This window comes from Poeciliopsis prolifica, unplaced genomic scaffold (assembly GCF_027474105.1).
Source record: "Poeciliopsis prolifica strain line A6 unplaced genomic scaffold, Auburn_PproV2 SCAFFOLD004, whole genome shotgun sequence".
Classification (NCBI taxonomy): domain Eukaryota; kingdom Metazoa; phylum Chordata; class Actinopteri; order Cyprinodontiformes; family Poeciliidae; genus Poeciliopsis; species Poeciliopsis prolifica.
This window is the reverse complement of record NW_026562379.1, coordinates 6,165,626-6,237,714: the sequence shown is the minus strand read 5'-3', so window position 1 is coordinate 6,237,714 and position 72,089 is coordinate 6,165,626. Positions and strand designations below refer to the sequence as shown.

General features: G+C 36.3%; 1 protein-coding gene across 5 annotated transcripts; it reads left to right on the top strand.

The window, feature by feature from the left end:
• The first annotated feature begins 16,842 nt into the window (after positions 1–16,842).
• Positions 16,843–63,205, top strand: zbbx (zinc finger, B-box domain containing). Of its 5 annotated transcripts, XM_055027759.1 has the most exons (20): positions 16,843–16,986; positions 17,948–17,974; positions 18,463–18,576; positions 20,672–20,757; positions 23,014–23,116; positions 23,354–23,405; positions 23,670–23,785; positions 34,315–34,524; positions 36,190–36,400; positions 38,577–38,730; positions 41,087–41,184; positions 43,540–43,661; positions 43,845–43,903; positions 44,441–44,523; positions 47,491–47,714; positions 49,938–50,106; positions 53,767–53,913; positions 60,140–60,295; positions 60,403–60,475; positions 62,998–63,205. In XM_055027759.1, exons 6-20 carry the CDS (start codon positions 23,369–23,371, stop codon positions 63,074–63,076), a joined length of 1,938 nt encoding a protein of 645 aa, XP_054883734.1. In that variant the 5' UTR covers positions 16,843–16,986; positions 17,948–17,974; positions 18,463–18,576; positions 20,672–20,757; positions 23,014–23,116; positions 23,354–23,368; the 3' UTR covers positions 63,077–63,205. The 5 variants fall into 5 exon arrangements, with proteins under 5 accessions (XP_054883734.1, XP_054883733.1, XP_054883731.1 ...); XM_055027758.1 differs by lacking the exon at positions 20,672–20,757; XM_055027756.1 differs by lacking the exon at positions 20,672–20,757 and having other exon boundaries at positions 17,845–17,974; positions 47,539–47,714.
• The last annotated feature ends 8,884 nt before the right edge of the window (positions 63,206–72,089 follow it).

Below are 72,089 nucleotides of genomic sequence, written 5' to 3'. Positions count from 1 at the left end.
AGGTCAATAAATCCACTTTTACATTTTGTTCTGATTTCCTCTCTCTGTAGGTGCTTCTGATCAGAGGGTTCGCATAAGAATACCCTCACAGCTCTGAGGGAAAAGATCAGGAAACATGGAGAGAAAATACTTTTTAAAAAGTAGAAGGAAACAAATAAAAAAGCAAGAAGAGAGGGGAAACAAAGGGCAAACAGGATGAGAACAGAGAGTGAGAGTGTGTGGAGGGAGGGGGGAGGATGAAAAGAAGATAGAAGTTGAAGTCAGTAGATGAAGAGATGAAAATGGCAGGAGGTCAATGGTATATAGAAATGGAAGAAATTCAGAGGTAAAGACGAGGTGACAGAACAGAGGTGAGACAAAGATGAACAAAAAAGAAATTGCAGATAAACATCGAGACAGCGGAGAAAAGGTTTGAGGCAGTGGAATTCAGACTAGATATTTAGATTATTAATAAAACTCATACCACTTATGGCGTTCTTAGGAGGAGTTGCTTGTTTGTCGTAACTATGAAATCATCAAACAAATGTGACATGTCAGGTATGCAAGTCACCAATAGTCAAGTGGTCATTTGAAAGAAATTCACTCCAAAATGTGAGAGTCATAAATAGATTTTTAAGGCGTAATGCCCACTGTATTGAAGACAGAGGCAACACTTTGCAGGATGTTCTAATATATTCTTTTAAATTTCAAACATTGTTCATTGACAATTAAAATACAAGTGCATCTAAAAAAATTTAATGAGGGACAGAATTAACATTTTTTGTCCCTCATTTCAGAAAGTGAACCCCACATATACAGATTAATTACACATAGTAGGAGATATGTCAAGCTCTTAACTCTTGTAATTTTGATGATTATGGCTTAGAGAGTATGAAAACCTACTCAGTGTCTCAGAAAATTTAAATATTGTAAAAAATGTCAAGTATTAGAAAGTCACAGTGTCACACTCTGTTCAGCAAATTAACTAATTGCAAAGTTTTCCTGAACTTTTAAATGGTCTCTCTCTGGGTCGAGAGGCGACACAATCAAGGGGAAGACTGCAGGCTTGACAGATGTCCAGAAGACACACATCCACGCCTGTCACAAGGAGGGTGACTACAAATGGTCACCGCTAAAGAACCTGGTTGTTCACAGAGTATCATACCCAGTGTTGAGTTGAAGGAAAAAGTAAATCAGGAAAAAGTGCAACCTTGAGGGGGCTGTAAGGTAAATGCTTTCAAAAATCACGCCTTGTGGGGTAAACAGTCCACCCCACAAGTAGTGAACTAAGGTGCAAAGACAGCAGCTTCATCAATTATAACATGATTATTTGAAAAAACTAAACAATTTGTCAATATTCTGAGACATATAATTAACCACCGCTGAGTTTACCGATAATTGTACTTGTTTTTACTTTGAAAAATATTCCACATTGCCCTATTAATATCAGCAGAAGAGATTCATTCGCCTGCATGTTCTTCTTCACTGTAGTTCCCCCACAAGATAAGACAATGAAAAGTGTGGAGTAGTGCACATCCGCAACTCTGATGCTTTCTGTTCTTCAAAAAACCCCTTCAAGCATTTCTCCTACAATAAAGTCAAGGATGTTCAGGTAAAAAAAGTATAGACTGCAAAAGTATTTTAAAATGCATACATTATTTCTGCTTTGAGTTCATCCACTGCATATTTGCTAAGAGGTCACGAGTTCAGTAAAGTAAAACGACTGGGTTCCTTAAAATATATTATAAAGTTCTATATTTTCACAAGTCTTTTTGTCTGTGTGCAGCTGGAGTTGACATTGTCTTAACTTAATGCCAATTTACTTTTGAGCCTTTTTAGCGTGGAAACCTATAGAATGATGTTGTTGAAAGGAGGTAAAATTCTCAACCAAAGTAGACACTGAAACTGCTGCCGGCTGATGGCTTAACTCACCTCATGTGCTCCAGGCTGTGCCAACACAACCGCTCACTTTGAGCTTCCTCGGAACAGTGTGTGACAATTTGGCTGCGAGGTTGTTTCCCCGTGCCTGATATCCCCTAATAATCTCTCTCAGTTTTCCACTCAACCGTTAACTGAAGCGTCAACGTCTCGTAATGAAAGCATTGCATGTATTTTTTTTGTGAGTGTGTGCATGCATTCCTGTGTGTGTGTATGTATGTATGTGTACTTGTTTAGCTACTGTTGTTAGGACCATCTCTGGCATATTTACTTTACTCTGAAGACCACAATCTTTATGGGGATGTAAGCCCAGTCCTAATATGGCTGATCCCCTTGTTTAGGGTTAAAGGTTAGGTTCAGAGGTACGATGTGAATTAAGTTTTGGTTAAGATTAGGGTTAGGAACAGACTAGTAATGGTCAGGGTTAGACAAAATGTCAGGGTTAGGCATAAATGCAGTTACTAAAATGAAATAAAAACAAAGCAAAGTCCTCCTATGGGTTGAAATCTAAATCTGTCTGTGTGCATGTGTGTCCTGATGGAGAAGAGAGGACAGAGAGTGCTCTGTTGCAGAACAGAGAGACGATCAGAAATATGCAGTGTTAAAAGATTCTAGATGGAATTTGAATTTTTTATGTGACTGAAATATTGAAACCCTTCCAACTGCCTAATGCATGTATGTTTTCCAATCTTTCTGCTCCACCCCCTTTTTAATTTTTTTCCTCAGTAATCTGGAAAGTCCTAGATTTGTTCTTTATTTAATTTTCACTTTCTTTCTTTAGCTTTCATCTCCTATCCTGTGCTCCATGTCCTTACTCTCCCTTGCATCTCATCCAGGAAAAGCTGTCTTTCATCGCTTAAATAATCTCCCTCTCTTCTATGTCCCCTTTCTCTCTTATCTTCCATCCATCAATTTGATCTGATCTCTTGGAGCAAATTGTTTCATTCTTTCCGTTTCTGTCAGTCTTTCACCTCTACCGTTTTCGCTCTTCCTGCCTGCACATCTGTTGCCTCCGCTAGTTCCCCCACTTTCTCTCCTCGTTGCTCTCTCTTTTGCAGTCTGTCTGTTCTTCCATGAAATTAAAGCGCTCTAAGCTGCTGTTTAATCAGGACTCTGTTTGGGGAACTGCTGCGATGACAGAAACTTCCCATCCCAAGTACTGTGTCAGTGTATGCATACATGCACTTTACAATGCATGTCTGGATGAGTCTGTACATATTGTTCTCGATGATGAGTGTGGATAAAAGATGTATGATGTATGTGTCTGGATTTTTCCAGGAGTTTGCTTGCATGTGTGGTTTTTGTTTAGATGCCCATTAATCCATAAATAATCAGTAACCAAGCGGTGTCATCTGATGCAGAGGATAAAATCAGGATTGTTTACTCTCTCTGTTGAGTAAATGAACACAGATTAACAAAGCTAATTAAACAGCCGATGATTTTACATCAGGCTGCTGTAGTTAAGACTCCAGGGTTTGAAATGGAGGAGTTGAAAGAAGGAAGCTGGTGGAAAATGGCTTTACTTATGCAGGTGCATCTCAATAAACTTATCAACTTGAGAAGTTCATTTACTTTGCTAATTCGGAAAATAAAACTTGAACATTTTATAGATTGATTCAAAACAAAGTGACATATATTTGTTTAGGGTAATTATGATGACTATGGCTCACAGCTAATGAAAACTCAAAAAGCAGTTCCTAAGAAAATGTTATTATTACAAGCAAATTGTAAATGCAATATTCTTACTACTGAAGTGTTGCCCTGCTGAAGAGTGTTTTCTTTCTGCTGTACAGCAAAAGAACGCAACACTTATTCAGAGATCCTTTTGGATCAATTGTTACTGCATCAGTGCAGTAAAATGCTGTATCTATGTCCTTCAGCTTATCTGCATTTCTGGCTTTGCGTTTTTCATCCTTCAATACCACTTTTTAAAAATTATTTCCTGCTTTGTCTAAGCAGGCAGTCTCATGTGGTTAAGAAATTTCTTTCACAAGAAAAACTTAGACAAGTTCGCAGCCACATAAACCAGAGATCTGCAGTACTATAGAACTGCAGTATTTGATTAAATGTGTAAATCTGAGTATACAGGTGAGTTTCTGTAATTGGTGGACCCAGAAGATGGACAAAGGATTCAAGACTCTTTAACAAGAGTCTGGATGAGAAAAAATAAATGTATTAAAGCCTTGCAGAAATACAAAGGAGTCTGTCAAGCCTTCTCTGTCTACCAGTGGATCTCACTTCCTTTTCTTGGTTCTGTACAGAGAAGAGAGATTTGATTGGTTTGTTGTTGTGAATACCTGATTGTTATGCACCAGGGATTCTTTGGAGCCCAACACAGATGGTCTTGCCATTTGTCTACTGTTAAGGAAAGGCGGTTGTTCTCTGATGCTAAAGAGGGCAGATACTTTCTCGGTTGGGGAAGTGACACTTAGATAGTTTCCAGAATCAAGGACCTCTCCCCGTCTGTTACATGACACTGCAGAGGTCTTGAGAGCAGCTTGTCTCATAATAAGACTATGCAGATAACCTAAAGCAGAAGAGGGGTGAGGAGCACATTATAAAATTTTCCATTACATTCACCTAAGAGGAATGACATATAAAAAGATGTTGATGAGCTGCCCATCATTCATCCTATGCTCATCCAAATTAAAACATCTTTAAATCTGTATGTTTCATCAAGGAGTTTGAATGGGTGGTCTGCCTTTTATTTGCATCTTACAGTGATCCTGTCATGTTTGTCTTGGTTTAGGTGGTAAGTTGTCATTAGGTTTGCTTCATTTGAGTAGGTAAGTTCGGTTAATGTTTTTGATGGCTTTCTTTTGTTTACTGTCTTAGGCAGCAAGTTCATTCTGAAGTTACATCCAGCTCCCTTATATTATCAAAATCTAAAGTTAAATAACAACTTGGACATACCTTAGTGTAAAATTGTCCAACTACATGCTGTGAGTGCTTGAGTTTGATGTGGATGGATTATTTTCATGTTGTAATCTGACCACCCCAATAAACACGCTATAACACCAATAAATTAACCTTACAGTGATCAAGAAATGTTGATTTCTTGATCAGGGTTAGGGCTTCGATTAGCTGTGAATTTCACAGCTATGTTAAATTCACAGCTAATCCTAGCCCTAGACATGAATGGCTTCCTCGTTCTCTGTGTTTATTGGTTAAGTCTCCCTGAGATTACTAACTTGAATCTCCTCACAAATTCCTTGATGACCCTCCTGAAACCTGCTGCCCAGAATCCTTACCATTGTGTTTTTCTCACTCACCTTCTCCATGTCACCATATCTCCATGCTGTCTCGATAGAGAAAGAAACGGAAGACAATAAACACTAATCACCTGCCAACCACAACCTCTGTGTTTATACTCACCTTCTGCTGATACTCTATATTCTTCTTCACCAGTGAGCTCTATGTTCAACTCCTTGTTAGATCGTTATTTCACTCCATCCACTTATCAAACTATAACTACTTACCTTCCCTCCGAGTCCCTCTGGGGAATACAGTTCTACAACCAAGAAGAACTTATTACTGCACATGTTTTCCAAATAAACTTAAAACATCTTCCATTGTGTGCATGCTTGGGTTTGTGTCAATATATATTCCTCCACTGCCATGATGCAGGGCAACTGTGGTTGTGTGGCAGAGTTGTTGTCTTGCAATCGGAAGGTTGTAGGTTTGATTCCAGCTCCCTCCTGCCACATGTTGATGTGCCTCTGGGCAAGGCACTTAACCCCAAGTTGCCTACCGGTCTGCGTACGGGTGAATGTGACTCTAGTTTAAAGTGCTTTGAGTGGTCAAAATGACTGAAGACATCCCCATGAACAGCTTTTTTCCTCCATTTAGAAAAAAGCTGTTTTACCTAAATCTATCAAACCCCTTGGACAAGTTCCTTTTAGGACCTTGATTTTCTACATATTTACCCAGTGAAACTCCTCTTTCTCCTGTTGAAGCTGAAAGTAGGTTAGTGTGGTGCATTATGAGATTAATAGTTCCCGTAACAGACTCCTGCAGTCAGTCCTTCATGGCTGGAGGCTGCTCATTCTTCCAAATTTATCCTGTCTTGTTTCTGAACACTAATTCCCTTAATCTTTCCTTTGCTTGCTCACAGTGGAAATTATAAAACCAATATTCCATTGGGACTCATGCCTGACCTCATTTGTCAACTTGTCCATCACCACTGCAGACATGAGGGGGCTCACATCTGATCTTTAATGTGAGTCCACCTCCACTTTGAACCCATTTTCACACACATTATCACTGCTTTCTTTATATCCATAAAGAAGCACTTACACTGTTTTACACCTTCTATGTAGTACTCTACTAATATTTTCAAAACAGAATTTCATCTTTACCTCTCTGTTGTAAGAAAACATATGGCTGGTTCACTTTTCTAAAGTAAGCAACATTATCCATTTGTTGGTTATATGTTTTCATCAGTTGTGTTGTTCTGCAATCTCTTCAAATCCCTTTTGTTCTTGGTACCTGTACATTTCTTCTTCACTTCTTAGACATTTTCAAACCCTTTCAGTGGCTTTTGAAAAGGCCGTTTCCTTCTCTCCTTGACATCTTCACAACCCGACACGTACATCTTGACCAACTCCTTGCTCCTCTACAGCTTCTGTTATTGGCCTAATTCTTCCTTACAAATCCTCTGCACATCCTGATTTCATAACTTGCTTTTATCTGCTCCCTTTTCTATAACAATCTTCTCATTCAATTACTCTTGAAAGTGTACCTTCTTCTTTTGCTTTTAGTTCATTTCTAATTACGTTCTTAAGATCTAACCTGCTGCCAACACCCTAAGTTTATCTCACCGTTGCAACTTTTTACCTTCTCTCCTGTCTGACCTTACATCAGGCTACCTATAAAACTTAACCTGTGCATTTTATAGCTCTTTTTTCCACACAAAAGGCCTAGCAGTACTATATATATATCTACCTCTTCTACTACTTCTCTGTTCTTGCCTTTTCTTTAGCTCTCCTTCACCAAGCCATATTGTCTTTTATAATCTGCCCAAAGGACAAATTATATAACTTCATGGAAGTTCCCCTCATGATTTCTACTGAACTTTTTCAGTTATCTAGTAGCTTTTCCTTATATTCAAGAGCCATCACAACCTAAGTTATAGATATCCATCTCCTTCCTTCAGTTTTCACCACAAGTGCATTCAGCATTACACCCATCATGCAATGCTATCAACTATATTCTACCTAACAAATCCTATCTTGTTTAGAAAGGCTCTTCTCCACAGCATATAGTCTACCTGTGTGCCCTTTTCACCAATTTTTTTGCATCACTCAGTATTCTTTTTCTTTCATGTACCTTTTTCTGCCACTTTACATCCCTGTGGCAAAATCCAACAACATCTGTCCTTTCACATTTCTGTCCTAAGCACCGTGCCTATCTAACACTTGCTCATGACTTCTATGCCTTTCAACACGTCCAATAAAGTTTACCTCAATCACTCTGCCCCCTGGGAACAGGGGGCAGACATTTTCTCCAGCTCGCTGCAGTACTTCTCTTCCTCTTCTGAGTTCCAACCTTTTGGTCATACATACTGACAACATTTAGATAATTTTCCTTTTCAGCTTCAAACTCATGATTTTCAGACACTTTCTAATGACTATGTATATTGCATTCACTCTGGGCCAGCCAGACTCAGCGGTTAATAGTTTACTGGTCTTCTTGATTATTTCATAAATGCATTTAAATGTCTGCATCAGGTTGTCAAAAGATTTCAATACTGGGAAAGTTAGAATTGATGGTGTAAAATCACTCATGTCCTTATAATCAGTAATGTGAATGTCTTCAGCCACAAGAACAATTATAGATTTTTTTCCCCACAGAGTAGACACCCTTTGCAGCTCCTAAAATGTTTTTAAAATAAATGGAGACTCTCAAGGACTCTACTTGCCACGCATCTTGTACCTGATCAATAAAAACAAAATCATACCCTGGTGAGGGAGATGTACTGCCCTGTCTTAGGTGTACCTCGCTTCAATATCTGCTAGAGAAACAGACAGCCCCCCACAAAACGAAACATTCTGCCTTTCACTTTCTCTCTCTGTCCGCTGAGCCATTTTGCCTCTTTCCTCTTTGTCTTTGGACAACAGTAACACAGCTGTAACCATGTACCACATGGTACGTGACTGAAACGGAGGTGATCCGTTTCAGTCTGAACCCACAATGGAACAGTAGGAAAATTTCAACCCCATTAGGTTTGATTTGGGTCCTATAAGCAACATGCTGGTCACCAGTGCTGAAGGTGGTTCATAATGTTTCCTATCTATTTTCTATAGCCACTTATTCTTTGCAGGGTTGAGGGAGGCTGGTGCCTTTCTCCAGTAAAAAGTGTGTTGGAAGGGAGCTATGCCTTGCCATCACAGGTCAAAACACATACAAATAGGATGACAAATGATGAATAAGATCATTTAAGAGAAACTATTTAACTAAATGTGCATGTCTTTGGACTATGGAATGAAGTTGAAAGGTTGAAAACAAAAAAACTTGGGGAAAAAAGGCATTATATACAGACTTGCTAGCTTCAGAGTCACTAGCTAATGGATTTTGGAAGTCTGACGCTAGCTGGGTAATCCTTTTTCTCCCGTTTTCAGTCTTTATATTAAACGTCACACTATAAGCTAAAGCCTTTTGAGCCTTCAGGGTTCAAATTTGGGTTACGGACTCCTTCATGGTTACTTGTGTTATACTTTTCTGTGTGTTCAACAGCATTTACAATACAAAATGTGTGTCATTATGAGGTGTTTGACAAAACCGTCCTAAATGCCACGTCACATAAGATTACCCAAAACATTAACAAACCTGATACAAACAAAATGGAGTTGGTCAAGGGCTGTTAGTTATGCATGAAAAGTTTGTAGTCCTGCTAAAATTTTGTTAAAGTACAATACCTAACACATACATGCAAATATTGAGTAAATGGTAAATGACCTGCATTAGAATAGCATTAGTTCAAGAATTTCAAAATGCTTTACACTCCATTTAGTCATTGACCCAATCAAACACACGACTTGAGGAGTCTCCACTTTGACTGATGTCACAAGTTGATGTTTTTGATCGATTATAAAGTAAATGGACTGCTGTTGGTGTTTTCTTAAACATAATTTGTTTTAAATGCATGCCTGTTCCCCATACCGTCTTAAACCTCCATGTAGAAAATCACAAGTGCAAGGAGTTGGATTTATGGCTCTCATCTCTTTTCTGGCCCTGTACTCACAACCTCCAGATGGCAGTGGAGGAACAGTTCAACTTTGTGTATGAGTTTTCACAACGGTGCATGTATAGGTTTAGGTGTTTGTGTCTCTGTGTAGAACCGGTTGTGTGAACAGAGAGATGAAGATGGTTAGTAATATATAAGGTAATGTGGACTAATGCTACCTGTGCTATCTCTGAAAATTATTTCAGCAGTAGAAAAATGCTAAATCTTGTCCTTGCCATTATTTTTCTCGGTAATCTACCACAAAACAATAAGACGATGTGATCGAACAATATCAGCTTGTTCCCTGGTTATTAAATGTCATGTCTGACCCAGATTTTAGCAGCGTTTACTGTTACACTCATGTTTTTCTGGAGTTTTATTTTGTAAAACTGAGCTTAAAAAAGGGAATTACATGATTTCATTTTGATTCAGTCTAACTAGTCTTTGTTGCTGTCAGATGCTTCTTTGATGCCTGAATCAGCAAACAATCCTTTTCCACTTTTGGATTGTGGTTTACTCCACATTTTCCTTCTTATTGAGTAATAAAAATTCTTATTTTTCTTGTTTTTCTCACAATCTTCCTTTCTTCTTGTGTTCCTGACATCTAAACACTTTTGATCTTTTTACTATAACTTTCTCTTCTTTTAGAATAGATCACACTTTTTCTTTTACAATGCCCCTTATTTCTTTTCCGTCTTTTCTCTCTTTCATCACCTTCCTCTGTTTCCTTTGTTGCATCATGTGATCGTCAGAATCCGTGCTTGCGACCAGTGAAATTTAATCCTCCTGTTAGCTGTCATCAGATCCTCATCTGAGCTTTGCCTGATGTGTAATCTCTTGGTACGCACATTTTTCTTTTTGCTCGCAGCTGCGTGAGAACCCGTCTGGGGCGTGACACAGAGTCATTGGCTCAAGCTACTCCACATGATGGAGAGGCCCTCCCATGCACTCCACCATGCTCCTCACCTATCTGCACTGTCATCGTCTCTCCCACCTTTCCACACTCAACCTCTCAATTTCTCACTTGGCCTTTGCGTCCAGCCCTCTGGCCTCTCTCCGCTCCACCACAGCTCTCATTACCTCTCTGTCTCTTTTCTCAATGACACGCAATGACCGGCCATCAGCTCCTGACACCTTGATATCCTCCTCGCTTCTTCACTACCTTTCTTTCTTTCCACTCACACTGCAAATCTTTCCCTCTTGTTCTCTGTTCTTCTCCCTGACATCTTTCTTTCTAATTTCCTGTCTTTCCTTCCTGCTGTCATTTCATCACTGTCGGTTGGTTAGACTTTTGAAAAAAAAAAAAAACGTTTTCACCTTAATATTTTTTGCTTCCTTACTGGTCCCTTTATACTATTTAAGGTTCATATGTACAATGCCTAGGTCTGCATGGTGCACAGCAGCACTAATGTCTTGCAGCTCAAGTTCCTGCTTTCGAACTCCAGACTATCTTGTGCATTTATATGTTGCGTTGCAATTAACTGGCAACCTGTCCAGGGTGTACACCACCTATGACCAATGACAACAAACCACTGAGACAATGAATGAATGTACAATGTCATACAAATGTTGATGTATTTTATTGAAATTACCTTCAAAAAGTGAAAAAAGTCAGACTGAAATTTCTATTCAGTTTTCCTAAATCAATGCATTGTAGGATCATCTTTCTCTGCAATTACTCATGTTTTTTTGGGTATACCTCCATACTTTGCACATCAATAATAATAATTTTTCATTATTATTATTATTAGCATTTTTATTTTATTTTATTTTATTTTATTTTTTTGCTAAATAGCTTATGCTCAGTCATATTGCATGGAGGCCCTCTGTGAAGTTTATAGCTCTTTCTAAATTGGAATCAAGTCCGGACTGTGTGATTCAAACATGCTTTGATTTGCAACATAGTTAGGGTTCTGCTTTTGTATTCTTGTCTCAGTGTCTCTCAGTCTTTTGCAGACTCTAACAGGTTAGATCTCCATCCATCTTTCCATCAAGATGGATGACAAGTGTTCCTGTCTCTACTAAAGAAAATCACTGTCATTCCTTGATGCTATCTGTGCATTGGTTTAACTTGTGAAGGGTGTACTTAAGTTGAAGTAAAGTTGGTTTTCCACTACTCATTGTGTTTTAGATGCAGCTCAAACCAAGTTCTGTTTTGAACTCCTCTGAACAAAACACCTCCTTTGACATGTTTGTTGTGACCAAACATGAGGGCAAACTGAAAATGTGACTTATAGTTTTTTTTCTGCTTCTCTTCCATAAAGATAGATATATAGAGTACTGAATTGACAGATGTCTTGTAAATGAATTATTTTTGCCTCACCTGCAAATATCTGCAACTCTTCAAATGTTACTGTCAACCTCTTGTCTTCTTTTCTGACTAATTATGCCTGACGTGTCAGAATAGGTGGGTAGCCATGCTTTGGAAGGTTTGTGGTATTTGTTTTTGGATGTTCAATCATACAGTGCTCCTTGTAATTTTCTGGAGCTTGGGCATTTATTTATAACCAAACCTTGTCTTAAACGTCTTGACGACTTAATCCCTAATCTCTCTGCTGTGTTCCTTGGTCTACATGATTCTGTTTGTTCACTGATGTTCTATAACAAATCTCTGAGGACTCACCTCATATATTTACACTGACATTTAATAACACAGAGTTGGACCCTATTTACTAATTAGGCTCCTTGTGAAGGAAACTTTCTATCAGAGTAAAGGGACTTTATTCTAATACATGTTTTTAATATTTTAATTGTAATGTATTTAGAAATCTATAAGATTTTCCAACTACTTTTCTTCCTTGATATATGCTACTCTCAAGATTGCAATACAGCTATGTACAGCTATTGTACATTTATGAATCAGAGGTTCAAAGCTGTACAAATGCTGTCTCAAGGCACTCTACATTTCTTGTCACATATTTTACCATATTCCATTTTATGAGTCAGTTTACACCACTTATTGTCCATCTATCTATTCATTATCCAAATGCGTTTATTCTTTCATGGTCCCAAGAGGGTCTGGTGCCTTTCTCCTGCAGTCTCACTTATTTTCTTAAATATCTTTTTGCCTCCTATCATTGTGTCATATTTGTGTGTATCCCAGTGCATAATGTACTAACTGCCCCATTCACAAAACCTCTGTGGCATACTGCACTGAACTAAAAGGAGTGTGGGGACATCATTAGGAGAGTTACTGTAGTAGTCTCTTCTCATTGTGTCAAGGACCTGGACAAGTATCCCTGTGCATGTTTTTCATTCCACTGTGGCATTGATGGTACCAAAACTCTCGACGTTTGCTTTTCTGACTTCTCATCATCTACACCGGCTTCTTCAAAACTATGTCTCCTCACAGTCATGGTCTAAGAGTGTTTGTTTTTTCCAGACAAAACAAATGGAACAATGATTTTTATCATTTTATAGGCACTAATCCCACTGCCCGGTTTGTGATAACAATGAAATATAATTTCAGTCATTAAAATAGAATTTTGCTCTCAAGTCACTCAGGTTCCTCTGTGTGTGAAACAAAATATTTTGTATTTCCTTTGAATTCCTGTAAAGCACTTTGTATTGCATTGTTGCTGAAAATGTGCTACATAAATAAAATGACCTTTATCTTAGGTTTACCTTTACCAATTTAGCACAGAAATCAACATACTGGTCATGATAAAAGTTTGAATGTAAAAACAAAGTCTGGAGTCTTTACATTGTTTACCAAAATTGTGTATTAACCTAGTGTACAATCTTAAAAAAAGTATTTGCACGGACATTTGCTGTTGAGCTGTTGTATAATCCACATGTACAAATGTTCATAATTAACCAAGAGCAATGTTTTATTAAAAACATTAATTAGAGACTGGAACTAACTAGAAAAAAACTGTTAAAATTGTCCTTAAAATCCACTTAAAAATTCTGTTTTTTTTGTTTATTTTTGGTTGCTTTTTTTATCATTACATTACTCTTTATTCAGGGTTTAATTTGTTTTAACAAAATGAACACTGCAATGCAATTTTTTTCTGATTTCTAGAGTTGATCCTATTTGTTGTTCATGAAACCCAATGCTTGTTGTAAAAAGCATAAGTTTTGCTTTTTCAACATTCATAAGATCAAATTCTTAATTGACAAAATCCAGCTTTTGAAAAGATCAAAGTAACTTTAAGCAAATCCTTTGTACTTTTTCTTATGATCTTCATGGTTGCTGCAAAATAAGTAATCAAGGTCTTTAAGATAAAACCACAAAAAAAAAAGAAAAGAAAAAAAAAAAAAAAGAAATCCTGACTGTTGTGTGAAACTCAGTTCATTATTTTGGCTGAACTCCATCAGCCTAAGTTGATGCAGTTCTTACAGCTTTAGGTTTTTTACCCTCAAGCACAAAAGTGAATCCTTTGAGACACAAACATCTAAATGAGATTTAATTTCAGAAACTATTTATGAAAATCTTGCATAAAAGACCATTCATACAGTGTAAAGGAAGATATCTTACAATCTCATTATTGCTCCTAATTTTCAGAAGATTTTTTTTAGCTTAATTAGTTGGACATCCTGCTGGGTGGCACACTAAACCATGATGGTGTCACCTTCCTTGTTTGAAAAGAGAGTTTTGCAGTATAAACACTATAAACAAGACACATCTACTTAAAATTGTTGTTTAATAGGTTTCTAGAGTTTCCTAGGGGCTACTAGTCACGGGTCGGTTATTGTATTAAGGTATATGATTTTATAAGGCTTTAATTTTAAAACCACTAAAAACACTTTCATAACGTCTCTGTGCTATCAAGTACTATTTTTGTGATTCCAGAGAAAGCACTGAAGGACAGGATTTTCTTTGACTTTTTTTGAATAGCACATTGCTGCCCATCGACAATGTCTCATATTAATTGGCTGACATAATAATCCTCTTCTATTTTTTTCTAACATAAAAAATTTAGCTCTTGGAAATATGTTTTCTTAAGATACTGTGATAAAGATGGTCATAAGTGGCACCCATCATTTCCATTAAGGTATAGTTATTTTAAAATAACAGCAAGTTAAGGTTCAAGCAGGCATGTTTAGTGCCTGAGCTGATTGACCAAGGCAACATCAGAATTTCAGACCCCCTGTGCTAATTTATGAAGTGCAAAACTTATACTAATTAAACAATTGAAAACTGCTACTAAACTTAGTTTATTCTATTCACTTTTTAAACAATGCATCAAAACTAAAATAAGACTATATATGGTACAGATACTGGCATTGCACTCACAGTACTTGATTTGCTAGATTAGTTCAACAACAGTGGAAATAGTGGTTGTTTTCCAACTTCAAATATAGACACTTATGTTTAATTTTTCATCACAATGTGTGAATTTTTAACCATTCCAGCTTTCCATAAACATCCCATGATGTTGGACCTCAGAATGATTAAATTAATCAAACATTGTAAATAAAAGTAAAGCCTCATTATATACAGGCTAAATTTGAACTCTATTTGTAGAATAACTTCAAGCACTTCTAAAAAGTTGTAAAATTCAATATTTTCAGAGATAGGTGACTACAAAGTGTTTCAAAAAACAATAATAGAAACTCCTAAAAGCAGAAAAAAGTTGTTTTTCTTCATATTCTCCCCTTAACCTAAGGTAATTTGAACAAATATCTGTTTATTTCAGCCTACATTATTTCTGTTGATCTATGCAGTTTAGTTTCATTGGATTTGACAGTTTTATACAAATATGCCATTAGCATTCAGGGAAAGCTGCCTTTAGTCTTTGTTTCACAACAAATAAATTACTCCTGGGCTATCAAAGTCAAAGTAGAAGAAGCCTAAAGAAAGCATTTACATGAAATAAAGAAAAAACTGAGAATTCTGATGGAGATTGCCTTCAGACAAACTTGCGTGCCAATTTTTTAAACGCTAAAAAATTTTCATCCTGCATATTTTTCTGCTCAGGTCCATCTTGAATGAGTCCATTTGGCATCTAAAAAAGTGTAATTAATAAAAAAAAAAAATAATAATCACAAAATAGGAAAGAAATGACAGCTGCCTGACACTGAATGTCAGTATAGAGAGCTGGTGTTCTTTCTCCGATTAACAGTTTGTAAGTGCAGAAAACGAATGCATGAAAAAGTCAAAATTTTCCATTTTAGTTTCCAGTTCTTTTCATTAAAATGCTACCATTATCTACTGGTAGGGTTGTTAAATTAATTTGACTACTGCTGGGTGATTACTTCCTTTCACTTTTTGGTGCAAAGACTGTCTTCTTTAAAATGTTTACAATCATTTTAAAACTGTTTCTATACAGTGTACCGAGCATTTAGATTGCCTAAAAAATATTTAACCCAACAGATGACATTCTGTGTAGCACCATGATCATTGCCTCCTAATGAATTCAATAGCCCTGACATTTCACAGTACACTGGTTGTCCTTTTCCTGCAACTGCTCAGCTGTTCCATGCCTCCCTTTCATGCATTATGTTGCTCCTTTTTTCTTTTTCTCGTCTCACTCTTTCATGTGCTTTTGGCCCCTTACAATGCTCGTCCCCCCCACCCACACCTAACAGCCCCTTGAACCGTTCTTCTACCACCCTTCCCTCTTCTCCGCTCAGTCTTTCACTCATCGGTATGCCACTACACGCCAGGCTGTGTGTTCAAGCAGATTTGACAGAAAACAGGAGAAGGAGGGAGTAACTGTTTAGGAGCACAGACAGAATCCAGCTGGAGGGCCACAACCCTGAATGACCATGCACACTCACAATCTCACAGGCACACTCAATAAGTCATATACCCACACTTCCCTGATGGCAGGAGCAATAGGTCAAATGCCAACAATGTTGGAAGAGGAAGAGAAAGACAAAAGGGAATGGAAAGAAAGCTGGATTCAGGAACGAGGCTGTCATGTGTTTGGCGGACCATTATTGTGGTCTGTTGGGGAAGAATTGTGATAAAATTGCAAGGCTGAAAGAAGATGTTAAGCTTGGGGCACAATTTGACAATGATTTTGAAATTGTCTGAGTATATTCTTTGTCCTAGAATGCAAATAAAGCCAAAACCACACATGTACATGTTAAACAAACTGTTTCTTTACTGATTAATAAGAACTTGTTTCTTCTGTTTTTTTTTTTAACAAATTGTAGGACAAACAGGGTCAACATTTAACATTTTTATGGTAAACGAAAATGTTGCATCAGACACAAGTACATGATTTGTACCTATTTCAAATTTGTGACATATTTATAGTAATATTGTTTCCCTACAGACCAACCCTTGAATCCACATCTATGGATTTTGCTTTGGTCTTTTCAAATTAATTGCATTTACATTTTTATTTGGACTTTTGGGAAAATTCTCTTTTCTTTAAAGGTTGTCAACACGAACTGCCAGGAGATGTTAATTTTCAATGAGTTAAGTTACTCCCCCCCAAAAAAAAAGGGGAGGTTGAAAGCTTTAGTCAGTGCTTAAAATTAATCTTGATAGCCTACTCACAGAAAGCATCATTTACAAGGAATTCCCACTAGTCTACTCGTGATTATTTAGGGAACAGGGGGATAAATGCTTTTGAACTGTGTGCTTATTTATGTAACAAAGAAAGTCACGCAGGAGTAATCTGTCTGAAGTTGAGGATTAGTCATCAAACACCCGCAGGGAGGCGGAAGCTGATATCAACGCGCGCGCGGAGCGATAACATATTCAATTCAAATTAACTTCCGGCTTCGGTTGCCATAGCGACTCCGTCCCAACAGACACGTCGTTCTTGTAGGCAGCGGTTGTTAGCGAAAAATCCTACTCAAATACGGTAAACCTATAATGAATATTGGGGACTAACTAACGCCGAGACATGTTGTGAAAAAAGACATTTACACCCGGATTCAGGGTAAGCTCCTCTACGTTGTGTTTGCTTACTTTAAGCGATGTGACGCAGTGCCAAAGTTTCTTATTAGCTTCGGTTTGAACAGAGCAGCTGTTTTAGCATGTGGTTTTAGCAGTTGTTAGAAAAAAGGTAAAAACACAGGTGGATTGAGGAAGCTGATTATATGGCGGGTGGGTCACCACAGAAATTGAACACAATTCTGTAGAAACTACTCCCTTTTTTATCACAACTCGTAGTGCCCAATTGAGACCTTTTAAATTTTTTAAAAAATTGTTAGTGGTCATTTTTTCAGTGTATCTAACATTAACGTCTCTTTGGTGAATTTAGTTCATTTAATTTTACGGCTCTGTTTTAAAAATGTTTTCGGTGTGTTTGGTCAGTATTTACAAATAATACTGAATACATTGTAGCCTGTTATGATGACAAGTGAACAGGTAGAGTGTTGTAAAGACTTGGAACTTCTTAAAGAGACAGAGACAGAGGTCAATTTCAGGGATCCGGGAGCAGGCTGGCAACCCAAGCAGTTAGGCTTGATTGGACTGTTTATTCAGCTAATATCAGCTTGTTACGAGCAAAATAGCAATAACGTGTATTTTGTGTATTACAAGCTTCAGGACTGGTACCAAATGTAGCTGGTGTTTACATATTACTAGCATGTGTGCCTGTGTTGCTGATATATTACAGTATTTGCAAATGTACTTTTTAAATACATAGAAAATGTCCCTATCTATCGTAGTGAAATATTTTTTTTCCATTAAATATTTTTGCTGTTTTTATTGTGGTCTGGTTTATTTATAGTAGAGTGTTATTTTGTGAGAAATACATGATTGTAAATTTAATGGCATCTCTGTATTGCTGCAGAAGAGTTTCTTTTCAAAAGCGTGTTAGGAGATCTTGGTGAAATACTGCAACCCCTGGACATAAGAAGCATGAATTTAAATAATTATGTGGTTCCTAACAACAGGACCAGATCTTTCAAGCTCAATTCCAGGTAAGATAAGATCAATAATGTGATTTAGGGCATTAACTAGAAGCCCATTAGCATACTTTGACTACAGTGCTATTGATCTGCTAGCCATCCATAGCATTCAAATTTTATCATGAACAAAATGGACTTCTGGACAATCTATAGCCTTTCTTGATTCTGCAGTTGTCTGTGTAGCATCTCTTTTAGGTGACTGAAGATATGTTGTCCAATTTTTGTGAGCACAGTACAAAATTCGGTTATATACCTCGCTACAGTTTCTCACATGCCTACAGATAATTGACTGGGTTGATGCCTTGGTTGCCAGTACACTGATCCAGCAACTAATTGATTGAAGTATTGATTTAGTCATGGAAACAGGGATCTGCTAATGCTGAAGATGAATTGAACATATATCGATGAAAGATTGCCATCCAATCTGACAAAACTGGTCATTTGTGTGATTGATTGTTGATACCTGTTTGCTGTATGTGCACGTGATTTTGTTGCTATAGGAACCTGCACAAACTGCAATTGGACACTGCAACACTGGCCAGTGAGAGCAAGAATATGGAGGAGAAACTTAAACAGTTGAAAGAAAGCATGAGTAAAGAGAAGGAGGAGAGAAGGTGAGTCTTGGTTATATTCTAAAGAGTAGTGCTGGAAACGAATAAACAAACGGAATAAGCCAAAATGTAAGTAAAGCAATAACATTAAATGAAATTGTGCTGTTGAGTAGACATGCCCAGAAAAATTCAAGAAATGTAAAAATATGATCATAGGATTTGATAGTCATTAAATGGAAGATACACCACGAAGAACAAAAAAATAACCTTAGGAAGCTTATGAAAGTGAAATCTTGTCTTAAATAAAAGGAGATGGTCTTAATGCACTTGAAGTATTGTGTTAAACATTACGTTTATCTTATGAAGATAAAAACTATGTTCTCTGAACAGTTTTAATATTTGTTTTCCAAAATTATTATTGCAGAAAGACTTGGTATCACTGCAGATTATAATTTTTAGCATATCTTGCACATATTGTTTTAAAAGAATCGCTGGTTCTGAGTGGATGACACAGTTGAAATTTCCTAATATCAGTGGAATGGTATAACAAATGGCCTGAGTGATGTTCTGTTGAAAGAGCTGTACAGTCTTGGCTTGGGAAGAATTAAGCCTCCATATCTTGATAAAGATATCAGATGAAAAGTAGTTGGATTACAACTATTAGTGTCTAAAAGGGCACGCATAAGGCTGAGATGCAATTGGGGATGCAGTACTGAGACTAGAAAAAGTTGGAAAAGTGTGCAGCAACCATAAGACAGCTGCAAACAACATGGAAAAGACGAGTAACAGAGACAGAAAGACTATGACTCCAGTCTAAAGTGCAGAGACATGAGAGATTCTTCCACCTGTAAAGGTCAAGCAGAAAATCCACTTTGGAAGGAAGAGATGAGAAAACTGAAACACCTTTTAAAATGAGGTTGGCTAATACCCATATAGTCATCTATAGTAAAGGTCAAAGGAGCAGAAATGTTTGTGCAGCTTTCTGTCTAATTTTACCTGTCATTTTATTTGTATTTGGTAATTGTGAGTACATTGACAAAGAATTTCATTAGTTTGATCTGGAAAGGTAGAATTCATTTTTATATATATAAAAAATCTTACCACTATTCTAATCAAAAATCTGCATTTCTGGTTGTTTGCTTACAGGTGCATCTTAATATTTTATTTTTCATTAATTTGAATAACTAAATTCAAGAAATTAAACTTATTATGCTGTTTAATAACACAGAGACTGATCTCTTCTTGCCTTTGTTCTGTTAATTATGATGATTTCTCAATTACAAAAAAAAACATTTCTTCTTTTATGAATTTATGTATTCAGCAATTACTGTATTTATGTATTCAGCGATTAATGTTTTTTCTGGACTATAATTTGCTCCCGAGTATAAGTCGCACCTGGCATAACATGCATAATAAAGAAAAAAAATATATATAAGGCTCTCCGGAGTATAAGTCGCATTTTTGACGGAAATTTATTTGATAAAATCCAACACCAAGAACAGACATGTCATCTTGAAAGGCAATAAAAATAGAACAGAGGTAATGACAGGCTGAATAATTGTACAATATGCTAACGTTACATGACACATGAACAACGAACTGAGAATGTGCCGGGTAAGTTAACACAACATATTAAGAGTTATTCATAGCATAAATAACATGCTAACAAGTTTACCAAACCATTTGTGTCACTCCAAATCACTAAATTGAATGAAATCCTCATCCTCTGTGTTGCTTTTAAACAACTCTAGGGCCCGCAAGAGGGCCCTAGAGCGCCCTCTTGCCGTTTAGTGTGAAAATAACATGTGATATGATATAATGATGTGTTAATTTCCACACATAAGTCGCTCCGGAGTATAAGTCGCACCCCCGGCCAAACAATGAAAAGAACTGCGACTTATAGTCCGGAAAATGCGGTACATAAATCATAGCTGACAAGTTCCCTCATGGAACCTAGGCTAAATGTTTTAGCCATTACTGTTTAGAACTATGCGTATGTGAGTGTAGTTCATTGTTTTGTCTGTTTGGATTAGATGATTTGATTTTCATTAATGCAGTCCATACATAAACCCAAATAGGCATTCAGACTGAGGGGGCCCCTGAGGGGACACCCTGTCATCCTGCACTGACAGGGGTGTGCTTCAACTGTCTCTTCTAGCGACAGTCCAGTTGCCGTGATGATGCTGGTAGGATGATTACCTGACGCCTTCCCTCAGTGTCAGTACAGCAAAGCAACAACATCAGGTTTCTGGATTCTCTCACCATTCCATACACACATATTCAGATTCAAAGTCTGACTTCCTGAGCCTTGACAGGCTGCCAGCTCAATCTAAAATAAACTTTTTTTCCAAAGAGAGCCTAGCATCACAATAGAATAAATGTCATAAATAATTCAGCAACATGAGAATAAACAATATTTCCACCACACTTCTCTCATCCACAGTTTGGAAACTTAAATTTCTGTGCAGGGTTTGTACATATGCATTTCACTGGGCATTGGTCCATTACTGATATCAATATATACCAAGTTTTCAAAAGAGGTTATTGCTTCTCTGGAAGTATAAACCAAAAACCTAAAGTAGCTACCTCTCACCCACCAGGTGCTACACACAGTGCTTTCAGCTTTCTGAAAGGCAAAGCAAGGGACATGTATTTGTATAGCACATTTTGTGTATAAGAGCTTTACAGAAAAATGTATAGAGTTTAAATAGAGTTTAAAGTTGATTAAAAAATATCATTGTCTAATTAGGAAAAAATAGTAGATCAAATCCTTCCATCTGTCATATGCACGGCTAAAAAGAATTATTTTTAGCTTGGATTTAAACACTGTTAGAGTTCAGTCCCGGCTCATTTCTCTAGAAAGACTGTTTCAGATTTTAGGGGCATAAAACTGCAATGCAGTGTTATTGTGCTTAGTTCTGACTCTGGCTACCATCAGGAGACCACTACCTGATGTTGTAGTGTCTGAGCTGGTTCAAAAGAAAGCTTCCAAACTTTTCTGCTCTCAAGAACTATAAATTGAGACGTTTGAAAGTATTTCCAACAATACAATATGGCTGTTTTAAAAGGAAATTAGTTCCTAAAGTAATTATTTAAATATACAATTGAAAAGCTACAAACATCAGCTAAGCAGATAGCCCAGGTAAATATTCATCTATTATCAGTTTGTTTGGCATGTATTACTCTGTTAAGAACAGAATGGCAAAAAAGGCTTAGTATTCTGCATAAGCACAGTGTTTACTGTACTAAATTTATCAGTTATGAAAAATTTGTACCAGTGTTTATATATCAATCAAGATATACAGTAAATGTTACAGATAACATAATTTTAACAAATCAATGTGATATACCAGTCATTGTTGGGATATTTGTAACTTTTCTGTTTTTAACTGAATGCAATTTGATAATTTAATACACTTGTTTTAAAATGTTGTGTTATTATTGTGATACCATAGTTTGTACTCCAAAATGTCACATCAAACTGCCAAATTCATTTTCTTCAAATAGTGTGTATTTTTATATTGTTTACGACATGTTTTGTTTCTCTTGGAAAACAATTGTTCTTTAGAGCTCACATCTAAAAAAAAGTCTCCAAAATACTAACATTGGGCATGCTGTGGTGGTCTAAGGGATAACGCGACCCACGGTTGGAGGCCTTGAGTCCTTGACGTGTCCGTCGCGGATTCAATTTCCGGACCTGACGATATTTGCCGCATGTCTTACCCGCTCTGCTTGCCTCCTTTCCTGTCAGCCTACTTTCATATAAGGGATACGAGAGCCCACAAAAAAACCCTGGAGGGGAAAATTTTTAAAAAATGCTAACATTACCTTACATATTTAGACTTGACATACCTACTCTTGTGACCAAACTACGGTTTAAAATAAAACAAATTTGCAATGACAACAAAACGTTATTCATCAAAATTGAATCTGTTTTTTCAGTCTTTAAGACTCCCAATTATGTATTATATGTACATTCCACCTATCCTGAGAAATGAAATTAGTAATAATCTGTTGCAGTTAAAACCTTGAAAAATCTAATAATTCAGTGAGTTTCATAAATATTGCTAGTGCTTATAACACTCAGATGATTGTTTTTCTTCTATATGAAATGGTACAATAAATTAGTTCAAAAACACTAACAGCTGTTGCAGTGACTGCTGATATAAGCTTGAGAAAAGCACTGAGAGTTGTCTGAATTGTTTGAAAATGCTGTTTTGTCAGATGTCATAGTCAGTGCTGTGTCAAAGGACTCATGCTGGCATCTTCAACTCCATAGAGTTCTTCACTGTCTAGTTAGTGGACATAAGAAAGCATCTCACTAAATCAGACTGGCTTGCCTCAGTGATACTAATTTCTTGTGTTATGATCTCATTGGCATGAATGACAGAATGAGTACTTCTGGAAAACTGTGGACTTTTGACAACAATTACAATCAATTATTCATTTAATCATCTGTCCTTCATCTGTGACATTTGTCTTTCTTGGTCTCTTTCTTAGGCATTTTAGAGACTTAAAGTGGAAATTTGGACAATGTATTTCTGCCATCAGTAACCCTCAACCAAACAGCTTCAAGAAGACCAATGACAACAAAGTCCAAAAAGTAAGTAAAAAAAAACAAACTCTGCCTCCTATGCCTTTGTTATTTTATGGAACTTTATACAGTCACTCTGAGCTTCATTTATTTTTATTATTAATCCTAAACATTTAATGCCACATAAAAGATACAGGAGTTGGTATACTGTTATTATTAAAACAAACATAATTTTTTTTTTTTACCAGGCTGTAAACTGGTAAAAACATTTTCCACTTTTACGTGACTTGTATATCATCTTCACAGCTTCTAGAAGGAAAAATGAAGATCAGAGTTTTGAAGGATGAACCACTGCCAGGTGAGTTAATTAGTACAAGAAAAATAATTTACTAATTAAATTAATCAATTAGTCAATAGTTGATTAATTAGTAATCATTCCTATTCCTATAGTACATTGATTTAGAAAGATCCAACATACAATATGAATATACAATATTTATCTAATTAATATGTTCATTTTGTCTTTTCCTCCAGGTTTCATAATGATAAATCCATATGTTGATAATAGTAATAAATAAAATCCCTGTGCCGGGTGTTAACATCTACGTGTTTACTCTTTCAGCCCCACCGCCGACGTCATCTTCATCTTCAGTCCCTAATGCTGGTCTTGGAATGACAAAAAGAACCAGAGTCAAGGGAACAATCTCCAGAAAATGTGAAGTCAAATCAACTAAATTAGTGAGAAAACACACATTTGATATTTACTCTGAAAGTCTTTTCAGATAGTAATTTCTTAAGGATTGTGAGAAGGCAAAGTAGCATTTTGTTACTTTTTTAATGGTATCTGTCTGTTGAGTTCTTTCAAAATGTATTAAAAAAAACCCAAAATATTGCCCTGTACATCGATTTAAAAATTTAATCGGATTAATCACACTTTGGCACTGTGATTAATCATGATTTATCACTATTCCATGACTTTGTAAGCTTGAAATACAAATATGCTTATGGTTATGCAAGCCCCTCCTGCCTCATTCCAGTGGATTAAAATGCAAGCAATTATTAGATCAGAAAGTAGGTAATGTAGTCTCCCAGTACTCAACATCTATAGTATGTTGAGTTCCCTCTAAGGGAAACTATTAAGTTTCCCTTAGTATTTTTCCTACTACTAAGGGAAACTTATTCCACTACAGATGCATACGGGAAGAAGGAAACTTTTTCAGGGGACAACTGATAGACATATATATTTCTTCCGACTTCTTTGTTCTCCCACTTCTTGTGGTGCCCCAGGCAACTGCCTATATAGATGAGGCAATGAGGTGACAGCCAGTTGACCTCATCCAACCAAGTGAAGGGTATAATTTGAGCATGTGAAATTTCAAACTCATACACAAGTGCGTTGCGTGTACCTGCGAGAAACTTGAAAATGTTCAACTTTTGTTGCTGTCTTCTGTCGCATAAAACTTTCACGCTTCCTGCGTATCAAGTCCATTTCATGTTAAATTTTCAGATTAAGCACGTACATTAACGTGATTAATCTAAAGTTAACACATTCATTTTCTTTGGACCCAAAACACAAACACATTCAGTTAGAAAACTGAGCTGGTAATAATCTCAGCTGTGGGATGTACTTTACAACAGAAGTGAATTTGCATTTTTTTTCACCTGCTCTTTCTCTATTTCTTTTTCAACCTGGCTGTCACTCTCTATTTGTTCAGCTGTTGATTTCATTTAAACTTATCTTTTCATTGTTCTATTTTATTCCTCTTGATATATTTCTGTTCTTCATCTCTCCTCTACATCAGCTCCTGGCTTCTGCTGTCATTCCGATACCCATTATCTCCTACTCTTTTCCTCTTGGTCATTTGGTTTATCCATCTTTTAGTTCCCTCCACACACTTTATCTCCTCACTCCTTTCCCTCACTTCCATCTGCTTTATTACAAAGTTGTCTTCACTGTGTCTTGTTTACCTGTTTTTCTTTATCTTCTATTCTTCTTTACGATGCCTCATCTATCCTATCCAACAGTCGATCTGAGTGTTTGTTTTTTCACTGATAACTGTTTAGTTGGATCCATTCATCGAGATGGAAGACCCCTAAGGGCACCATTGTTTATTTTTTTCTCACTCCTCTTCCTACAGCTCAAGAGGTGGGACAGCTACTCCCAAATGTTTGTGTGAATAAAAAGTGTGAGTGTAAAATGAGCTGCTATCTATCCTTTCTTTTTTCTAATTTTGCTTTGAAATTAGCTGGTCTTAGGGTCAAGCTTATGCTTTCAAGACACAGAGACAGAAAATGTAGGGTGGTGGGTGTGAGAGCCAGGCAGACTGACAGAGGAAATTAAGGAGGAGGAGGGGTTGAATTGGCTGAGTTGACATCCTGCCCTTTATGTTGTGAAATAGGTTATTCAAATCCAGCACACAAAATGCATTCAAATCTGTTGTGGTAATTTGTTTGAAAGTGCATGCATTGATGATGGCATTGAACTGTCCATTAAAGTGCCCAGTGCCCCCAGTCTTCTATAGTGATGGGTTTAACATCAGCACTTAGAGTAGTCTGGGCAGACACATACCCTAAATGCAAGCACAAATATACACAATGCCCTAATGGACACATTTTAGATTGGTGTTGTACCATATAACGATTGTGATAAAGGAAAGCTTTACACTGTCTGGACACCTTTGTCTGAAAATGCACTCATGCACACAGTTGCTCTCTTACACCTGCAAATGTAAACGTCCAAAGATAAATGTGTTTAACTTTGTCTGAGGTTTTGACTGAAACTTGGACATTATTTAGTATCTGACAGGCACATAACTCTGCACTATCTATTCAGTGTCATCTACACAAAAAAAATGAAGAAAAAAGTGGCAAAAGCTGCTCCTTATTTTCTGTGTAGTTGCATAGCGTGTAGTGATATGCTGCTTGGAACCCCTTAGGAAAGTCTCATCCCAGGGTGTGGCTGTAAATTATCCTAAGGCCTGAGGAAAATGAAGCTGGGTTTTACGGCATACTATCAAGCATTCAGATGCACATATGTATTTTCTGACACAAACTTGCACATTAGAAGAAATAAGTACCCCTTTATTACACGTAGTATTATTATTAGTTTTTCTTGGAAATGATGAAGTTTTTAAAAAAAGAAACATAAAATAAAGGAGTGTGAAAGGGAGCAAGATTTATTGATGATTTCCAAACTGGTTCTGAAAATTCACCAGGTAATTTTGTTGATTGATGGATTTAAGGCTATGTTGTTCCTAATTTTCTTTTAGAATTGGCCAGAAAAAATGAAGTACAACAAAAACTAACCATAATTATGCAATTTATCAATAATTGAATTTCGAAAGAAGGCTTCAGTATTTCCACTATATTGGTGTACATATATTTTTCAGAGTAACTGTCACGTAAAAAAGTAAACTTGTGGACAAAGCAGAATCTTTATTCATCGGTTTAGATGAAGGCTGTTATATTGATTTTACATTGCCTTTTCTGTCAGGCAATTACTGACTCAATACATGTTTCACAGAGGAAGATTCCTTATGGATTAACCCATCCTTTCTATAAAAATAATTGCCCAATGTAAACATTCTGGTCACGAACATTTCCCCAAAGTTATTAAAACTGCAGCTGTTTTAATGAGGTAGAAGTCCACTTAAGTCTTCACTTAGACTAGCCCCTAGTGTTTGTCTGCAAGACCAACAAATCTGGAATCTTTATTTTTAGCAATATTGTGTCCTCAGTTTCTCACAAGATTCCAAATTTTACATTTAAGTAGTTTGTTTAGTCTAATTGGGTAGTGAGCTGTACAATTGAATTGCGGAGTTGATAGTTGCATACTGTCTACTTGATAGTTTATCTGTAACAACCCCCCCCCCCACACACACACGTATGTATGTATGCATGCATAATTTCATATATATGTATATATATACACACCACAGACTTTTGGATAAAAGCAAAATAGTATGTTGATGAATGATGATGAATTATCCTTCCACCAAAGCACAACCATTTTATACTTAATATTTTTAAATTACGTTTGAAACAAAATTATTTCTTTTAAACGCTCCTGGATATAAGTTTGGAAAATATAGATATTTGGTTTGAGACTTTAAAAGATTTTCTTCAGCCAATGAAAAACATTACAAATAATGGGAACAAATTTTTTAAATTGTTTTGTTTAAAAACAAGGTTGTTTGGCCATATCATCGTTCCTTCACTGTGTTAGTATTCACCCTGGCATTGCCTGTGTGGTCTGTCCAGCTAGTCCATGCATATCTTCCAGACCTGCTGACACAAGGGTTTTTATCTCTTCTACAAATACTTTGATACTTTGAGATACTTTGAGGTAGCAGAGATAATGACCTCCCTTAAGATGCTTTCAAACACCCACACATCCATATGCAGTACTACTGCACTGTTGGTGCAGTGACATAAGGTACATACGGTACAAAATGGCACTTCCATCTTTATCTCAGACTGACCCAAAAAGTAATTTCAATATTCATTCTGTAAAAGTCTGCTTTGTGTGTTGAAGATGAGTGTTTAAGACTGAGTGATGAAGATGAGTGTTGAAGACTGTGAGATACTTGTTACTAAAATTAAACTGGTTTTTACAGGTTGTTTCTGCAAGAATTTAAAGGAACATTTTTGGATCTTGTAATTACACAAATGTTTAATTTTTCTCTAGTGTAGCTTCCTTGTCTCTCAGTTATACCCCATGCACACAAACTAAAGGGATTCTTGGTCCTGAAATATACACTAACTACTCATAAGGTGCTTTGACAGACTTTAACAGAAGGGGGCACTGAAACTCCACAACAGGATCTTCATTCATAGAAGCAATATCACATGTTCAACATGCCTGTTTCCTCTCTATGTTCAATCTCAGTGTTTCTCATCTTTACTTTTACACTTCTGTTCTCCTTTGGTTTTGCTCATTTTCTGACTGTTTCTGGCATAAGTTTAAAGTCAGTTATCAAAACCTCTGTCTACAATAAAGAAGTCTGTATCTGTGAGTTAGCATGCGTTAATCTTCATGTTCACCTGTACCTACTTTTTTAAGACTTGGCTTTTTAGTCAGCAGGTAACAGTTTAATTATGAAATACTGCAGTAAAGTAATGAAACTAGTTCCAAGCTGGATAAAAAACAGTATGAGTAAGAGTTGTACATAAGATGAAGCTGCTACAAATTCAGTGTAAAATGTTTGGACCCTCTGGTGATATTAACCATACACTGTAAGAAAAAAAACAAACAAAAAAAAAACAATCTTATTGTATTTAAATTCTGGAAACAACACAGATTTGTGGTTGTCAAAATTTTATACGTTAACATTCTGGAAACCGCAGCTGCCAATATTTTGTCTTAAATTAGAGATGTGTTTTTTGTTTTTTATTTTTTTGGGGGGGGGTGGGGGGGGGTTTGTGTTATAGTGTGCAATAGTACTGAGTAGAGTAATTTCTTGAACAATAAACAAAACCATGTCACAAAATTAAACTAAAATTATTTATTTTATTTTAATGAACTACCGTAAGCATTATTTTAATTAAATTACTCTTGGTTATGCTATTTATAGTAATGTTGGACAAATTATAATCTGGATATTTATACGGCTCTGGTGGTTTTGCAACAGCGTTTGCAGTGTTTTCCACAAATAACCATAAACAATGATTTAATGCACATACTCCCTATATACAGCACTTAATGTGAAACTGGATTAATTCTAAATTAGTTCATAACCAACCTTGAAACAAAAGTGTGGTTAGAATATTGTGGATTTTATTTGGACAACAAATAAAATATTGTGGATTTTATTTGGACAACAACGACTTTATAGAACTTGGCTACTGACTAAATTTGACTTCTAAATCCATGACTTTTTGGTGTTAATGTATAAGTAAATACTCCATGTTTTAAAATTATATATATATATATATATAACCCATGGTTACCCATATTGATCTTTCTGTTTTAACATTAGCTAGCATGTTGTTACCATACTACAACTGTTTATCACAGCATGATAAATACCAAATTAACATTATTGAATGGATAAATAACGAGAGAAAATAGCCCAAATTTTAGTGACCATATTAAAAATAATGCAATATTATAATTGAAAGGCGTGATAAAAATTTAAGCATAAAAGCTCAAAGAAATTTCTGATCCAAAACAAAACACACACAATGGACATAATAATACTTTGACAATGAATGCTGATGCCTCAGTGTGTGTGCTGAGCAGAATGGGAGAACCATAAAAATCTGCATGAACTTTTTCTGAGTAAGATATCCTTTTTGTGTTTAAACGTTGCTTTGTAATGTACACTATTCAGTTTTTATAAATGCTGTAGCACATTGTTTACTATATTTTCAATACTTCAGCAAAGGCAAGGTTAACACACTAATGTGTCTTTAGGATGCAACATGGATTAAATCAACAATGCACATACATGTTTGTTTAATCAAACCACAAGAGACCTTAAGAGACAATTGTCATTTTCATGTACATTTTCACTGTTCGTTTGGGCTCTATCCTCACTTTAGCCAGCAGTAATGCAAAACTGTGTATTTTGGCAGAAGACTGGGGATTATGCTCATGCAGCTGACGCAGGCATATCTCTCTCCCCAATACTAATCCTGTTTGATTTTCTTTGGAAAAAAATTATGCCTCGACCCTCTGATGAGGGATGAGGCAAAATGAAGTGCAAAAAGAAAGAACAAATCATCAATATGATAAATTGAGTTTTTTTTTTTTTTTTTTTTACCTCATCAGATATGTCTTGCCTTTCACACACAGAGACCTGGATCAATAATGATGAATTAATTAATCATTACTCGTAGTTCATTAAGGCAGAACCACATGAAGAGGGTGTGGTAAGCTGCGGTGTAGCAAAAATATAAATATAATATATAATTGTCAGGTAATTCCAAAGAGCACTATATAAATGAGGCCTGTTTAAGTAATCTAATTTATGTCATAATGTTGTATTTCTCATTTTGTCTCTGAGATCATTCCCACCCACTTTCTATTCTTTGGTTCTGGTTCAAAAGAAAACATTCTTCAACACAATTTGTTTTCAGTAGGTCATATTTCTGTAAACATCCCACTTCTAGGTCCCACAGTTACACAATCTATTAGAGCATAAACAGAAAAATGGAACTGCACACATTTACTTTGAAGTACTTATTGTGAGACAAAGATTTATGAAATGAGATGCACAATGACTTATTGGTTGCAAAAAAGGATTTTTAATTTTTTAAAATGTAAATAGAAGATGCTGGTTCTATAGCTGGTTACCATTCTGGAACCTATTTAGGCAAAAAAAAAAAAAAGGCCTGTTACTGTTCTGCTGGAATTTGTTTGTTTCTTCAACTGTAAGAAAAATATTTTTGATATATGTATATATGCTTTTTGATGGAGGTTGTAATTTCTGTTTAACAATATGTTTATTTTTATCAGTTCTATCAATACAACCCACTTGTAAATTATGTTTAAAAAAAATTAAATTTATTCGTTTGATAAATTTTAAACTCATTAAACGTCAATTCAATTGAGGAAGAAGTGATACTCAGTCAACTTTAAATTAAGACTTTTCATACATGTAGTTAAGTTCCCTAAGACTGTTAGTCAAATAAATGTATCTTTTAAAATCAGAATTTGAACTCATGTCGTGTGTTATCAGTCATTTTGAGAGCTCCACTTGTACTGAACCTGATCCAAAATTTGGTCTAACACAGAAGAGCTTAGTTTCTGTTTAAGAAATGTGTTTGAACAGAAAGTATCAGTATTTCTTTGATTATCTGTTCACTTGCATGTTATACAAATGCTTTGCAAATACAGTGATATGTTAGGTGGAGTATGTAGGTGGTGTAAAATGGGAGTCATGAGTTTGAATTTCAAAGCCATATTTGTAAAAACCTTTACATGTAGCTATTGTGGTTTTCATTGAATGTTTGCAAGTTGGACCAATTGCACTACAATTACACTATCACAGAGTATCAGTTTCAGATGCTGATCTGACAATTCCTTTGTTTCAGATGCACTTAGACATTCAGACTCTATCTAAGTGCACCTGTGAACAGAGCTGGGAAGAGGTCAGAAAAAGGAAAAAGAGTAGCTTTATCAACCTTCTGTTTGTTCTCACTGTTTTTGATTTGCTATTGAGGGATCTTGAAAAGAGTGTGTTTTGGCCCAACACATGTAAGAACTTTATACAGCATTTGAACACTAAGCACAAAGATTTGATACTTGAAGATTTTATTTCCTTCCTCTTAGATTCCAAATTCAACACAAAGACAGAATACACCTAACAGACTGATTTTGCTTTTTTGCATGTAATGGCAGATTATAGACAAAAAAAACTAATTTGCTTTACCAAACATTATTATAGAACTAAAGACATAATTTAATCCCTGTAAAGTTTTGTTTACTGTTTGATATACCAGGACATAATGTATTTATTAAATGAAATCAAAGCTTTAGTAAGTAAATTTTATGTAAGAAAATGTTTCATTGGTAACTTGTGAAGAAGTCAAGCCCCTCTGCCTTCTCTCTGTGGTCCTACCATTTGCCAAAATACAGGGCTTGGTCAGAAACAGTCAGTCAGAAGGAGGAAGATCTTAGTTCTGTGTACATGCTGCTCACATGCTTCTCACATTTATTTTACACACCTCCTTGCTCTCTTCTTTGCTACAGCTCCTTCCCTTCAACAGAGCCTGCTAAGAATGTTCAGGCTCGTTAGGATGGCCTCCAATGACGGCAGATAAATGTTTATCCTATAACAAACTAAGTTGTTTCTCCGCCATTTGCCCTGCTGCAGCCGACACACGAGTGTGATTGACAGTGCTGAGACCTTCCTCCTCGCTCTCGTTGGTTATTTTTGACAAACAATTTATTTTGCAAGTGGCAGAGGAACCAGGCTGACCATTGCCTTCTTGTGCAATTTCAAGCGAAAAAATGTTTTGCTTCCAACACAGTCTGGCCTTTTCTCCTCTTGATTGGGATTGTCTCCGGTTGATTTTTCACTGGGCCAATCAGCAAAGAGTTTAAGAATTGTGGTCAGTCTGAAGTTTTAGCAGTGGAAGTGAAGGAAGTCAGTGTTGGTCTCAGTTCCAAGTATTGAATTAACATTAACAGACTTCTTGTTCGGATTGGTGCTTCTCTCTTAACAGTGGAGAATGGTTGATTACAGCGCAGGCTGTAAACAAAACTGTACAAAGCAAATAGCGTAGGACAAGAGGCTGGTTTTTATCAGGCTGCAGTAGAACCAAAGGGAGATGGCATAGGAATTAACTTTTTTCACAGCTTCTCTGTCTCATGCTGTCACATCATAATGACAGTTTTAAGAAATATGGAAAAAACATATTTTTGTAAAAGTTTCCTACTACAGCTTTAATGCAAAGGTCACCCGATTCTCTTTCTTTCTTCCTCGGTTTATTTGATTGGACTCAATAGATAGCTTTAGGCATGATGCATTTCTGTGAAACTGCTACATGTCCAATTTCAGGTGTTTCAGAACTAGTCATTATAACACACTGCAGCGCTTCAAACTGTTTCCATGCTGCCTGGATGACTGTCAGGCTGAAGAAGATGCTGTTTTATGAGATGGTTGAACTTATCAGTGACTAGCTAAACTTTATAAGAGCTACTGAATTACATCATCCTGACTGACACAAAGAAATGAGAACAGCTTATAACGGAAAAATCTGCGACTGTTTAGCCAGTTTTATTGGTTCTCGAGGAATTAGCTGCTGCTGGGTGGACTGTGGCTTTAACCAAACTGCACTTCAAAAATACAAAACTTTACCAAGTATTTCTATCTAGTTTCTACTGCAAATATCTTAATACGGTCAATGAGGCAAAACTAAACATGCACAAAAATATGATCGCTAAAAACAATATTTTTAAAATAAGAATAATTAGTTTTGTCTTATTTAAAATGAGATGTTTGCTCAAGACAAAAATACTTTTTTTTTGCAGTTTTTAGTTTAATTTTAACGTAATCAATATTTTATCAGTTTAATGAAAGGGACATATATACATATATATATATATATATATAGATATATATATATACACACACACACACACACAAAATACACACACAAAATGAACTTTTCTGTGTTGGGTTTCAAGGATAGACCAGGGATGTAAGTGTGAGCACTTAAAATGATTAGGAGTTACCCTCTAAATGGGGTCAAGAGAGCTGTCTGGCATCATTCCTTTTGCTTTATGCCATCAGTGTACTTTAAATAGGGTTTGCTTGGTATTTACTACTTCAATTTGAGTAAAAGTTGTGAGTGCTAAATTTCTTGTCTACAATTTAACGAAAAGAACGGTTCCAGGCATTTGGCACATCATGCCGCAGTAGTTATGCTTCATGGTAAAAAAAGTATATATTCACCTTTTGAGCTCACTTAATATGTTTTGAGAGGTAACCTTTAACCTGTCAGTGAGGGGACAGGCTAAGGGTCCCCTCACTGACAAGTCAAACATCGCCTGTCAAAATGTATTAAGTTTGATTGAAAGGTATATAACTTTTTCATTGCACTACTTTAGCTTGTACCAATTTTGTGAACTAATTGGTCATCTGTCATGATTGTTTAAACACAATTTCTTGTTTTAAAGTTGGGTCAGGTTCATATAAATGTATACCAGCCTCTTTGCTAAGAACATCTTTGCAGTTTCTTTTATTAACCCAAATAGCAAAGCAGTCAATCGCCTGGCATTTAGTGTATTTGGGTATTTCAATGTGTTTAAGATGACTTGCTGAAGTTCAAACTAATCACCAAAATCAGGAAGAAAGGGGAATTAAGTTGCCTTTATAGTGACATTGGTCTTTTGTCCTATGAATAACATCAATTAGAGTTTTTGTGAAATAATCAGGATAGGGATTTCTACATGTATACTCGTGTACAAAATAGTTCCTTAGTGAGCTGTGTCTGTTGATAGATCCAAAATGATCCATATACCTGGAATTGGATATAAAGTTACATTTTATCTCAACCAACATACTTCTTCTGAACTGAGCTAACAGGTTCAGTGTCGTAAGGGTCTCTCATGTATTCCTTTCTTCTATAATAGTTTTCTTACTCATTTGTTACTGCTTGATGGGCTGAAGCGGGCTTCATTTTGGTAATATAAACTCTCAGTAGGTGCGAGCTTATCGCAATGATGTTTCAATAGAATTTAGATAAGCGCAGTAATTCCAGCCTCTTAAACAAAGCAATACTGATCTGGTGTCATAACCTATGATCTTCTGTTGCAGACAGATGCACAGGCTCAAGTGATCAGCCAAGACGTCAGCTGCTTCCAGAGAAAAATTAACCCTGGCTCTTTTCCCGGTATCTATAATCCTGATTCCAGTAGAAGCCCTGATTCCAATCACAACCTCACATTCAATGCAATAACCACAAGTGAAGATGAGTGGCCAAAGGTGAAGCAAAAACAGATGGAAGTTTTTCATAATTGCAGTCAGGTATGTGCTGTGCAAGTGATCAAAAGCCGACTTTAAAGTATAAGATATAACTAAATAGAGGACAACTTTATGCTCATTTCTATTCCAACATTATGAATTATAACTATGTGTACACTACACATTCTTTGATGATATTTAGATTTCTCTAAAAATAAATATTTGAGAAAGTTTTACTTGATGTTGTTTCATTATCATATGTAAATTCTTTCATTTTAAATTACACTGTTTAAAAGCATTCACTATTTTAGCAATCTTGCTTTATTTCACTTGTTGATATTTTGTTCAAACCAAACATGAAGCCTCTGTCCAAGAATGGATACAGCATAAAAAATAAATTTGCCAGCAGATAAAATTACACTCCATTTGCAGTTCACATAATGTGACAATTCACTAAAAAGATATCAGACAAGCCTCTACATGGTGCGAGTTCTACCTCTGCACCATATGAGTCAATTGAAAGAACTTCAAACAAACCCTAATTGACGCCAAATCCACAGGCTGTATCTAAAGGCAAACTTGTGAACTGCATGTACCTTTGGACTGAAAGGAGCCCTCCAGCAGTGTCGGTCTGGCAGGAACAGTTAGATTGACATTTCATACTCTTTACACCATAGAGCGCAGTTGACCTCATTCTGACAGTAGCCTTTTCAAACAACTGAGGTCACAAGGTAGAGAAAAAAAATTAGCTCCATGTCCAGCTGGTGTACATCTTGCAAATTTGTATTTAGTTACAAGTTTAAAAACAAACTAAATAAAATACTTTGCATGTGTTTGACAATGTTTGGATTATACAGCTATTAATACGATTGATTTATCATTAATAAAATTAACAGAGTCTAAGTTTCCTTTGGAAAGAGTTGGGGCTCCACCAGAGCATCCAGAATAGTCAGTCAAACATTTTTGGTCTCTCATGAAATAATGAACTCAACGCTACAGGAAACAAGACACACTTCACACATAATTGTGGAATAATCACAAATACTTTTTTAATAAAGTCTGAGAATTTATTAACTAAATAGCTCAACCTTACAGTCAAAATATTCATCCAGGAAGCTTCTATGCCAAACTACATAATATTAAAAAAGAAAAATCAGAGAATGAATTATGCAACAAAACATTAGAAAAAACAAGAATGCATAATTCTCAGAGATGTGACTATACCTACACCAGAAAATGCAAAACTGGAGAGGGAGTTTTTCTTGTTAGCTGAAGCTACTAAGGCGCCAGCTACCAGGGAACCAGCTAGCTTACATATGAAGCTAAGTTAACTAGCCAGTCAGCCAGTGGCTAGTTAGGTAGATAGTGTGATCATGTGGGAAACTGATGCCAAATAAGAACAAAGGAACAATGACCAAAACTAGCTATAGAATCCAGACAAAGCAGAAAATGGGCTTTAGTGGTTCCTCAAGATTTACACTCACCACACATCACTTTTCCAAGAATTGGAACTGAAAGATGAAAGGAAAAAGAATAAAAGGAACTGAAACATTTAGTATACATTGTACTGACACAATAATCTGTATTCATTACATCAGAAGAGCCGATTTGGAGGTGCAGTGTTTGATAATTTGTAGTGGTCACCTTTAGTAATGAGAATATGTATGGAAACTTACATCACATTTTGACCATCACATAAAAGCTCATGAGATATTCTTTATGTTCTAGGTGCTGGTTATAAACCATGGACAGGAGAAAGCAGTGGGAGTAATTGAAGATGATAAAAGTGAATTGGCCAACTCCATTTTTACAGGGCAGTATAGTGAGGAGGAGTCTGCAAGATCTTTTCAGGATGCTCTGATACAGTGGAGGAAAGAAAGGAGTGAAGGAAAAGAAAACCTTGTTACAACTGATGCACTGGAGACACCCACCACACCAGGTGAAATATATAGACATGGTTGGTAGGCATACACACTCATTATTTTTTTAAATTGACAAATGAATTGTTGAGGGTAGCAATTGTAGTAGTTCTGAATACAAAGAGTTTTCTTTATTGTTTGATATAACTGTACCAGGACATTCAGCATTCAGGCTATATTATTTCCAGAAGCAAGGCTGCCTCAAAAGTGCAAATACTTCTTTGAAAAAAAGATTTTGATTTTGGTGCACTGTAAGAGTCTTCAAAACCTGTATGCAAAGAAACCTCCTTTTTTATGTGAAAAATGACACTAAAAGAAACTGCTCTCACTTATGTCATGCCTTTCTGTGTGGTAAGTCATAGGACCAACAACACAGAAAATTATTTATTGCATATCAAAAGGTTCTAGTCAACAAGTGAAGTGAAAAAAAAATCTTCACTTTGACTGAAGTGTCAAGAAGACAAATACATATCCAGCTAAAAACAAAACATTTGAATTTTAAAATGTGACTTCACCACACGCTGAAATTAAATGTTTTCTTTTTTCTAAATTTATTGTAAGATTTTGCCTGTATGTTACAGATACTAAATTATTTTAAAGGCTTTTTACATATCTTAATGGGTGTGTCAATAAATTACATTTGTGTGAAAGAAGCAGTATATCAAATGGTTCTGAAGGTTACTCATCACCTACATCCAAACTCAGCTAAAGTATTTGAACGGTGTTACCAAAATTAATGCTCTATCTCCTCTTAAGGCTCATGGCCATGGTATCCATTATTTTAAAACAAATGCATTTCATATTTTGATTTAGCTGGCCACAGGGCAGTTTTCCACTTTGCCTCAGTCCATCTTTAATGAGCTCAGTCCCACAGGCTACACAGTTTCCTGATATTTTCTGATAAAATTTGAATGAGTAGGTATGCTTGGTGTGTATCTTTCGAAGAATGCTGAACTTTTTGCTTTTATAATTGTAGAGTTTGTGTTGAATGCTTTTCATTCTTGTTTCTGAACTGATGCAGTAACATCCTCCTCAGAACTGTTTTTAATTCTGAGTAAACTGGCTTTTTCAAATGGAGGCACATCAAAAAATTTGAAAAAAAATTGGTTGCATACTCACTTTTTATACATTCCATTTTATTTATTAATGTGTTGGCCCTCTGGCCATATGAATGGTCTTAAAAATTATCTGGTCTAAAACATCAATAAGTAAAATGGACTTTAAATGAAGATCAACTGTGCAGAACATTAACAATACAGTGTTAATGCTGCACCAATTGCAATATTTTGACAATTCATGCAACAGATATAAAAGTGTTTTTTTTTTTTTATCATCCAGCTATCGCAGCCATTTCTCTCTCCTTATCTGGTTTTCTTTTCAACATTTTGTGCTTTCTTTGTTCATAGTCTGATCAGTTAATTAAGTAAAGTCTTCACTATTATTGGAAGATCCAGGGCTGAATATGATGCTGGTAGACTATAGTTGTTGCCTCATGTAGTAATAAACATGGGATTGTAAGGACATGGCTGCACCTTAACACAGCACTGCCTTTCCTGAGACAATGGATAAAACTATATTAGCTAATTTTTGTGACTTTTCATCAAAACTGTATCTACATTTGTTTTAATTCATTTTGTGTGTTTAAGGTTTAAATAAGGTGACACAATTTATATTCTGGGTTGTTTGGATGTGCATCTGACCAGATGTTTGTGTTCATCATCAAGCCTATTTTTTTCTGCTCTACTGCTTGGACGGACTCAGATTCTGTCTATTCATTCTGCTCTGAAAATTGCGGGTAGTCCCTCTGGCGCTAATCATTTCTGCAAGGCCAATGGACCCAAGCACCAATTTAAAGCTGACACTGCGTGAACTCCCAGTGCAAAACTATCACCAAATTTTCTTTACTTCTGTATTTTGTTTTCTCATGTGTGATCACTTAGTTTATGTGTTATTGTTTGAAACTTTACTCTTGCTCTGATGTGGTTAGCTTTTGTCTTTTATTGCTTCGGCACTTTTATATTGGCAGTCGAGTGTGTTTTCTCTATTTTCTTATAGAAAGGTTTGTTCAAAAGGCTGCTCAAAATACTATCCTGCTGTTTTCTCTAATTTTGATTCACCTTTCTGTTACTTTATGCTGTGTATCTCCTCTCTTATTTCATTGTATTATGCCATGTCCCTCTCCCCATATTTTCTCAGTATTGGTGTCAGCCATGTCGACCCAGACTGACATCCCTCCAGGCAGAGAAGCTGATGGACTAAAAAGAGAAGGAGCAGAAGGGAAGCTAAGAGTGGAGTTTTATGAAAACAGCCTTACCTACATGGATAGGTTGCTCCTAAAGAAGCACCGCAGGTACAAATAACAATACAAATGCAAATCACAACAGCTATTTTGAAATAGGTCCTAACAATCCAAAATATTATAAAATCATAGTTTTCAAACTGTAATACAAATACCACTGTATTTAGTGGTACCACAATTTGGCAAGTTAAATACAAGTCAATTAACTTTGATAAAAATAAGTTGGATGTTGATATTTGATGCTTTAGGAAGTTTTCAAATAAGAAGTACAATGTAGGCTATTTTTAGAACTCTGTATCAGAAGCAGCAACCTTTGTGTCTTCTTTAAGTCAGATGAGTTGTGTGTGCTTTCAAAGCCATGACCATGTTCTAAGTTTCAGATCTTGAATATGGAGTTTACCAACCAGTAGGATTTAATTTATACAGTCAATGATTGGACTATTACTAAGAATGCACATGCTATGTGTTTCCCATCGGAGGTTACTGTTATATGGCATTTTGTATTTAAAAGAATTGAAGAGGGAGTATTGTTTTGGAAAAATTTTTTTTGCTTTACATCATGGCATAGTGACAACTTGTTAAGGTCAATACAGAGGTAGTTTACACAATATAAAACAGTATGCATCTTTCAGGAACACACACATTCTCTTTCTTTCCATGTAAATTAATTATGTAGCTCCTTATATGCACCAAAACACATACTTACTGTATGAAAACATTTTACTGTCACAGATTTTTTGTTGCCATAGCATATGCCTCACCTGCATCTCCATAGTCAGCCCTTATAAGGCACTACTGAACAAAGCAATTTCTTTGTACTTATTGTGCAGTTCATTGCCTGCAGGTTGGGCTTCTGCAGGTCCCGTTATTATAACCTTTATTTAAGCAGTTTTTTTGGTCTTAGTATTCAGCTTGAGAGCAGGTCAGCAGGAAAGAGAGCTGAGTGGAGTTTTGGGCATTCTCTTTGCTGGAGCAGGAATGCTCTACATCCCAAACTGTAGCAGCCTTTAACTGTGGAATAGACCAGAGAGCCAATCTGGAGTGCAATAACCCTGAAGCAGCGATGGTAGCAGAGCTTAATGGAGAGACAGAGAGTCTTACCGGCTGGAGGGAAGAAAGAAGGAGAGGTTGAATTTTAACAAGCTTTAATAATAATGGGAAAAGGAGGGGGTAGAGAGCAAGAGAGAGCTTTAAAGAATCAGCTAAAAGTGCTCAGCTATATTAGAGTCGTAAAGTCTATCACCCTAGTAGATTTGTGTGCGGCCTGCAGGTTATAGAAAGCGAGCTTTTGACCGCGCTGACTGAGCTATGTTGCAGGGGTAAGTGAGTACTCATCCGTCCTCTGAGAGCCAGACTTTTAACAGGTCCTGAAAACTAAACTATTAAAAACCTGCATGCTGATAGTCCTCTACTAGACAGGTCCACTTCTAGAAAGCAATTTTAGGATGTGGTTTAACAAATAGTAGAGAAAATATTTGATTAACATTCCTTTACCTCTGCAAGTCTTTGCTATGGAGCATGAACAAGGCAAATGTGTGATGTCTGTGTAAGCTTGAAATATCGTTCATGACTTTTACCAATAAGGTTTACAAGCATCTATAACAACACATATGCTAAAACACAAAGTTAATCTTACATTAAATAACATAGGCCCATTATATGTCTAAAATACTGCTGGTGTTTATTTGCAGCAATTTATAGCTCATTTGCTTCTGCATTTTTTTTACATGTGAAATATTATTTTCCAAAATTTCAGAGAAAAGAAATATTAATTTATTATTTGGAATATTTCTTTGAGTTCATGTTGGCTGAAACAATTCTTGAAATCTTGAGCAAATTAAGCTTTTTTACTTGGTGCACTGCAATATGGCTTTTAATAAATTATGAGAAACAATTGTAGACTCCTGTGTTGTGATTGTTCTCAGTTGTAGAGGCTTGCATTATTGTCTCCAACTGGACTGAAATATAAAATTTTTCTTGCTGTGTGATGTTTAAGTTTTATCTGACAACATAATATTGAGAGCCACTACCTCAGATGGTATGATACAGTGAGTATGGGAAGTATTTAGACCTCTTTAAATTTTTCACTCTTTGTTTCATAGCAGCCATTTTCTAAAATAAAATAATAATAATATTAAGTCTCATTAAGGTACATTCATAATTCTAAACTCACAGGAACACCCCCGTCACCAATATGTAGAAATATTTTTAAATTTCTGAATGCTTTCTGCTGTATGTCAACACCCAGGACCCTATACCAAGATATGAAAACTGTCTGTCCATCTTTCTATCTAGCCATCCATCCAAAGACAGATAGTTTCAGGGAAAGAACAAAAGTACATATTATTGTTTATAATATGCACTTTTATCGTTATGTTTTAATTCAAAGTTAACTTTCTGTTTTCAGAACACCAGTTGAAAGTCCTCCATCACTGGCATTTGGCATGGGTTTAAAATCACCACCTATCACAGACACAGAGGAAGAGATGGCCAACATCCTAACTGGTAACACAAGCACATCCACACATCTATCCTTCTCTGTGTGATATACATCTTTTGACACAGAAAATTAGATCTTGATACTTTTGCTGTACATCTAACCTTTCTTATACACAGCCAGAAGATGCTCTCAGACTAACCTAAACCCTCTTCAGAAAAGTAGATTGATAGATGACTTACCCAAGCACACATCCACACATATCACATTCAGATATACAAACACACAATTGGAAAATCTCTTTCTCTCAGCGGGTCAGAGATATCGCTCCTTGCCCATTCATCCATAGCATTGTGACAGGTAATCACTGGCTGTGATTGTACAGGTAGAGTGCTGTTATAGATGGCTCAAGCTTCTATAACAAGCTTGGGCGTACCTCTCCTTGAATGTGGCATTCAAGGGGAGGTAGGGTACAGCCAGTCATCTGCAGCTCACTGTCTGTATCAGTCAATGATGTGTTTTCATTTTCTAACAACAACCAAGGGTTAAAAGGAGATGATAGACCAGCATTACAACCACCCCTGAGTACCTTTTGATCCAAGGGCATTAAACTGCTTCTTGTTGCAATAAAGGGCTGTCTCTTTGTTAGTTTTTTATATATTATAGGTCAGAAATACTTCCTAGGTCACACTGTTTTCTGTTAAATGGTCTTAACAAATTGGGAGTAAATTTAGATTGTGCTGACCTAAGGATAACATTAATTGCATTTAGTTGAGATTTGAATATAAAAATTAACTTCTGACCAATTTTAGGTCTGTGAGTTTCAGCCAGTGTAAATATATTTCACATATTCAAACGGACTGTGCTTTTGAGAAAGTTGGTTTTGTCCGTGTTCTTCATGTAACAGAAGCCCTCCATCAAAATCCACCACACCTATTTGATTAGCTTCAAAATTCCAGGAGATTGGGAGTTTCTGAAGTACTCAGATAAGACCGTCTGACACCAACAAGTGTGCCATATTCAAAATTCTGATGATGATGAACTTCAACAAGTTATCTTCACCACTCCTAAATGTTTATGTTCTTTTCTATTTGACCAGTTAATTCAGTATTTGTGTTAACAAGTAAAAATAGGTGAATCTAATAAAGTGGCCTGTGAAGGTAAATTCCTCTATGGAAGCTAAACACAAACACGTTAGCGCAAACTTTTTTTTCTTTACTAATGACCTTTGACAATAACTTGACAGGAAAAGAATGGGGAGAGGTGGAAGAAGACATGTGGCAAAGAATCTATGGACAGGGAGAGTGCCTGCTCTAACCACTGAGGGTTGCGACGCACAAACTTTCTTGCACTCACAAACTGCTGTCACTCCACCACGTTGGTCTGTCAGCATAAGAAAATGAAAGTTTTAGATGAAGGATTTCTTCCTACATGTAGGAAGTAAACAGCTTCTATTATTCATTGACATACTCATTTCTGCCCCTTTTATATTTAAAGATTGATGAGGGGGAGAGGCTCTGCAACCTGTTGTAACGAGAACGAATTAGAATAAAGGTTTGAAGCAGGTGGCAGGAATAGGTTATCAACCTCTGTACATCTCTACATTTCCAAAAGACACTTCTGTTTTTGTCTTATCTGCATACAGTTACAAGAAAGAATGATCTATTATTTAATTCTCAGTCGTCAAATCAAAGTTATGGAGTGCACTTTTTAAAAATAACTTGCTGAAGAAATTTTGAGCACAGTAAACACTTGAATGTGGATGGTTCACCTACTTGGATAGCAGTTTAAAATCCTTAATTTAATGGTAAAATGTGACCATTTTTGTGGGTAGGACTTACAGTCTCTGGTGGAGTTGAACACTGAAGGAGAGGCATGGATCCAGGAAAGTGTTTTGGAGGCTCCAGAGACATACTAGAGGTAGAGCGGACAGGTTATGGAATCAAAGGTCAGATTAGGCATGGAGCAGTCATGAATTCACAACATGAATCCAATTCTATGTACGGCAAGACAAAATGTGATTCCACTTGACCTAAAAAAGGATAAAACAGGGACAAATCCAGGTCGAGATATGTAACACATCAGTAGCATTTGCTTTGTGGAGCTCAACAACATGGCATGAAATTGATGCAAGATACTACCAGCAAGTGGATCCAACAAGCGATGAGTGACTGCTCAGCAGCTTCTTAAGACTCCAACATCTAATTACTGGAATCAGTAATCAGTCAGACTCTTTCACATCCTCCCTTTTTGATCATTTTGGATTTCTGAACATTTTTGTAAACATTTAAACTTTATACTTGAAATCATTTCAACTTAATTCCCAAAATTTCAATTTTATTCTGCTAAATCAAAAAGAATGCTACACATATATGCCTCAAATCTAATTTTCTCAAATTTAATTTGTGTTTTTATATTTTTAGCTGAAGAAGAAGATTTTCGGGAGTACTGTTTATCACTGCTCAAAGTCCCTGTGAGCAAGAACAGCACTGAGTCACCAGTTTCCACTCCTGAAATGTATCTTGTCATAGAAATCTTGGATGAGGTAAATGAAAAAATGACCGCTTTTATCCAAGAGCTTTTTTTTATGTAGTTATTTTTTATATAGTTATCATATCATATCAAGACACAACAATTTACAAGTGTACTTAGAGGCTCACAGTATGAACATATTGCCTATTAACATTTATGTCTCTCTAATCTTCATGTGTTTCTTTTTTCACCACAGGAACCCAATGATATGAAGATGGTGCCTTTGACTGAGCAAAATTTGAATAGCAACACAATGTAAGGCTTTGTTAAAACATTTATTAGCATGGCTTAAAATATAGTATCTTAGATTATTTCTAATTTAAAAAATGCATGTTTTTACCAGCAGAGCATTCTCAATAACAAAATGGAAGCAGACATGTAAAAGTTTAAAGAGCCACTCATAAAAAAATCTTAGTTGCTGGTAAATAGATGTAAATCAGATGTCCTCTTGATTGAAAGTATGCGTTGTTTCTTTAAGACAACAGAGAAAAAGGTCATTATTGTCTGTTTACCCTCAGTGCTGATGTGTATGAATAAGCTGCATTGTTGTTAACCACTGAGTGAGTAGTTAAGTGAGTTTAGATTAATTGCTTTACTTTCAAGTCTTATTCCAATTGGTTACATTGATGAAAAAGGGGTTATTGTCCCATCTGGCCATCAACAGGTCGATGAAGTGAGAAGGTGCTTTATTTTTCACTCAGAGTTTCAGCTGTTCAACTATCTCAAACAGCCTTATTTGTTTATTAGTTCTAAAGCTGTTCTCTCCTCTACCCATTCAACTCAACCATCCAGACCATCTAAATCATCCGTTCAACAAAAAGTCAAGAAGCCACATTGCCTTCATAATCAGATTTCAAAAAATGACTCAGTGAAAGGTAAGCTGTGTTTCACGATGAAACCTGAAAAAGACTTGAGATTAAGTAAATTCTAATATTTTTTTTCTTGATGGCAGCAGTGCTTCTAAATTAGTCTTTGAAGTAGTTCTATTATGTAAAATGCACTTTTTTGCACGTTTATACCTCTGTATGGGTTTCTACTTTCTTCAGAAATAGTCCAAGTGCTTCAAAAATTACCCCTCCTTTTCTGGCAATAACTTAAGGTTTTTTGGGTCAAAAACTCGTAATTATTAACAATCAGCGGGCATTGCCCTGTTTCCTAGCATCCCTTGTCAAGCCCACTCCTTCACTTTGCTCGAGCACATTTGGTCAGCTGGTTTTACTGCTGTCCAGTAGCTGCTGGAAAAGATAAGTGTTTTGTTGGTTGACTTACCATTTATAATCTGCCATTGCATCTTTGGTGGTTGTGAAGGATGCTCCACTTCCTCTGCATCAGTGTCAAAAATGTACAATTGTACAGCTGAGCATCTGTTTTCCATTGTCAAGTGTATTAGTGCAAGTGTAAATGTTGAGTTGGGGGGTGTGCCCAGCAGCTTATTTCAATTTGAAGTGACAAAAGCAAAAACAGCTAATTCTGAGAGCTAAAAATTGGCTGAACTGATCAGGTGAAATCATATCATCTGAGAATAATTTTGTGAAAAATATGCTTTGAAGAAGTTTTTGTAAACCATAGCTCTTTTTTAACCTGTTCAAGGAGGCATAGTAGGACCCTTCCAAAATTGTTCTTGTACAGCTTAACATGAATTGATCTTTTTCCTGTCTGTGAATTATTTGTCTAACATAACCTTCAGATTGTAGGGCATCCACTCATTCTTCTGTCAGAACATCTAAGAAATATGCTTAAACACAAACTTCAAAACACTTAATCAAGAACCATTAACTCTCCTACAATAACTGAATCACAACTAACTTGGATCACCACAATGCTTCCCCTCCTTACCAGAATCAACATTTAAAACTCACAAACCCTTTCAGCCTCCTGTTTTATTTTTAACTGATGTTTCAATTTTGGATGGTGCGATGTCAGTTATCCCAGAGGAGCATCTTTTCTCGTCTTCATCAACATTTTTTCCCTTGAGGTTTATGATCAGTGTCTCTCCATCAGCCTCTACTCAGTGCGTCTTATTGCCAAAGGTTTACCACTCAACCCCACAACAAAATGGTACAGAAAAGCCCGATCTTGCCAATTATTTGCAGAAGCAATCTCATCTCTGAACCCTTATGAAACACCAAGAGGCAATCTAATCTCCCCACAGCAATTCCAGCTTCCCAGCAGTGACCCAGATTGTCTTCTATTAGACTCACACATTCTTTATCACCTGGTACTGTAACACCACAGCTAATGTCTAAGGCCTTAGGAACGATTATTTCAATAGCCAACAAGGTGCCAAACAATTGTCCTCCGTTATGAAGATGCTCCGGTTTTAATGTTATTACTATGTGGTGACCACAAATTAACACCATCATGTAAAAAGGCATATAGTATCGCATCATTTCTTGTCTCAAATGACACTGACAATTTTTTGGACATGATTACTTCTTCGTTATTGAGCAAAAAATCTAATGTAGATTGACTTTTTGGGAAATAGCATAATCTTGCAGATAACGTTTGATGCAGTCAGAATGATATATGATTTAGATGCCTATCTGCCATAACGTTCCTGTTATTTTATTGGATTAATACACTTTATTTTCACATTTAATAATTCTATTCTCCATTTAAGGATGACAAATTAAATTTTTTTGCAGTAAAGAAACCTCAAGAAAACAACTATTTTCTGCGCAGCTTAAACACAGTTAGTAAATGGCTTATAAATGTCACAGTAACAGTTTATTTTATTCTCTTTGGCTATCAAAACAAATTTAGATCAACTATTAAGCATGCTCTTATTTTCCTTCTTTTGTTAAAACTGATTAGCTGATTTCTAATTGCACATCACACTTAAACATGTAACAAACAGAAAAGTAAATGAATGTACTACTGGCTATAAACACATTTATTGCTGTATCACCAGGGCAACATTACATAGCACAGTGAAATCTGTGGCCTGTCACTCTAACCTTTGTTTTTATCACAACACAATACCCCAAATCGAACCTTAATCCTCTGACCAATTTATATTTGAAATCTTTAAAATTTAAAGGCTGTAACACCACAGCCAGACATGTTTACAGGAGGTGTTGCTAGTTATGTTTAAAATCACATCATGGCACAAAAGCTCACATGCAAACACAGAGAGTATCTCTTTTAGCAGTTACATTCAGTAAAAAAGTTAGCATGTTGTCTGTTTGTATATTGTGGAGTCTCTCTTGATTAGGCCCATGTTTTAACATTTATAAGAACTGATAAGTAGATGGTAAAACTGTAGACAAGGGGAAAACAGTTAATCGTCAGCACATTTAATGCATTCAGATGAATGAAACCTGATTTGGCTATCCACCACTTACATCAGAAACAAAAGTCTGCTACAGTGACAGCGAACAGGGTCGATTCTTCCACAACTTTATCAAACCTTTTTTACTTTAACTTTCCTTCCCTTGCTTCACATGTCTACAAATATTTCTGTGTTCATCCATCATCTCTGTGTTCTCCTTCATCTTTTTCATCCTTTATTTCCACTACTTACTTCAACTCTTTGACCAAGGAGACATTGAATGCCAGCTTTATCAGCTTATTAGAGCTTTAAAGTGTCAAGGACACTTATCACACATTACCATTTTACTGGAATATTGAATGTAAAATGTTTTCTCCATCAGTTGAAAACATTACAAACAAGGATAATCCGTGTTAACTGTTCGCCATGACATTGTATCATGTTCTAAATCACATAGACAATTGTTTTACTGTATGTTAATTAATTCTCTTGGAAAATAAGTGTTTTTTTTTTAGCTACAACGCATCTGCAACTTTTATTTTAATGTTGGGTGTTTATATGTTTTGTCAAGACAGTGAGGATATAATGACCAGTGACAGGCTTTACCTGACTCCAACAGAAGAAGACTCCTGTGCAGAGAAAGCAAGAATACAAGGACAATTACCAAGGGAGAAATCAAGAGAAATGGCCAACAATCTGGAAATGTCTTATCAAGAGGACTTGAGACCTGCAAAGAAAAAAACTGAGAAAGATTTTCAAACTGAAGGCACAAGACAGCGGCCAGAAACACCCATGGTAATATGTAGTATTTACTTAGAGTAAAGTCATGCTGAAAAGAATATCTCTTTGTTTTATACATATGTTTTCCATGTTGCTATTAACCAGTTCCACTGAGCACTGAGTTAGATCAACATCAGCTCCCATCCTGTAAAGTGTTTGTGATTGTCAGAGTCGCATATGACTTCTACCCATTGTAAGTGTCCACATCGGTGGAAATCTTTAAAAATTCAAACTGAAAGCAACATTTTTTTTAAAAATCTGTGAAATTAGCTCACCGTCAAAGCTAAGCAGTCAGTATAGCCCATTTCTTTCTATATACACATTTCTTAACACATGCCACAGTGTTAAGTGTTATCACTGTTATTATGAATTTCTAGCCCAGCTTTGTGACCTCTTTGCTACAATTGTTGTAAGCTTCAGTTATCATCCTCTGGTATCAAGGGCTAATTAAAAAGCAGGTCCATTATGCACTTAATGCATAAACCATAATTTGCAAAATGCTCTATAAAAAAACTGTGGTGCTGTTTGTCAGTAGCAGTTGTTAAAAATGAAACTAAAAGCAACATACAACACTGACATGAGAATAAGCTTTGGTAATATGCACAGCATAATTCAGAATTAAGGAGGCAGTGCTTTTGTCAAATTGACACTGGTATTTTTAATGGAATGTCTTTAGATTACTCTAAGGTTTTTGTGGCCTTAATTAATAAATTAATAAATTTCTTGGATGGTAAACTGAGCTTGATGGTAAAAGACGTGGAACGGCAACTGTTGGAGTTGTGATTTTAAGCATGCCATCGGTTTTGGTTTGTTGTGATTAGTTGATGTCACACGAATAAATACAAGTTAAATATTTGTATCCTTGTGTCACAGAAGATATAAGCTTTAGACATTTATAATGTTTGATATATTCACTGATTAAAATAAAGGAACTTCAGTGACCCATAGCTAACTAGTTAGTTTTTATAGCTCCTTCCCTGTTCTGTTAGACAATGTCAGTATCATTGTAATTAGATTCATGATTTATCTATAACTTAGAGACATACAATGCTGTGGTATTAAAAGTGAAATTTCTTGATAAAAGAAAGCAGAAACAGAGTGGATAAAAAAAAGTTCTATCTAAATGGTCTCAAATGAGTAATCTAACATTTAATGACATGAATCCCTAGTACCGTGGCAAAGGAATGAAAAAAAAAAAAAGAGGAGCAGCCAACGCTTTATTAAAAAGCTTGAATAAAAGGATGTTCATGATTGTAAAGATGGTGGTTATCAGGACTCTCTGGACCTAAATCAAACTGCTCCTGGAATGATTAGATAGTATTTTCTTTTTCTAATTTTCTCTCTCTCTCTCTTTGCACAAGACTTTTTCTGGTCTCTTTTCCTGTTAATTTATTTTACTCTCACTCCCTTTTTTTATCTCTTTATCAATCTTTTTGTTAATTTAGGTAATTTGGGTATAGGTTTCTTCTTCCATTTCTGTATTTTTTTCTTACCTTTACACTGTACATAAAACTGCTAATTATTATTAGAACGTATTTTGCATGAAGAAATATTCCTTCCAGGTTGTTCAGTATCACTGTTTGGTCTCTTGCCATTTCATTATCTTTTAGCCTGACTTCCTCCTTTCTTTCCTCGTCCCTACTCCTTTCTTGCTCTGAGCATTGCTATTCCCACTTGCCTTTCTCCCTACATTCTCCCAGCCCATCTGCAGTGTCATGCAAGGCTAGCATGCTAATGTATCAGATCTAATCTTAACTAAACATAGCTTGCTCACTTTACTCCTATCTCACAGGAGGACACTTGCATAGGAGGAACGGCAAACATACCACACAATTGTGAGATGTTGTTGCCAGCTCCAGGGGTTAATTAAAAATCAATTCATCAAGTGGAAACAAAGGAAACCGGGAGAGCGGGGAATAATCTTCATTAAAAGACTTTGTCTTATTAATATGTATTTACATGCTCGACATTGAAAAATACAAATTCAGTTACTTGGGTTCATAAAAGTTACAATGATGATAGATTTTACTTTAGCTCATACTATGCTGGTTTGTTTCATTATTGTTGTGTCATCCCTCCTTTTAATAAGCTCCAATATATTTACTTGTTTTTTTGTGTGTGTTGTCTTGCTCTCCTTCTTTGTGTGCCATCTCTCTTTCACACTCTAACACAAAATGTTTGAATCTATTTCTGTCCCTCATTCTCCTGTCTTCCCATCTGTTTTCATATCCCCCTTAGGTGATGCAAAATCAGACTGCTGGGTTTGGATCAGAGCAGTTCTGTGATCTGGATGGGTTTTTGCCTTTAGGTTTGGACACGGATACCGGTCACCCAGACTCACCAGAGCAGACTCACTGTGACAGACTTCACACATTCCAATTTTCAGTGCGTGCCTCAGACCCAACAGGTTGGTTAAAAAGGGGAAAGTGTTTTGATATGCATAAGGGTTGTTTTTGAATATTAATGCATCACTTTCAGAGGGTTTCATCAATCTGGATCATGTTTTTTTTCTGTGAGCTGCATCAGGAAGTGTCACTGCTGTTTTTGTACTTCAAGAGATTAGATTGTAAAGATTACCTCAGTGTCCAACTTTTGCTTGAAGATACTTTCCAATTTGCAAGCATTATTCATATCACAAAGGCCTCATAATGGGGTTTTCAACAAATATGTAAAATTTGTGGAGCTTACAAGAGAGATGAAAATGAGTTTTAAACCCAAAGGAGTTCTGGCTGCTTGGCAAAACAAGAAAGATGGGTGGGGGAGCAACAGACAATTTACTTCTTGCTGGTCCAAAGGGAGGTTTTCTCAGATGTGCTTTTTATTATGTATGTGAATGGGTGTATGCCAATGCTTCTGAATCAGTGTGCTTTTTTTTCTTTTACCTGTGTTTAGTTCTTCAGTTCTTGGTGACATGTCTATGTCTAGCCACACAGACGTAGACAAAGGTCCTGTGGCTTAACCATCACTTCTGTCTCCCCATTGACAGTGAATATCTGCATTCGATCAAAACAACTATTAATTATGATATATCTTCCCACTCTTGATATATCTTCCCACTCTTGTTTCTCTTTTAGTTGGAAAGTAGATAATAAAAATGCTGTTCTTAATTTGGATCAAAAACAATCAGTAAATAATTTTTTTCTAGGCACAGTTTATCTTATTATTGTCCTGTTTTTTCTTTTCATTTTAGTCTTTTAAATCCATAGCAAAAAATCTTGTGCTGACAAAATTGCTAATATACAAGTGTTATCTCTTGGTCATATGGTCAATTAGCCGTTAAGACAAACAAACAAACAAAAAAAGAACTAACATCTCTCTTTACATTTTTACAATTGCTTTCTTATCTCCTCGGCTTCTGTTTCTGGATTATTCTGTCAAATGCTACAGTGAAACTTTTAGATGGATATTTTGGTGACCTTCTGTTGCTTTGGTGGACCATTGGACAAAATCTGTTTTGCAAGCTTATCATGGCCTCTGACCAATACCTTTGTGCATTTTAGTTCAAGTGGACATTTGTACCATGCTTTATAAATATTCTCCTATTTATTGAATTTTGCATTTATGGTATTGCACTATGTAAACAAACAAATTGACAGACAACCTGAGAAGAGTGTGTCTAGACATTTAAAGCTGTAGCAGTGTTGTAGTCTTGTTTTTGGAAGTGAATATACTGTGCCCTTATTCTCAAATTGCAACAGATACTTCTATCACATATTTGCAGTCAAACATCAGACATTCAAAATATGGTCTAGAGACCAGGACTGCTATTGTGAACTGCAACACTAGGAGTTTGTTCTGTGGGTTGCCAAATCAAACCCCTACTCCCTCTTTCTCAGTCCTTGTGTCCAAAAGGACAAGGACCTTAAAAATTGTTCTTAGCTTGATACCTGAACATGTGGACTGAATCATACATAATAATTTAACCAGCCAAATGATTCATATTAAATGTTTATTGCCATTTTGTATGAATTTGTAAATTTTTAAAATATATTAAAACATGTTTATAATATTTTAATTCTGAGACTGAAGAAAGATGTTTGTTTGTTTGTTTGTATGAATTCCCCTGTCCAGAAATGATGGATAACTTGGTTATATAAAATAAATACGTCTTTTTTAAGAATACTTTCCATAGGGGAACTGCTACCCTTCTGGCACAGTGCAGCCAACTACTGATCAAATCTTCTAATGTCTCTGCCACCATTGTTAAAGCTCCAAAGATAATGGAACAGAAAAGTAACAGGAGAGCAGTATCACCCTGACAACACTTTACGAATCTTTATATCGCTCCATCTGTTTTCTTCATTTCTTTTTATTTACTAAGATTTTAACACATGTCATGTCTCCACCTGTACCTTTTCTATATTCCTTCTTCCTTTTGGCTCTGGGCTGTCATTGGTTTGGACACAACATTGTCAGTATGCAGTTTCTCGTTGCATTTAGATCTAGTAAAACAAAGAACTAAAGGGAGACAGAAACATAGCACAAAAAAAAAAAAAGCTTTAGAAAATAATTAGATGTAAGTAAAAATATCTATCAGATCATATACACTTTGTGGTCTATATCATCTTATTTACACCAGCAAAGTGTATGTAAGACCATATATACACTTCTGTGGTGTATATATGGTCTGCACATTACAGATTACAGACCATAATGTGCAGACCATATATACATCAGAATACGCACATTATAATATGCTAAATACTAAAACGAGATGACAACATTACCAGTAAGATATGTACAGGTACAGGAAAAACTGCTAGATGTACAAAAAGAAAACCCTGAGCTGACCAAAAGTGACTGTCTTCTTATATTTTGCTGATTTAGACTAGTTCGAAGCTTCTTGGGACAGTCAATAACATTAATTAATTGGCTGACCACTGAAGACAAAGAAGGAAAAACCAGTAATTGCTTTGCAGCTATCGTGATTGGCTGAAAAGTCTTGTTGAGCATTACTGCCTTGGTCCTAATATTGCTCAATGCTGAAATATAATGAACAAATAACTGAATTCACCTGAATGTTTCTATGTAATTATTGAAAATATCCTGATCTATTTTAATAAAACTGGAAACTATTGTTGGATGCTGTGCAGGATTTGATAATTGATCTTCGTTACTCCTGTTTGCTGTTTTAGTTGGTCGATGCTCTGTCAGCCTGAATGAGTGCCTAATATTGTAGAAATCATAGGGGAGCTTTGCTTCTTTTAGTGGTTCAACTATTTTACCCTAAAGCCTTGTTTTATTGATTTGTTGTCGACCCCAGCAAGTAACTATACTGGAATTATCATATTGGTTGATAAAGGAAACCTTAAATATTATGATCTGAAAACATAACCTTTTGGTTAAAATGATTTGTTTTAACTTTTGGATGATTAGTATCCCCAAAGCAGTGTGAGACTCACTTCTGGGTTTTTATTTCTGTTTTCTTTATGCCATTTATGTGTTACTGACTTTTGCTGCTGTATGGCAATGTAAAGAAATTGCTACTTGCATTAATATTCTAAAACAATACACACTGTAAATTTGTCAGATATTTATTTAATTATATTCAATCTTGTCAAAGCTATAGCAAACAAAATAAGTATCTCATTCCAGAAACAGGTGGATGCCTCAGATTTGATACAAATAATATTATACAGCCTGAATATATAAGCAATTGTAGTAATTTCGGTAGACTGTATCTGGGGAGAAAAAACTCTGAAATACTAGGAGTAACTAACTGAGGTTGTGGATTTGTATAGATGAAGATGTTTATGCTTGTTAAAGATAAATATATAAACATTAACCAAATGACTTAAAAGTGGCAAAAAAGGTACTACATTTGTAAGTTCTTTATGATAAGTTTATATTAATCATCAAAAAGGTGAATGCATGTCACACGACGAGAACTAAAACATCTAAATGTTTTGCTATTCAAAACTGCATATTTCAGTCTGAATAATTAACATTGAGTCTTTCGAGGTATTTGTTAGCTGATCTATCATTTGCATTATAAGGTTAATATTTGTCTTTGTTGGACTTGTCTTTGCCTCGTTCTTACTTTTTCTATTCATTTTTGTAACTTCAGTGCATCGTTCACACAGCAGCCTTGGACGTCACTCTGAGGAATACCTGCTTTGCGAAGTAATGAAGGACAGATATGCAGAGCCAACAGGAATTCAAATGCATTCAACCCAGAGAGAAGAAATGTCAGCAAATGAACTCAGAACATCTGGTAAACATCTGCACACATTCTTCTAACACTCTTCTGTGTATTTTTATGTGTGTCCTTGATCAGTTTAAGGAAGTTGGGTGCCACCTGTCACTGCTCTGTATTCCTTTACACTGAATTCAATTCTGAACACAATTAATCCACCAGATTCCTCTTGTAGCCAAAGGTTCGTGACAGTGACCATGGGAATTTTTTAAAACAGATTATACCCTGTCACTGTTAGAAACAAAATGGCACACCAGCCATGGTTATGCTTCAAGTACTGTTGAAAAAATGTGCATGTCTGGGCATTAATCCAACAAAGTATTTTATCACGTGCAAGTCAGATCTGTCCTTATTAAACACCGATATTTTCTATCCACCCACATTAATCTGAATTTACAATCTCTTTTTTTCTAAAGTGCTTTGAGATTATATTTGCTGCAAATCGGAGCTACGTAAAGATGCTGAATGTAACAGAAAAATTTACAAAATTTTTGTCAAATACAAAAGCTGCATTAGTTAGGCCGCATAATGGACTCAACACGTGGGAGGTGATGTTGCTCTCTTCTTCCTTCATTTTCTGTGGAACTTGTGCGATAAGGTGAAAGGTGCTTGCCTCCCTCCAGCGAAGTGACCCATGAAATTGGTGCATGTAATATTTTGAGCTCATATATGTAGATGTGCACATTGACCATATATGCAAGCTAACAACGTGACACAAGTAAGTTGAAAAATGTTCAACTTTTGTTACTGTCATGTCCCGTGTTGGATTCACCTACAGGGGCTTTCGCTGCCAAATGTTGCTGCTCATGTGTTGATCCCACATATGTGCAGACATTTAAAGATTTGTTTGTTTTAAAGCACCTTACGATATAGCTTCTGCATTCAGTTATCAATTATACTGAATCTGATTAACCTAAAATAAATTTAAATTTTCTTAGTTTCCCTGACACTGCTCATTTGTGTTCTTAAGCTGACATCGTAGTTTTCTGAGAGGCAAACGCAAATTAAAAAGTGATAGTTTAGCATCGGTTAGCAAAAATTCAACATTGTTGTTCAAATGCAATCAGCAACAATCTGAGAAAATGTAAGACAAAAGGGACTAAAACTGAATTTTTCCAAAATTGATCGGGTATGAAACTTCCAAAATACCCACAGCAACACTGAAATTTCTGACAAGTATTTGATGTGTTCTATGGGACATGAATCGGTATTTTTCATATAACCTGATGAAGAACAGGTGCCTGCTCTTCCAGCTGTTAGACTCCTATCTAAGAAGACTAAAACTTGAAATAAAGTCAAACCATGGTTGAACAAACAATGCAGACTTGTTCATACTGAGTTATTGCAGCATTTTAATTTCTATTTTTACTCCATTATCACATTTCAGCTAAATTGTGCAGGTTAATTATGCGTTTTTAAATTGTCATTCTCAAATTTTTATATTTCAAAACACTGACATTTTAACAGGGAAGTTTCTTTGACTGATTCAGAGTTTACAGGTTTGTTGTTAAATTCTTTGTATTATATTCTAACATTTGGAAATAAACCTCATAAATTTCAAAGATTTTAAAATCCCTATAATCTTTCTGCCCATAAAATAGCGTGAGTGATGATAAAATTGCATATTTCCTTCAAGGTAACCATAGTTGTCTTCTAGATTAATCATTTCTAAGAGAAGCAAAGCTTCTTTTAGAAAGCACCCATTTTGTGCTTCTAATTGAGGCTTAATAGAGAAGTGAATTCAGCTGCTATACTCTCATTAACACTTCACTGAGGTATTGATAAAATCCTTGCAATAAAGCCAGTAGGTTATTGAAAGAGCTAGCATATGGCATGAAAGAGGTTTTTGTGATTTAGTTCATTAAGATTTTCTATTTTAACTTTTCAATTAACTGCGTTTTCTTTGATCACTGATTATAGTTACTATTGAAACGGAGAGGGTAAAACTTCTAAAAAACAGGATTTTCTTTCAGTTTCAATTATATTCTACACAACAGTCATCAAGATTTAATTCCCATACACCAGTGCAGATTTACTGGCTAAAACAACTTCTTCACACTTATATTTTCAGTCTTTTGTCAATAAACTTTATATGTGGAAAATCTTTAAAGTTTCACTCAAGCTTGATATATCAGAATACTTTACTATTATGTTGTATTATGAAATTGTCAATTTCACAGAAGCCCTTAACATGGTATATCATTCTCCTGTCTTCCCAGTGACTAAGTGCAATGTTTTTTTGGTTTTTTATATATATATATATAAATAACATCTCTGCTAATAATGTGCTAATAATGACTATTTTAAACATTTCTTGAAACTAGTTTTGAATGGGGAACTCGTAGATGTTTTCAGTTTTTGGTTGACCATTTTTTGAGTTTCTTCTTTTTTTGTGTTGTTGAAATGTTATACCTGCATATAGGTTTATGACAAGAAAAAAGATTGCAATAGAATATGACTAAAAAATATAGATATGTATAACTATACTTTTAGGAGGGTATAATTATTGCATTGACTTTATGTGCCATGGAAGTTTTCAGTACAAAATAAACTTGGTTCAGACTTGCACTACCTTGCAATATTCACAGAAAGTCTGTCACATTGCAAATATTTACTTGCTAAAAAGGTCAGATGTGTAGATTGCGTGACTTTTAGATATTTCTGTTCTCTAATGTTATCTAACAAACTCCTAAGGTTAGAGGTTAAAGTACATACAGCTTGACATTTTTTGTACTAATTAGGTAATTTCTGAATGCAAGTGTTTCCACTGGATTTTATTTTATGGGTGTTTAAATAAGTGCTGAAGGCAAATGCAATGCCGCTTCTGTCTCCGCTCAAAAATCATCCACTATTTTGAGGGTGTTTATTAAGCAACATGAAATAAAATTCATTCTAGTTTGTGTCGTATCATAACAAAAACATTGATAAATGTGGAAAAGTTTAATAGGCGTGACACTATCAGCAGCAGGAAACTGAACATTTATTCTAAATTGAATTGAATTTAGTCCAGAAGTATCTATGTTCAGATGTGTTTTCAGCTCTTCGTTTTGTGCATCTTTCCTCCCGTGCCATTTACTCTGTCAGTGCAGGCGGCAGTGATGCTTTAAGTGGAGGTTCTAAGCTCGCCTGAAGACAGGAACAACAGCAGAGAGGGAGGAGAGAAGGTGGGGTTAGGAGACAATAGAAGATTGAAAGAGTGAAATCTTTAACACAAGAGCTGAAACTGGTTAGACAGCAAGCAGCATGAGGAATCAGTGTGCTACAGACATACACATGCTCAGCCACACCATCATAGCTTCTCAGTGGGGGCCTCAATGTAATTTACAGTGAGCAGGTGGGGATGGATGTTCAATCTGATTCAATTTGATGTGGCTCGCAGTGGAGTGGGATGAGACACCACTCATTCCACTAACTGTTGTGATCATTTTTGTATCTCTCACTCTTTCTTTGTAGCCAGAGCTACATTCCTTTTACCTTTGCCTTTCTTCTACTACGCCTCCCCTTATCTCTGCCTAACACTCACTCCCTCTGTAGGTATTTTCAAAGAATTTCTTTTGCCACATTCTTACGTCTGTCATTGCATCCGTCAATCAACAGAACATCTACTAAAACAAGAGCTGAAACTCTGAGTGATCAGAAAAACTATTTACAAATCATATCAATTTTTTTCTTAAAAGAAAGCTCCCTCGACAGCAGTATAGTAAAGTTATTAAAGCATTTTTGGAACATATGCACTCTTTTTTTTTCCATCCAATCATTTAGAAAAAAAAAAAACCCTCTTTACCTATTCCTATTGCATGTTTTCAAGCCCTTGCAGTTTTGCTTCTTTGAACTTGCTGTGCTTCAGTAGATACTATTACTCTTCTTTGTAGATCATTAAATATAATATCTGTTGTTTATTCCTTCATTGATATGGACCACAAAATCTCCCATTCCCACTTGCTCAAGAAAAAAAAGTTAAGACTACATTTTAACTCTTTGAAGAACCTTGACTTAATCCCACAGGAAAATTAAATATTAGTCGAGGTTCTTCAAAGAGTTGTTGTAGATGCTGATGGCTTATAGAAGACATGTAGCACCTTGTGGTTTACACTTTCCCTTCCTTGTAAACATTTCCTGTTCAGCCTATTGTCCAGTTGAACACCAAGGTTTTTTTCTTCTCCTCAATCACTTCCACTACACTTTCTCTCCTCTATAAAAAGCCTTGCTGTATTTTAGATTATTTAAAGTTTTCCAGGGGGCGTGCTGTGGGGGTAAAGGGGTTAGCACGCCCCACGTTTGGAGGCGTCAGTCCTCGACGCGGACGTCGTGGGTTCGACTCCTGCTCCTGGCGGCCTTTGCGCCATGTTTTCCCCCCTCTCCTCGCCCTCTTTCCTGTCTACTACTGCCGAAAATACGAGCCACTAGCGCCACAGAAACTCTTTGGAGAAAAAAATGATTAAAAAAATAAAAAGTTATCCAAATCTTCAGTAATGGGGAAGAGATCTCCATTAAACAACATGGAGTCAAGAACAAGCAGTATTCTGGCACAAGATAGTTTTGGATTTTAGTATATTGAAAATGTCACCGTCCGGTGATACTGTCAAAGACGTGATGTGTGGGGGAGGAAACTAACATAAGAGCGGAAGTTCGTTGCCATAATATGGGATATTTACAGGAAAATACTAATAAAGGAGCATGGTGGGAAAGAAAAAGAAAAAACGGTAGTTTCCTGGCCAAAACAGGAGACTTGACAGGTCTGCTCCTGTGAAAGAGGTTTGACTGATAGACTGGCCCACCAGGTCATGTCTGCACAGTTGCACTTAACAATAGTCACCCCACTGTTGCCAACTCAGCAACATTTTTGCTATATTTAGTGACATTTCAGACAAAAACAATTGGTATCAACCAAAATCTGAACTGGCAGGTCAGACTTTTTTAAAGGTAATCGACGAAAAATGCAGTCGATGCACCCCTAGCTTCCACCTGTGTCATCTGGAGTTTTTGACAAAGTAAGTCAGGTTGAGTTGCGTTAAATGCGTTGGAGAAATCAAACAACATGAACCTCTCAGTGCTGCCTTGTTTGTCCAGAGATGTTTTTTCTTAAATGATACCCCAGAGCTCTCAATCCAAGAGAATTTGAGTTAGTAGGGAAACATTAGTCACTATTCTGGGGCAAATTAAGATTCTACTGTACATGTTCTTTTCTGTTTCAAAGATTCAAAATTGTTAACCAGAAAGCTATAAATATTTGTAATGTTTCAGTTGATTAGGAAGACTCTGTCATAATCAAATCATTACCATGCCTTTTACAAACACAATAACTGGTTCAGCCAGGAAAAAGGAAACTGAAAAGTGAAGTAACGTAACATATGCAGTTCAGAAGGTGAGTGTTGTTCTTACAGTATGTGTGCAGCAGTCACCATCCTGTGTGGTTTTTTTGTGAGGCAGTGACTGACTAAAATCAGTGTAGTAAATGGGGTAATCAGATTTCTTTCAATTTAGTTTTAATTGAGAAGCCCGCAGCCACCTGATGCCAGTGATTAAGACTGATCCGGTACATTAACTTATTATGGTGAACAAGCAGTTTCCTTGAAAATATTAAGTAGCTGTCCTTTATCAGGAAATAATAAATGCTCTGCAGTCAGCCACAAAGATTTTGCTGCCTTTTCTGAGTAAAATAGGCTCAGAAAAGGTTAATGTACATTTTATAGGCATATCATTTTATTTTTGTGTGTACTGTATGTTTGTGTTATTGTTTGCTGTTTTTTATTTCCAGTTGAAATATTTGAGAGCGAAATTTGTGCTAGTCATATGGACTAGAAGTCTCAAGCAGAAAATATGTATTTCAATGAACATTCAAGGTCAAATTAAATGAAGTAATAAACATTGCGAGGTGATACATGGTTTCATTTCTGCCATCCAATACTTAAAAATGTCCAGATGCTCTTCATATTTCAGCTAGATTTTGTCTTAGAGCTTGTGAAATTATATATGTAAGTTGATAAAAGGTGACTAATTAGCAAACTATTGTGTTAGTTATCTCATGATACTATACAAGGAAAGAAGTAGGTGCAGTTCAATCAAAATAAAAAAACTAATAATTATAATTGAAGCATCCATATTTTTTATCTCAAACGTAAAGATGCAATGGTTTTACTGAATATTTTACGAATTTATTTTTAAATAAAGTTTTCATCATTATGTCTAGCTCATCATGCTTTCTTCTTTCCCTCACCTTGTCTTTTAAAATTTGTCCTGGCAGGTTGTCAACTTTCTCAAGCTGCACAAGTGATTATGGAGATCTGCGGTTTGGACCAGAATGGCTGTGAGGACCCTGATATGGACACTGACATGACCGCACGAATGCTGCACATTATGGAGCAGGAACTACAACTTCTGGCAAATACACAATGCATACGTAAATAAATCTACAAATAAATCATATATAAACAGCATGTCACCTTATTACAAAATTGACTTGTAAAAATTCAGTAATCTTCTTTAATATCTGTTTTTCTAAAAAAGCGAACCAAGCTTTCAGTTTGGAGTCAGACGGCAATGGAGGGGAAAACGAAGATGAGAGTCAACATTTGAAATGGTGCATAACATTCAGCTGGTTAATTTTACTGCATAAGCAGCATGCATCCCTGTGTCTTCGTTTTTACAATTATTATATGCATCAGCATGCAACAGTGCAGAGATTTATCATCACAACATTATGCTTCCTTAAACTCAACCATTCTGATTACTCAACCAAACCACATTGACTGAAAATTATCTGACATTGATTACTTGTGAATATTAGACTGTTATGTTTAAACACTGATGGAAATATGATCAAAGCCTCAAAATCAGAGTTTTGCAACCCAGAAGCATTCCTATTTTTCTGGAATGCTATACATCTTTAGCCAAAAGTCAACCACAGTTCTAAAATTCTTGTCACAATCTTAGTCATGAACTCTAACAATTGATAAAAAAATTGTTCCATCCTAAAGAGTTAATGAATTTAAGAAGATATTTGTCTTTAAATCTAAAAAGGAATTTTTTTGTCTCTGCCCTGACAATTTGTGGCTAAACATGTATGTGTATTTTTGCTTTAAATCTTTCTACTCTTCCTGATTCTCCTTCCTCGTGGTGCTTGTCAGTCTCTCTTTCTGAAATATGTAATGTGCAATGGATCATTAGCCAGCACAACGACTTTAGCTCTGACATCCTGTTAGGTACTAAGTCCTAATGTGCTGTTCAGTGTTTAAATGTGTGAAAAAAAAGAGCGAGAAGGTCTGTGTGTGTCAACATGTTTCCTTGTATTTTTAAAATAATTTTGAGGGTCTGTGCCCTTTAGATATTTAAGTATATTGAGGGTATTTTCTGCTCTAGAGGCCTGGTACTGAAAGGACTCTAAGTTTATTCCACCCATAGATTTTAACTAAACAGAGTAATTCATAAAAGCAAGTTTTATGACATCAGTGGTGTTGTTGATCAGCAATACAGTATATCTTCTCCAGTATGTTTTCAGGCTCTTTGGCAACTGGTTGAGGACTTTTCCACCACTTTCATTACAATGTTTGTTTTTGATCAGAGATTTTCCACATCCTATCAGTATGTCACTGCAGACACGCTGCTTTGTTTTCTGGTAGGAAAATCCTAAATTCCAGAAACTCTTGTATGTACCATTGGATTCAAAGAGATTGCTATGCAGCCAATAAAACACACAAAAACAGGTGTCTCCTAATTGCAGGTTTACATGTTGCATGTGTGCCTGCAGTGGCAAATGATTAGTAGAAAAACAGTGCTGTAGTTGCTAAGATGTACTCAGCCAAATTCTTTACTGCTTAGCAAAACTCTGTGTTTAGGGCATCTACACTTGTTCAGATGGCTACTTTGTCAACTGTTAGTCAAGCTTTCACTTCTACCTTGAAAAACCTGCTGTATTTAACGCTATCCCAATCTTCAGTAATGGAGAAGAGATCTCCAGTGAACAACATGGAGTCAAAAACAAACAGTATGCTGGTTCTGGAGAGGTTGCTGTAACCATTGAATTTGTACAAGCTAAGTGGATTTTATGCTGTAATGCACAAATTGACCCACTAAAAAAAATCTATTCTTTGAAAAGCTCAGGGTAGAAATGTATTAACACAGCTGAAGTTTCATTATATGAAAATGAACATACTTTTACAAATTCTTGAGACATGTAGTCTCTGCTGTAGAAGGCCTTTGAGTCACCTAAAATATTTAGAGTATTTAAGGGCGTTGCTGCAAGTGGTTTACTTAGCATACTAATTTATAGTACATCTGTTACGCACTACCACTGTTGTCTAACATTTACAGAGGACCTCTTTAAGTGGCAGTATCAGAATGTGTTGGTGAAGTGGATGACGTTGATATGCCTGCTCGTTTTTTAGAACTCCTAATTATCCTTGGCTGCTTAATCATAGTCAAGATGCTTTTCTAAATCTTTTAGCATGTACAGAGACCAAAGATCAATTCCTGCCCATGTCCTGTTTCAGTTACATTCAGTGCTTTCTTAGCCACAAAATGTATTTTAAACATTTTCTAACGTTTTGTCAAATCAAATACTTGTGATCATTTAATAGTTTCCAAATTGCTAAAATGTTTGCAAATTAGTCTGATAATGACAAAGGGGTCTCTGCTGTGACCTAATACTCTGTTATGGCACCAACAAAACATAAACTAATCCATAGGGTGTACCAGCCTATGGTGTACCAGCTGGTACAATATATGGACATTTTTCATCAAAGGTTTCTTCAAGGGACGGTATTATGTAAAATCTACTTTTTGACGTTTACATCGTACTATAGTGTTTTTTTCCCTCATCATAAACATGCATAGTGTTGCCTTGATTCTTTCATGTGTGTTTGAGAAATCCTTGAATCTGCCATGGCAACCATTTCAGTTGTGCAAAACTGAAGGTAACATAGTTACATGATTGTTCCATAAATTGTCACAATGTCCCTGGAAAATACATATTATTGCCCCTTCAAGATTGATTCCTGGAATCTTTAGAAAATTTGCACCACATGTATGTATTGATTATAGGTCACAATGTGAGTATTGTACGTGTGTCTACTCAACTTTTAATTTGTGGGTTTGGTCTTTTAGGGATGACTCCAGCAGGGAACAACACCAAGAGGAGAATACTGCAGAGAGAGACCAACAAAGCGTCCTCGTACTGCCATGAGTCATGTACTGACAGAGACAAGCAAATGAAATTTACAATTTGTTCAAATTGTGTTTATGTGTTGTGCAGATGCGTTTTACCCGCATTTATATAAATGTAGCAGTTATAATAAATACTGTTTTGATTTGCCTTCTTTTCTCTGACTCTGGTTACTGCACCATATTTAAATTAGTCGTATTGGAGGACTGTGTCTTACTGTGAGATGCATGCTTGTGGAAGGATTAACTGAAGAAATAAAACAATTTGACATGCAGGGGACAGCAATGGGACAGGAGGTGACGGGAAGACAAATGGTGTCTTTTCCTTTATTCTCAGCAAGAGCCTGCCTGGAACCCTTGGCGTGTGTGTTTGTCAGAATGTGTCCGTGTGTCTTTGAGATATGAGTTAAAGGACAGACATTGAGGGACAGTTGCTGTTAGTGCCAGTTTTCTTTTTTTCCTGCAGGGGTTAGGAAGGACATATTTTTCCTCTGTTGTCTCCATTTTGTTCTTTAATAAGGTTAAGGTGGCACTAGATTAGGTCAGACTGTCTACACATACTCGTGCATGCACTGAGTAAGCTCCTGTAGGTGATAAATTATGTTTGTGAGGGAAGGAAAAGGAAACTGTGCCAGTGATTGCTGCTTCTGCCATCTCTCTGTATGCTTCTGCAGGAGTGGAGGAAGATAAACACCAGGCACGGAAACAAGTTTGTCGTCTCTGAGGCGAATGTGCAGATGCTCTAGTGCTGTGTTGCTAGCGTGTATGTTCCTCACTTCTGTTGTTTTCCATTATACCCTGCAGCCAGTCCTAATCTATCATGGCCGCCACTGTCTTCTGCTGAGATCACTACCCCACATCCACCACTTTATCTCCAGCTGATATGCATTTGAGAATCAAACAAGGACAAACAGGTGGAAAATCACGCTTGCATTACAAAGCCAAACACACACACTGAAACTGGAATTCAATAGATGCTAACTTTGTTATGGAATTGCAGATTAGTTTGTGAATTGTTGATTGTGGTGAATGTGAACACACATGGCCCCGCTCTTTACTCAGTAACTGGAGGTATATAAGGGGCTTTTTTTTGCCTGACGTTAATCGCTAGAAGCAGACAGCAAAAGCCCCGTAATCCAACAGCAATTACCACAAGGCTGATTGATAGTGCAGGGACAGAAGGAGACAGACAGAGCGACCAAGAGATAGACAAGGAGAGAGAGGTGAAAAGGTAGATCTTTGTTATTGTGTCCTTCACTGAGTTTATCACTTAATGTTTAGGAGAGGAAAATAACAGAGACATAAATCTGATGGATATCGAACCAGTAGCCTGAGCCTAAACAACTCTGAGATCTATGCAGTCCATTTCTCTCTTTTCTTTTTCTGTCTCTTCACAAACAGAATTACACACAACTGCATGCATAGAAACATGAAACAAGGTCAGTGAAGAAGAGACCTTTGTTAGATTTGGAGCTGTCTGTTAAGCTGTTGATGCTGTCAGAGTGAGAATAAAACTGCATAAGTTGACATTCAAGTCTACTGTAATAACTGACCCTTTCACTGGACTAAAGCCAAGACCGATTGTGTCATAAAAATACTGAATTTTCCAAGACACACAGCCTACTTCAAGCTTTTTTTCATACTCTTGAGTAAATTTAGAAAATTTCTAGAAACTAAATTCTAGAAAACCTTGCAAGATTGAACAGAACAATATCGTAGCTGGAACTGGGGGTGAAACATATTGTTGAACTTCTTTTTCTGCTGTTGTATCCTCAATAATTGCTGTGATGACTTGATAAATGGGATTTGTTTTCCTTTCCTTCTGAACTACTTCTCTTTCCTGATCAAAAAGTGGAGAAGAACTTCACTATTGTTACCATTTAACTTTCTGGTTTTTCTTTAGTTTACCTGAAACTATTCTATTTGTCACCAATAATTAATGACGGGCAACAATTAGTAGGTGAATATTTAGAACCAAGCCTTTCACTCACAATTTCAATATCGACCAAATATTTTCATTTAGATCTAAACCTCAAGGAAGGCGGTGGTTAAAATGTGAGTTTTTTAACACTTTTTCTTACATTTTCTAAAAATATTCTATGTATGTCGTCAAAATAATTCACCAAAATAATGTATTCAGTGCTATTAAATATAAAATTACTGTTTGATCAGTTCATAATCCGCTTGTCTTCTAGGTATATAACGGTAATATTTATCATAAATCAAATGACACTGAGGTGCTATGATTTCTACAAGCATAACCAAAACAACTCTCATTAAGGTGATAATTTTTTTCTTGATATCTGTAACTGCAGTATCGGCCTCTCTAGAGTGTACAGTATGTTTTATGACTCAGTGGTGAATCAACAGCAGTTGCTTGGCATGTGTTAAGAATTAAAAAGATGAAGAACTTGATTTAGCTCTTTAATTAATTCTTAGTCCCGAATTCCTGTGTCTGTGTAAGTGTGCAGAGAGGAAAGAGCAATCATACGACGTCAGACTTCAGATATTCAGAGTTTTATCCAGAGAAAATCAATCCAAGAACTTTACAATAAGCCTCTCACCTAGAACATCAAAAGTCCAAGATATTACAAAACAGAGACAAAGAACTGAGTAAAAAAGACAAAAGATGCATCCTCCGGGGAACTCTCACTCAGCACAAAGAGATTCCAACTTCTGCTGTGAAACAAACCATTTTTTATAGACTGCGTATTCTCCTCATTTAAATATATGCATTAGGAGGTGTGTTCTTTTCCTTTGTGTGGGCTGTCTCAATGTTAATTTTATTACCTCCTGCTAAAGAGCCCCAAAAGCAGATATACGGCAAACCCTTCTCGTATCAGCCGCTGTCCAGTTTGATATATGATTGCAGCTGCAGCGCTATCTGTGCCTCAAAATGTTTCCACAAGAAAGTAGTTTGTATTTTTAACCAAGCTTGCACACAATGTAATGCTAAATAATGACTATAAGTTTGGATCTAATAAGTAACTAATTAAAAACATGCTTAAAGAAATATAGTTAATTCTAATATAGATAAAATTATTTATAAAAAGTTTTAAGATCCTAGTGAACTTTTGAACCATGATAAGAAATGTGTTAATTGCCTGGCAGACAGACTCTGTCTAAAGAGATTCTAGGCCTGTCTTTTCTGTAGAATCCTCCCTAAGAATTTATATAAGTTCAGAGATTCAGCAGTTGTTTTAGTTTGGATCTTTATCTAAATTTATGTGAATGTAGAGTGTACTTTAACTTTCTATGGTATATTTCATATGTATCAAAACTATCCTGTGCAGTATTGTGCTAATTTAAAATATTATTTCAACACATGCTATACCCAAGATCATTTAACATGCAGTTTCTGGATTATTTTTCTAAAAGTTTTATAAACATTATGCAGCTCTGATCTGATGTGTATTTTTCAATTTAGAAAAAAAAAAAAAAAAACAATAAAAGCGATTATACACCTACTGAAAAAGCTTTTTTACACAGTCATGTAACACACCATTTATATCATGGGAGTATGATTAGACCATGGTAGCGTTAACTTCAATTTATTCTATCACTGTTTGAATGGTTGGTAATGCAGGAAATGATCAATTAAAGCATCCCCAGCCCCAATGGTGTGCAAACACTGTAGCATATACCATCAGTCTTTTGAAATTTCACTCATAAATCTCCTCAAGTATGCAAACTACATCATCCCAGTATGAGTAAGTGGCTCTTTTTCTTTTTGGCTTTCAGGTTGGAGGCATATTTGCTGCAAGTGCAGCCATCTAATCATGTCCCATGTTGTCTGTTTCAGCCCTGCTGCCTCATTATAAAAAAAGGAAGCAATGCCTTGTCTGTCTTTGTGAAATATAAAAAAGCCTCATAGCTACTTAGTTTGTGCTCGATGCTTTCTGTGGGTCTACCTTATTATTCCCAGGTTGTGAATAGACATAGCAGCATAGAGCAACACAGGTGTGGGATAATGGGCAATCTTGTTTTGAACATGCAGGATGAACACCAGAATGATTTGCAGGTATCTTAGAGAATGCACAGCCAGGCATTAGGTTTCCTCTATTCACGAAGCCCAAATCCATGGTTCATGTGCTGCACTTTTATTTATTTATTTTTTCTTTGCTGCATCATCCCTCCTGTGTTTTCTCATGTTGCAACCTGCCCAGCTTTAACTTAGTTGTCAGTAACTTTCAAGGTTACAGCCTCATCTGTGCCTAAATGATCACCCTTACGGTAGAAAGGGGAGTAGTTTATGCCCTGGACAGAAAGTTCAGGCAGACTAAGTTATAATAGAGGGAGGGGAGAAGGAGAGGGAGTGAGAAAATACAAAGAACAGAGAGGTTGTGGAGGTAGAGGGGAGAATTTAAAGAAAGGTCAACAGAGAACAAGAGAGAAATTGAGTGACATTAAGGGAGGGAGAATGCTAGTTTGATAAGGAAAGGTATTTTCCCCTCTACTCTCCCTACCTACGTTTTACAGGTCTACATTTATCTCTGCTCTGCTCCTGATGTTGTCCTTTTACCCCTATTCAATCACTCCGCCTAAATCCATTCTTTCCTTTCCACTCTTCCTCAGTACTCTCCACCTTCACACCGTCTCCATGGTTTCCTCTGCTCGCCAATGCTCGTGTCCTTTCCCCCTGTGCATATCTTTCTGTCTTTTCCTATAGCATCCCTCTCCTCTCCGAATCCCTGCATTCCCTTCAGCCCTGTGGCAGTCGAGGTGCTATTGTCGAATCGCCAGGACCAGCTGACAAATCGATACATCACTGTAATTGATTTTGTCAGGTCTCAAAGTGTTTAATGAGAGCCAGCATTCTCCACCCCCTCCCCCCACCTCTTCCCTATGGCACGTGGGCTTTATCGAAGTCCAGTTTAATGGTTAATGGAGGCATCCATGTGCAACGAAGTGCTAAAAGTGGTGGGTGAGTAAAGAGAGCTGGGGGGATGAGACAGGTGAGGTGAGGCAGTGGTAGTGGAGGGGTGGGGGTGTGTTGAGGGTTAATTAGAGGATTTCTCAAGGTGATGGATTGGTTCAGCTGGTTAATTAGGACAGGTAAAGGCTACAGGAGCTCTAAATGTGTGTGGCCTTGGGAGAGTAGTACTTTGTGGGAAGGAAGTGTGTTTAAATTTATTTGTGCTTGGAATGGTATTTCCTCATGGTTTTTATGCTTCTAATTGCTTACAGCCTTTCTCAATCAATATGTGTTCTGGATAGCCAGTCATTCATAAACTCTTTGCATACTTTGCTTTGGCAATTTTGACAATTGAGGTTTATAATAAATGAAAAGCCATAATAAATTCAGTCTTCTATCACCTGAAGAACATTTCCAGGATTAAAGAACTAATATCTCTGCAAGATCAAGAGAAATTTGTACTAAAGTTTATCTTTAGTCACATTGATTACTGTAATAGTGTCTTCTTGGGTCTGCCTTAAAAATCAGACAGCTGCAGCTGATCCAAAATGCTGCTGCTCATGTTCTCACTAAAACCAGGAAGAGGGAGCACATTACCACTCTTCTAAAGTCAGTACACTGACTCCCTGCGCCTCAGAAAATAAATTTAAATTGCATCTCTAATCCATCACTGAATGACCTAGCACCAAAATATATTCACAACTTGCTGTTGATTTATCGACCCTCTAAATGTGAAATGTGCTATACGCATAAACCTGATTGATTGATTATTCCTTTATAATTTCAAAAAAACGTCAATGAACTTTATGTACTTTTTCACTCTTTCTCCATACACCTGTTGATTTCTAAATTAAATTTTACAATTTGCTTAATGTGAAAAGAGTGAATTGGTCTTCTGAGTAACAGTCCAGGTAAGATGACTTTGGTCATGACCAACAGTTGCAGCTCATTTTTTGAAAGTCTGTGTCCACGAGATCGAGCAGTATATATCAATCTATGACTTATTCCAGAATTGGTAACAAGGGCTCCAGTAAATAAATCTGAATCAAAGAACCAAGATGGATGGTGACATTTATCACAAAAAAAGACTAATAAAACAAACAAAAACACAGGATAAACACGAAAGGAAGCAAATATGCTTTTCAGTCTTGTAAAGCACAGTAGTAGAGGAGAAAGCATTCACTGATGATAAAATGTGCATGTCAGCCTCAGCTTGTTTTGCTTGTGCACATTTTTACATGTTGAGGATGGAGAACCTCGCGGACAGTGAATCATTAATATCAGCAGCCTGTTAGACACTAATGAATAACAGGAATGTATTGCTGCTCGGCTCTCTACTCGTCACACACTCTTCCTTTCCGCTCTGCACTAGATTTGTTCCCTCTGACTTTAATGAGAAACACCTGTTGGAGCTCCTTGTTAGGACCAAGCCTTCCCCCCAAACACACACACACACACGCACACACACCCACACACACACACACACCCACACACACACACACGCACACACACCCACACACACACACACACGCACACACTTCCATCATGTTTAGGACGATTAAACCTTAGTCCCTCTGTGTCTGTTTTTGTGCATGAACGATTGCTTATGTGTTTATATAGAAATATGTACACTTCCTTCAACGTTTTCAAAATAGCCTCCAATGCCTCCCATTATGTATTTGCTTTCAAGGCGCTTTCAGTGCCTTGCAAAAGTATTCATACCTCTTGCAAATTTTTATATTCAAAAGCATAGCCTGCAATGTAACCCCGCCAAACCCCCAAGAAAAGCAAGAAAAATGTAAAATTGGGTGATGCGAATGCATTTAGCTCTCTTAAATCTGGAGAGATCCTATGCAGGCAGTTTCCAACATTCATACACAGTATCAGTATGAATCTTGAGTTTAGTGTCATGATCAGTGGCACTTGAACATACAGTGGAACAGGGGATATAATGGAGCTCATAACCTCCCAAGTGTTAGACAACATCTCTTACAGCTGATTGAAACTTACCATTTAGCTCTGATTTTACTTTCAAATTAATAGCTAATTATAGAAGCTCACAGTCTCTGGATTGCTGCTTTAATGCACTGGCAGAAGGTCTCAGTTAGAAATATACTAATATCATGTCACTTCTGCAGCACTTCTAAACTCTCCCAGGAAGGAAAATACGTGCAATGTTTTGTTTCACTGGACAATCATACATCCACATGATTTACGCATCAACGAAATGCAACTGACATTTCAGATCTGCTTTCTTTGTTTGAGCAGCTTCCTTCTTTACTTTAAGCTTTGGATAGCTTTAATAGCTCTGAATTGATGTGACAATTTTGTAATCCTGATTACTTCTACATTTTGTTAATCTGAATATCTAGGTAGCTTTGAAGTGACTTGTATTTTTATTTACTAGCCTTTGCCTTTTAACCAAGTTTTGTTTGGTATTAAGAGAGCTCGGTTAAAATTCAATTAAAAGACGTGAATTTAATTTTGTGATTTTTGCTTTATTCAGTGTTTTGGTTTTTTAGATTCTGTTTGACTTTTGATTATACATTTTTGGTTTTGATTTAAAAATTTTAATAAAATGAAACAATAAACCACTCAATGTTTAAACTATTAAAATCAGTTTTTTTAATGTTCCTTCCCTTTCCCCTGGTTAAGCCATGGGCAGGAAGCTGCAACTTTACCTGTGCTTAAACAGAATAGGGAAAGAAAAATAGACAAGGCTACTGACTGCAACATCATGACTACGACTGTGGCTCAGCGCAGTATTTTCACGTCTCCCAATATCTTTTCCTGCAACATGCATTTCTACACCAAACATGGAAAACTCAACAAGTCCAAACAGAAAAGTGTTGGCCAGCCTGTTTGAACCATTTCTTGCTGCACGGCAGGGGTGTTAAGCACTGACCCACCATGCCAACAACTTCAAAACAGAGCAGTCAAAATGCACCCAGAGGCAGTGGTGTAGCTGAATATTAAGCAGAGATGTCTTTTTAGTTTACCGATTGCAGTGTAGTTGAACATTAAATGGTTTTGTGTGTGTGTTTAACTGAGAAGGTGTGTACACCAGCTGGATCTAGCTTTGTAATAACCTCTGCATCTATGATGTGTGCATCCACATATGTTTAGTACCACACTGTGTTAAGGCTAAACACACTTAAGGCCAAGCAATCAGCGAATATAGTTTCCCCGTTGCCGTCATTAAAGCTCCACATAAAAGCTTAAGCTGCTTTTATCCTTTCAAGGAATAAAGGGAAAATGTCAGCGCATAATTAAATTAGATGAAAGGAGGGGAATTAGAGGCTTCCTCCTCTTTAAACACAAACGACTTAATCAGAACCTTGGGCTAAATGAAAGACAGACGGCTACATGATCACACGGAGGATAAACATTTCCCCCCTGCTTCTACGATTTTCTCTCTCACTTTTATTCATTTCTGTATTAACTCCCTCAGTCAAAAAAAAAAAGTCCAAAACACTCAAATAGTTGAACCTCCAGTCATGAAGGACTAAATGCAGGATTCTGGTGTAACTATTTGATTCAAAAGTCACTGCATTAACCTACACCCATCTTCAACAGGAAGAGAAGGAGTTGTGATGTCCTGGGAACCTTTGTGACCCCAGACTAGGACAACACGGGGACTTCCTTTGTTGGCGGGGGAAGGCTGCTCCATGTCCCCAAACAATTGAAAATGAAGAACAAAATGGGCCCAGAACCTTGAATTCACTAATTACTTCACAATTAGTTTCAACAGTTTCACATTGAAGCTGTTGAAAGTAATGATTTTGTATTTCAGTGATTGGGAATAGGAATTCTGTCATATCTGACATTGATTTGTTGCGTCATATTTATCCTCAATGAATGGCATTTTATTTTTGTGTGATTCATTTTGAAGGAGGCTGTGAAAAAAGTAGAACAGAAAGAATATTCCTAATTCCTTCAATGTCGAGGAAGAAATCTATTTTGAATCAATTCTTCCAAAATAGCCTAATGACCATAAATGCCAACAGACATATTTTATCTAAAACATGAAAAGCATCCACAAACAGTTCATATATTTTTTCAAAAATAAAGTTCTTTTTTTTATTCATGCGATGTGCATTCTAAAAAAAAAATACTATTT

Bases quoted from the DNA above. Each gene is read 5' to 3' on its own strand.
- zbbx (XM_055027755.1), top strand. From the start codon at position 17,913: ATGAATTTAAATAATTATGTGGTTCCTAACAACAGGACCAGATCTTTC. The intron at 23,117-23,353 runs GTAAGTAAAAAA...TCATCTTCACAG, and splicing joins ATGACAACAAAGTCCAAAAA to CTTCTAGAAGGAAAAATGAA. The intron at 38,731-41,086 runs GTACAAATAACA...TTCTGTTTTCAG, and splicing joins CTCCTAAAGAAGCACCGCAG to AACACCAGTTGAAAGTCCTC.